We start from the raw sequence: 72089 nt of genomic DNA, 5'->3' as shown, positions 1-72089 counted from the left end.
GCATACAGGGATGAGCTGGAGACATAAGCAGGACTCGAACTCAAAGCAAGGCTAGACTTGGATGGGGGTTCTGGATTAGACTGGATACTTGGAACTGAAGACTTTAAGAAAAGGCCTGGAACTGGAGCAAGGCTGGACTCTGCTGGAAGCCCCGGACTAGGCTGGATACTCTGGACTGGAGACTTGGAGCAAGGCTTGGAACTTGGAACTAGGCTGGACTCAGCTGGTTGGACCGCAGTAGCCACGAACCCAGATCCTGAACAAGATAGGTGTGAAACTTTGAAACACGCTGGAGTCTGCGAAGCACGATTACATAGAACTGCAGACAAGCGGCAGCGCGAAAATCTCTCAGCTTGACTGCGCTGTTGAGGAGAACACGGGTTTTCAAGGCTTGATGCAAAACGCAGGCTATGGGGCTCGGCTGACAATGATTCCTCAATTGCAGCAGACACAAAATCCAATTCTTCAGAATGGAACTCAGGCCTGGTTCCTCTTCGACAGCAGATGTTGATGCCAATGCCGGTAAGGACTCTTCTCCCGAAGCTGCAGAGTTAGAGGATCGGTTGTCTCCAGCAGCTCGCTCTCTGTGCGGCTGCCTTTTATCCTGATTTTTGGCGCGCTTGGAGTCTCCTGCAGCCAATCAGGCTGCCTTCTCCTTCGCCTGCTTTTCTGCCCATCTCTGGTGCGTGCTGATTGGCATATTCAAATCCTCCTCCGGATCTCGCCCAATCAGCATTGTGGATTCTTCCCCCTCTGCTGAGTCATGCTGGAGTTTCATTTCTCCGATTCCAGCCCAGTAAATTTCCAATTCCTCCTCTGACTCAGAAATAGTTTCACTTTCCGAGTCAGAGGCAGGCTTGGTTCTGACAGCATCTAAAAGCAAAGCTGATAGGAATTGTGAATATAGGAATTTGCTCTGTACTGAGATTTAGTATAGCAAGCATTCTGAAACTCCTTCTAGTTCTTTCCTAGTTAAACCACCCCAAATACTTTCTGTTTGTAAAACATGAACCTTGCCTCTATCTCCTTCCTACTGTTTTGTCTTTACACTCACACACACACACACACTCCCTATTTTTAGAGTATTCATGGTCAAATCTAGTTTCCTCTTCATAGAATTTTTAGGCTACTTGGGAAAAGGGGCTCATACGTCATACTCCATTTCTGCTGAAGCTGTTAGTGGACAGCTTGGACCACTGAATGGAGCAAAGCTTAACACAGCGGAGAAGCTGTGCACAGAAAAAGAATATTATCTTAAATAGCTTTAATGAGCACGTCAGAGAAATACATGTTATTGATCTTACACAGCCCTCCCAAGCATAAAGAATCACATGCTTAGACAAAGCAGGTTTAAAAGTAAAAAGAGTCGTACTGATTTTATTCTTGGTTCAGTTACATCCATCTTCAGTGGATGTAAATGAAGATTCTTGGTTTTTTCTGTTCTTTCTCTAATTTAATGAACTCTCAGTCCTCATTGCTGCCAAGAGCTGTGTGGAAGAAAAGGGAAAAACTCCTTTTTAAATTCTTAGGCCCACCACATGGCCCAAGATGGAGGAAGAGGAGCTACATGCCTCATGTGTCTTTCCCAGTGGTGGTGAAGGAGGAGGAAGAGAGAGAGAGAGAGGAGGTGGGAGTGGCAACAAACAGCTTCCTCAGAAGCACAGAGAGTTGCATCATGGGATCAACTCATACATATGCTATATGAGGCATGCTGATTTGTTAACATCTCCAACATCTGCCAGGTGGGAAAAGGATCCTTGGGGTGGGAGGACACTTTACTTAGTTCATTGGAACTGAAAAAGAAAAAAGGAAAAGAAACAACAAAAATTATTAAGTACACAAGGGCTTATAAATATGTATAGAAAGTTTTGCCCAGCAGTTTCAGTAAAGGATGACCACATTTCAGTATAATTGTCCATATGTAATCTAGGTCTGTACTCAGCTCATTCATAAGCCACAGGTCAGGTCTTAAATCCACTGATAACTGGAGTTCTACATTTATCTTTCCACCATTGAAGGACAAGTTTCTTAGCAAGAAGAAGGGTGCAGAGAATCCATTTCTGTTGTTCAGCTGTTAATTCCCATGTAGTAGGTACAGTATGTACTTCAAAAGAACATGGACGTCCAAAAATATTAAACCCTATTTCAAAGCCAAATTAATATGTTTAATAACTCCTTCCAGAAAATAACAATTCTAGGAAATCACGAGAGCCTATATTTTAACGAATTGTTATTCTCATTGGATCTCCAACAACACATTGATTTCTTCATTTTTTTTCCCTCTCCAAATGCAATGGGATCTAATAGGTCTGAAGTATTATTTTTCCTTGAAAGACCCATAGTCTATTGAAATGTTTCATACAGAATTAAGGGAGTTTCCCATTGTTTAGACAAACTAGGAATCTCCAATTCTCTGTTCCATTCAGCCTTTAAAATCCACATATCAAATTGACAAGTATTTATAAAGACTAATTGTAGGCTTTTTATAAATTTATAGCTATTGACTAGAAAAAGGATTTCTGACACATCTGGTTGTCCTAATGCCAGGATGGCATTTTATTGGCTTTAATTACATGTATTAGCCTTGATCCAGCTAAGTGTAGCCAGGATTATCAGAAATCCTATGTGCACGGTTACTTAGAAGTATGCCCCACTATATTACTAAAGCTTACAAACCATACAAAACAGCTAAATCAAAACCAACGCTCTCAAAGACATGTCTGCATAACTAAATTTAGCTGGATCATCACCACCAATTCTAGGCATGCTCTTAAGGCCATGGAGTCAGGCCAAAAAGAAAAGCAAGCTTTCAAGAACTCCAAGGTCTTCTCCAGATTAATATCTGGAGCCAGGGAACACAACCCTTGTGAAGACTAAAAGTCCTGAAGACAATTGCTCTTTCAGTCCTTAAATGCAGTAGTGCAGATCAAGGTGATGGAGAAAGAGGAGGAAGGAAGTTTGGAAAGCACCGAACGTTTCCTATTACCATCATGATGTACACACTGTATATCGCCATACTTGAAGCTAAGTAGAGTGGAAGCTGGCAACTAGGGTTGTGTACAGTGGAAGGAGGTATCTTTTACTTTCTCTTCCACTCCTGAAGAGTTATTTAGGAAATAAATAGGCTCCATGTTCATTTGTTTCTTCATCTAGAGATGTATTTTTCAGCTAACCCAACACAACCTAAAGATCATGCCCATTTGTAATTCTCTCTTCTAATGGCTTTTCGGCAAGATTGTTCCGAGGAGGCTTTAATAGAATCGGTATCAGATATATTGTCCTAAGAAGGACTAAGGACTTTGAAAGGGAGAGCACTGGGGGTGGGAGACTGTAGTTTCTTTCATGGAAGCAATACGCATTGGGAGGGGAAATTTGAAAAGTGCCTAAGATGGCCTGGTATTGCTGAATCCACAGGCCTCCTCTTACATTGTGTTCTCAGAAAACACTTTTCTAAAGATTCAATAAGTTTCAGTGCTCAATTCATTTGATACTGGAGGTCAATAATAGGAGCTATTACTCACTCCTGATGTCAAGCGCCTCCCCTCACTGCAAACAAGAAGCTTGACAAGATCGGAAATATCATTTAGAAAATTCAGTTGCAAATGAAATATGTATTTTCCCCCTTCTGCTGTATTGATTTCTTTATTGAATGCAATGAATATCCAATGCAAATCCTCAGCCATGCCATAGTAATGCAGATTGGTAGTGCTGGGACTACTCTGGAACTTAATTTCTCTTTTCTTTTCTTTTCTTTTCTTTTCCTTTCTTTTCTTTCAACACAAACTATCTATATTGGCTCATTTTGTTATGATCTAGATAAACCATATCTGAAGATAAATCTTTCTACTGGGCTTCATGTACATTAGCATATGTTTTTTATTTAGAACAATCTTAGCTTTGGAGGGGAAATGAGCTTTTCAGGTCTTCCTCTGAAATATTCAGCCTTCCTTCTTGATATTGTTGCAGCTCTGGTGACAGATAGAAAAGAATGGGGGACATTATAGGAAATTGCTGCCATGTTTTGTTCATCTATTATATCTCTACTCAGAGAGCAGATAGCTGCATACACTGTGATATAGTGGTTGAATTGTTGGTCTAGAACAGTTTGTGGAGTCTCATGAAGACCATGAGTTGGTTCTCTTTTAAAAGAGAAGCAGAAACCTCCAGCTGCTTTTATGCCCTAAATCTGCTGAAAGGGCCAGAATTTGCAATCCAACCCAGGGATGTTATTTAGCTGATGCGGTTCAGTTTGTGAGAACTGGTGGTTAACTTATTTCTAGGTATGGGGTACCTTCCCACTCAGCCTTCGGTGGGAACTGGTGAGCAGCATGCTTTGGAAAGTGAAGGGGCAGTGGCACAGCCCTGCCAAAAGTGCCTGTGATGGCAGCCCAGAAGCACCAGGGACTAAGCCCAGGCCATGTAGTCCCCACCCCACCCCACCCCAGGCAGAAAACTGAGTGGGAGGAGAGGCAATGTCTCTGGCTGCATTGGTTCCCCAGCTCTGCCCTTTGGTTGTTGTCTAATTTAGATAATGCCATTGGTCCTACCCAAGGAAAAATCAAACTTTCTGAAGCAGCAGGTGCATTTCTATTTCTATATTACAGAATATAGAATATAAAAATACTGTATTCTATAATATACTTGCACCTATTACTTATATTAAAGCTCCCCAAAGCGAACATCACAAAGTGGCTGCATGCCACAGAACACACCTGAAAATGTCTGATTTACATGCAGAGTCCCAGGTTTGATCATATTTGTGGGTTGCTGCTAGGCCTGTATTGATCACATTGAGCTGGATAATTGCTGAACTGATTCAGTACAAGGCACTGTACTAACTTTTGCATTGCATATGAAACTTTAGGTTTCTGATTATAACACTTCTGCCCAGTTTTGTCCCCCAACATTTCCTGCTCTCTGAATGGGAGAAGAGACACTAGGAATAAGCAAAATGATCCATTCCTCCCAATACCTCTCCATGATTTCCCATGAAACTTTCTATCATTTGTGGAATGTGGGGGGAGGGGGAGAGGGTAGAGATTTATGTAGTTGGGCTAGAACTGGACCTAGCTAGGAAGTAGCATCTAGTTGACCTTCGCTGATCTAAAAAAAATGAAACATGGTCAGTACCTGGATAAGGAACCATCAGGAAATTCTAGAGCTATAAGCTAGACTCAGATGTTGAAAATCTTCTGAAAAGAAGGCAGTGGTAAAACACTTCCATATTTTTGCCCAGAAAATGGCATGGGTATGTCCATAAAAATCACTAAGAATCAAACCAAACTTTGTTGCCAAGAATGTGGTGTGGATGTGTCCGTGAAATTACCGTGAGTACAGCTTGACTTGAAGAGCACCTTATGTTTCCCTTTTGTAGGGCTAAGCTATACAACCTTCTTGTGTAATGTTGATCTGATCAATATTTCTCAATCCAACTAGTTTAGCAAGTTGTTTTGTGGGGAGGAAAATGGAGAAGGGAATATTAGGCCTCTGATTTAAGCTTCTAGAGCAGTGTTTCTCAACCTGAGCAGCTTTAAGATGTGTGGACTTCAGCTCCCAGAATTCCCCAGCCAGCATGTTGAAGTCCACACATCTTAAAGTTGTTCAGTTTGAGAAACACTGTTGTAGAGGAAAGGCAAGGTATGACCATCTCCTCAACAAATTAATAAGTGGGAAGCCTGTATGAGAAAAAGGACCTACCTAAATATTTTCACAACAGCCCCAGTATTGACATGATTTCATGATTAACTTAGGGAAAATTCAAACATAAAAGTTAGAATTGTCGAATGCTACAATTTACATTTCAGTGAAATGAGTTAGGAGAGAAATCAGATATTGCAAGCTCTGAAAGTCTGTTCATAGATAGGATCACAATTAAATGACCAAAAAAGCAGCACAATTCAAAAGTATGTACTATGATTATTTAGATGGTCACAGTAACCCATGATGCGAATGTTATCTGAAACCCAGAGAAGGTAATGACAATCCCTCCCCCCTGGCTAAATGACACTTTTGAAGCTATCACAGACCAAACAGAAAGACCGAAACTCAAAAATTTATAAATGGGTTACAGGCAAGTTTTCGCATTATCCTGAGAGGTAACAAGACAGCTCTGAAAGATGTATTTTAAAAAAGCCTGCAGTGCATAGCATGGGGGAAGAGGGGTGGAAGAGTTCTGAGTAAATGAAATTGAAATGAGAAGATGGATGAGATATTAGTAACAGGATTGGGTTGAAGAGATATTTTAAACTTTCATTCATTTCTTTTACTAACATACAAGAAATGTATCCAAATAAGACTATGACCAGATCCTTCAATTGCAGAAAATTTAATTTGCTGTGACTGCAGCTTCAACAAAATACAGGAAGTGGGAAAAATTAGTTTTCAAAATCTGTAGTATACATGTACATGTATGTGTATGTGCACATGTATGTGTATATGTCCGTGTACGTGTAAAATCGAACCCTACTTTAATAATGATTTTGGATGATATACAAAATAATTTATGGTTTTACGGCTAGAAAGTGCTCCAGACTTAAAACAAGACGAAGGTTGAAGACCATCCCCAGGTGTGCATTGCACTGAACCTTAGAAATGAATGATAGCCAGTTATTTATAAGAGAAATGTAAAGCATTCCAGATGTTTCTGGATTTCAACTCCTAGCCATCAAGGTTATAGCAAAGGAAAGTAAGAGTTGTGCAAAACAGTTGGAGGATACCAAGGCCTCTTTTGAAACCCGTCGTATTCCTATCTGCCCACCTCTTCAAAAGAGGGTTTCTTCTTTTTCCTCCCCTCCCCTCTCCCCTCTCCTTTCCTGTTTAATTAAGACTCAGTTTGCCCATCCTCCCAAAATCTCACAAACCTTCCAACATTTGAATCATCTATGCATTTGATAAATGCGCTGTCATTGTAACTGGACAGCTGTTCAGTTGTTTACACAATTTGTCAACAGTGACATCCCTGTTCTTCTGTCATACAGTAGAAGCTGCCATTATGGCTAACGTGGCATGGTGTCCTTGTGCAGTCCCCCAGACCTCTCATTATATGAGACAGTGCAATGGATTATGAAATACACACCACACCAACCATTACAAAAACTAAAGTAAGCAAGATTAACAGAGAAACTTTTCTGCACACACTCCTGCATGTGAAGAGTTGAAAGATACAGCTGTCTTGGCAATTGTAGCCTCAAATCTGCATTCAAAAGACATCTGTCAGAACCCAAAATTCAATATGCAATTTTAAAAAAAAATGACAAAAAGCTATTTGTGTTTGCTATTTCCTAACTTTTAAAAAAATGCTTTTCTCTGAATTTTAATACACTGGGCATTTTTAATCAGCACAGTGAGAGTGCAAGAGAGACCAGGATTGATGGATATGAAGTAAACAAACGGGTCTGGTTAGCAGGCATGCACAGACCAGATAAGGAATTAATGATCCCAGGAAATATGGCATTGCTTCCATTAAGATTTTGAAACATGTTGTTCATTGCTCTCAACACTGCAACATCTGAATGTAACGCATTGCTTCCTTGTCAAGGGGAAAGTGTGATTTTATTTGTTAATGAAGCAACATAAAGCCCAGCTATCCACAGAGCAGGGCAGAGAAAGAATTTCAGCTTCATAGTCAACATCTCCCCTAGCTGGCACATTAACAAGGTGAGAGGAAAACAAGAGTCTAGCATTCAAGTGGGGAGGGGGGGGAGAATAGCACTTTGCTTTCAGAAAACTGCATGGGGTTGATCAGGGTGTTAGATGCCTCATTGGTCCCACAAAAAGAGAAACACACAGCAATGGAGGCAAGTCCTCGGACAGGAGAAGAGAGAGTTTCAAGAGGCACAGAATGCATCTTTAGGCTATCTGCTTGGACAAAAAGAAAAGACCATATTTAGAATGTTAGCTGGTCTGATTCTGGTGACATCATGATCAATGTGAATGAAAGCGCAGAACTGCAAAAACCACATTCATTATTATTTCTTCAATCATTAGTTGGATGAGTGCCCGTTTGGTGTAGTGGTTAAAGGCACCAGGCTAGAAACTGGGAGAACAAGAGTTCTAGTCCCACCTTAAGCACAAAGCAACTGGGTGACCTTGGGCCAGTCACTTTCTCTCAGCCCTAGGAAGCAGGCAATGGCAAACCACTTTTTAAATCTTGCCACAAAAACTGCAGGGATTTGTTCAGGCAGTTGCCAGGAGTCAAGACTGACTCATACCTACACCCACATTAGTTGGCTATTCGGCTTTTCCTCCAGAGCTGAAGGAGACCCAAGCAGTGCTTCTCTATCATCTTTACCCAAAATTAAGCACCACTGGCTGGCCAAAGTCACACAGTGAACTTCCATGATCAAAGGTGGTTGAACATGTGTCTCCTGATTTTAATCCAACAAAATGATTACTGAGCGAGAAACTTTAGGAAATAGAACAAGGTTGCAAAGGACTGACTTAAATCTCTGCTGTCAATGGGGCCATTCCAATCCAGGTATGATTTTACATATTTCAAAAGGTAATAAGCCCACTAGATTGTATTTAGAAATCCTCCTTCTCAAGCTGCTGAATGAGGCCCTAGACCACTAAGGTTGTGAGCATCGAGCCCAATTCTTTGGATGGGGGGATCAGAACGTTTTGCTGCAGAAGGAAAGAAGCCATACTTCTTCATTTCCATCTTCTTCCCCCGCAGTCTTGGGAAAGTATTATATGGTCTTTTTTACCATGCACATAAAAACTTTAATCTCCCTATCTGATTTGTTTACTCCAGTTGTTAGACCTTCACAGCCTGAAAAAATCAGCTAATTTAAAACCCTAATGATGAAAATACATTACAATTTCCCAAGCTTTCTACCTCATTAAATGAATTATACAATGGCCTGGGTCACTTTCTTATCAGGGGAGGTAAAAAGAATAGGAGAAAGTAAATAGGAAATTCTTGGTGTACTTTTTTTTATTAAATATGAAAGATCATTAGAGAGTTCATTAAGAACCAGTTGAACACTCTGGATTGACAACACTGAAAGTTTTCCTGGCAGATAAGAAAAAGCAATCTGCTGAGATTGTAGCTGCATAAGATAATAATCAAATGAGCCATTTTATGACTCCTACTTTGCTTTAAAACACAACCCTGTAATCACTATCATGATGGGTTACTTTGACATTCCTGAGATGGGTTGCACACAGGTCATTCCAATTTGTGGCTAGTTACAAGAGAATGGTAACCTCTGTGCATAGGGCACTGGCAAACATAATTCTCGGAAGTTTTACCCTGTGCAGTAGGGCGCACATTAATGCTTTGGGTGTTCCTGAGTCAAAGAAATATCCTCTAATTTAAATATGCATTTACATATTGGCATAAAATGGTGAAACTGAACTCAGAGCCACCACCACCCCCAAAATTAACACATATCTAATATTTTGAGAGCCAATTTGGTGTAGTGGTTAAGGCACCAAGCTAGAAACTGGGAGATTGTGAGTTCTAGTTCTGCCTTAGGCACAAAGCCAGCTGGGTAACCTTGGGCCAGTCACTTTCTCTCAGCCCTAGGAAGGGGACAGTGGCAAACCACTTCCGAAATCTTGCTAAGAAAAGTGCAGGGAGTCAACACTGACTTGAAAGCACCAAATAATAATAATAACAACAACTACTACTACTACTACCACCACCAAATCCAGTTTAAACATCTGGCTGACTGTGCAACCAACCATAATAATATTTACCAAGGAGCATAGGTGGGCATGAACGTTGCAAGTACACCAGACAGTTGAAGAAGAAAAAAGGGCATTGGAAGAATATCTGAAGGACAGTGAAGAAGATGCACTGAAGCTGGTACACCATGAAGGCTCACTGAATGCCAAAGAGACCAAACTGGCCTATAAAAAAGACCAGATGAAGAATAGAGAAGAGTCATGGCAAGGCAAAGTATTACATGGCCAGTTCATTTAAAAACAAAAAACAAAAACTAGCAGGCAAAGCAGATAACAAGACCTGGCAACGGGTAAAAGCAGGAAAGTTGAAGAAAGAGACAGAGGGACTAATTCTGGCTGCACAAGACCAGGCCTTAAGAACAAAGGCATATAAAGCCAGAATTGAGGAGACAGCAGCAGACAGCAAATGCCGCCTCTGCAAAGAAGCTGAAGACACAGTGGACCAGCTAGTTGGCTGCTGCAAAAAGATAGCACAGACTGATTACAAACAACGGCATGACAAAATAGCAACAATGGTGCATTGGAATATCTGCAAGAAATACCACTTGCCTGTAAGCAAGAACTGGTGGGACCACCAAATAGACAAAGTAATAGAAAATGAAGAAGCCAAAGTGCTCTGGGACTTTAGAATTCAAACAGACAAGCCTCTGCCACACAACAACAAATCTCCCACTTGGATTTTATATTTATATTTTTAGTATTTTAGTATTGGTGATTTTATGATGTCAGGTTTTTAAGGTGAATTTTATTGTAAACCGCCCAGAGTCCCCCTTTGGGCGGTGATAGAAATGTGAATAATAAATAAAAAATAAATAAACAATGCAGACTTAACAACTGTTGATAAGAAAGACAAAAAAAGTCTGGATGGTGGATATTGCGACACCTGGAGACAGCAGAATAGAAGAGAAAGAACTGGAGAAAATCACAACGTATAAAGACCTGCAAATAGAAGTAGAACAACTGTGGCAAAAGAAAGCAAAGATAGTACCAATAGTAATAGGCGCCTTGGGTGCAATTTCTAAATATCTGGAGCACCACTTGAACACCATCGGCATTGACAAAATCACCATCAGTCAATTGCAAAAAGCAGCTTTACATGGAACAGCTTCCATCCTGCAATGATACCTTTAGTATTGTCAAACAACATCTGCCTACCTCAGGTCCTTGGGACTCGATAGGTGGACAAAAATACCAAATCCACTCTAAATATCTGGCTGTGCAAAAAAGATAATAATACTAATAATAATAATAACAACAACAATAACTTAGTTTTTCTTTTCATAATGCAAAAGCTAGCAACTTTTTATGGCTGTGAGATATGACAGCCACCGGGGTGATTAGACAAGGACCAAAGCATGCAGGACGATGAGGCTATAATGTCACTGGGATGTGTGTGTATGTGTGTGTGTGATTTGGGCCATTTTCTCCAGGGGGATTTAAGGATGGAAAAGTCCTCATACCTCTCCATCCTTTTCTATCTATTGGGTTTCCTTCCATTGCTCAAAGTGGGTAGAAAGATATTGGCTGCTCTTAATACTGCATGAGTTTGATTTAATGAAGAAGGGTTGGTAGACTCAAGACCCTTCTGACTCTGCTTCTTGTATAACCTCCAACTTTGGGGGGCTTACTAATACTGGGAAACATGCATGTTGAAAGTAGCAAGCCTATACATTCTGTGAGTTTGGAGTCTTATCCCAGGGGCCATAGGATTGCATAAACACACACAGGACGAATAGCAACTTAACCAAAAAAGTAGTAATGTAAGATAATAATAGGTACTGTTCATAGAAGTGTTTTTCAACTTTGGCAACTTTAAGAAGGGTAGATTTCAACTCCCAGAATTCCCCAGCCAGCATGGCTGGCTGGGGAATTCTGGGAGTTGAAGTCCACCCCTCTTAAAGCTGCCAAGGTTGAGAAGCACTGGTTTATAGTCCAACATTCACTGCTGATCTTCTCACCAATTTCCTGTTGTTAAATGGTCCCTTGTTCCACCCTGTTTCCATTCCAACCTTTGGAATCAATCATTAATTCATTCATTAATTTATTACACTCTTGTTTCAATCTCAGTTGTTTTTACCAGCTTTTAATCTGATCGATTGCCTGTGATTTTGCTCATGATGCCACAATATCAAATTGGTGACATTGCATCACTCATCTGATCATACATTATCAATACAGTTCTGTCCAGTAAACAGAAGAAATTCAGCCCACATCGTTATAAGAAAATAAAATTGGAAAATGATGCCTAGCACCTACAGCTAACAAAGCCACACATGGTCCTACAGTGTGTGTGTCCAAAATGTATTTTAAAATTTACGGGGAAATGGAGGCAGTTTTTGAGATTATTGAGGACAACGCCTAAATTAAATGAGGTTTAGCTGGCAGACAGCTTGTTTGCTGGTCACAATGCATAGAATTAGCAAGCCACATTCCATTTCTTTTCACAGAAGGAAGGAGGCAATTCTGGGAAGAGAAAGCCAGATGTTGGAAATGTAGGAATATCCTCTCAGTTGCTTGGGGGAAAGCAAGATTTACAGTCATGTTCAAAGAGTTGATGTGTGCTTTTATTTTAAGAGATTTGTTGAGTATGTTTTAGCCCCCTACCAGTAGAAGAAATATCTTCTTTAGGGGGATCAAACACTTCTGTATGAGCAAAAGCTGAACTCTTCAGAATGCTTTAATGTGGAAAAATGTGACTGGGGGGTACATGGGTGAAGTGCATAAAATGCACTTGTTTGGGCATTGATTTATGAGATTAATAAACCACTTCAGTCTGATCTAGCAGGACTGTCCTTACATTTTTCCACATATGGAATGAAACATGAGGGAAGAACAATGGCCCTATACCTCGCTTTCTTGAACGATAGCCTAGCCCAACAGATATGATACTCAGTAGATAAGATACTGAAGCACAGATGAAATGTCTCCCTGCAACTCTATTGGTATGTCAAAATGTGAAAACATGGTTTTATCTTACAAAGAAAGGATGAGGAGGACATGTACACCAAGTGAATACTGTACTTTTCTGTGCTTTTGTCTATTTTACTGCAGAGATTGGGAATTCAAATTGGCAGGGTGACCCCAAAAGGTGTTCACATGAGAATGTAGATACATGGACACATTTCATATTCAAGAACATAATTCTAATCACTTTTACAGCACTTTCCAATATTCAGGCTACTTGCTAGACCAAGGTTTCTCAACCCTGGAAGCTTTAAGATGTGTGGACTTCAACTCCCAGAATTTAACTCCCATTCTGGCACACACATCTGAAACCTGCCAAGGTTGAGAGACACTGTGCTAGACCATTCCTCTAAACAAAAGACATGCTGAGCCATGTAGACCAACATCTACATAGATGCTGGTGCTGTGTAAATCTGCCTTGCTTCAGTTTGAAGGGGAGATTCAAAGAAGGTATTATGTGATTCAAATTAGCCATTTGAGGTTTGAGGTGAAATCAGTTTGACTTCAGCTGATTTGAAATGTGATTTGAAAAGGTATTTGTCCATAAGTTATAATGGGGAAGCATCAAAACACCTACAACTCCTTCACTTGGGACCCACAAAACAGAAGGAAAATAGCAAAGATCGGCTTTGCAGAGGACGCTGGATAGCTTCCAGGGTTTCATTGCAATGAATTCTTGAAATATTCCCCCAGCACTCCTTTATAGGCAGGCGTAAGAATGAGGAAAGGACAGCACAGCAATTCCAACTTGTCCAGAAAGAACTCTAAGCTGTGGTGAACCAATGCAGAAAGTAGGGTACCCCAATTTAAATAAAACAACTCAAAACCTGTAAATTTCTTCTTGCTTTTTCTGGGATGCAAGTCCTGGCATGAAATAGAGAATGGCCATCACTGCCATTGCAGAAGCGCCTGACCCAGCTGGTTGGCAAACCCCACTTCAGAAAGGATCCCCCATCACTGACTTTGATGGGGTGTCAAGATCGGCCCGGCACATTAAGCAAAGCTGGATGTCTTCTTGGAAGGAGTCAGAAGAATAACAGCTGAAGGACTATCTTATGCTTTCAGTGGTTGACAACTGTTGTTAGCAAATACAATGTTTCGTTTTATTCTAAAAAGCAACTGCCCATTTCGGCTCTGCTTGTTGCTGTAATGAATGGACTGAATTTGAAAGCTGGGTTCGATTGAGTTTTTTAGCCTACCTGGAGAAGTGCATCACTATGCTCATACCATCAGATTTGGCATTTTCTGCGTCATATAAAAAGCAAAAGCAGCTGTATTAACCCAGCAGTGTCCCAGCTTACACTCTTCCTGGTTGGGGAGCTCTGAGAAATCCAAAAACACATTGCCTGGTAAATGTTCAGCTTGCCTAACAAATGTATTGCTTTAATTAGATTTTGAATCAGTTTGGCTATAGTATAATGCCAGTGCAAGTATACAGTGATCATGAAAATGAATTCTTAGAAGCAGTATTTCTCTCCCAGGAGAAAGTATTTTTGATTATTCTGAAACAGAAAGTCAAAAGGAAACAGAACACCAAGTCCTTTTCTTAAACCACTGCTTCTATTTGCTCATGGTTTCATAACAACGTTTTAAAATGACTGCATGGTAGAAAAGCTATTAAATTGATATAAAATAGAGCCAGGGGACCAACCTGTGTCAACAACCTTAGGCTGCTTTAAGGTCAAGGAAAATGGGAGGGAAAATAATACAGAGAAATGAGAAAGGAAATGTTAAATTTATTGATTTTTTTTGTTCTTAATCCCTGATAAGAATCAAGGGAAAAAGTCCGTGCATAAGACATGATTGCAGAAATGATTAAAAGTTATTTGATGCATCTTTTTTTTTAACCTTGCCATCTTTTTTGCTGCAGGCAGCCGTCGTGAACTGAATCCTGACATTTCTTTGCAGAGGATGATTGTACTTCCTCGTACAGGACTAATAAATGAGCCTCCACTTTCATTTCTCTTTAGCCAACAAATGTCAACATTCCTTACTTGCATATCACTCTTTCCATTTCATTCTCACCAAGCATTTGTTTATTAAGCTATGTACATGCTGAGGAGTAACTGGAAAGATGCCACCGTGTTGCTTTAGCCATCCAGATGTGTTGATCTTCAACTCCTACCACTTCCAACCCAGCTGGGGATGATGGAAGCTCCAGCTGAACAGATTTGGAAGGGATAAGGTTGGGATAAAGCTAGCAAGGGCACCACTTTCCCATTTCCTGAATGAAGATTTAGCAATGTGATCTTACACTTGCCCTTGAACCAGGTCCTGAAATGTAAGGTGGAAGTGTCGATGGTCAATACATGCTGAGCAAATCTATAAGTATTAGGGAGAATTCAGCAGCAAGACAAGGGAGAGAAAAACCCCTGCACTCCAAATCTTGGACATAAAGATTTTAACCTTAAAGATTTTAACCCAGAAGCAGGAAACCATACAGTAATCCAACTGACAGATAGACATACTATCTATCTCCAAATTCTATTTGTGAATAGTACAAATGGAATCCTAGGGAGAGTTAGCCAAATATTCACTGCGACTGAGGAAGACAGACTTTTCAATAGGCACTGGAGCAACAAAATCAGACTTCTAAGAATTTTCCCAGAGGGAAACCAGGTACAGAGAAAGATAATGGTTCCCTGGCCTTTGATAGCTGTATTGAAGACAGAATGTTAGAAAATACACAGACAGCTAGCTGCATGGTGAGCTGCACCTGCCGAAAGTCTTTCTACTGTGAAAGATGCAGGAGGCATTATTCCTTCTGGTCAGATCGCTTCCATATGTAAATATTTCTTAAAGATCTCTTTGTATATCCTGTGTTAAATGATCATATTATTAACGCTCTTGGTATGCAAGGTTGTGCTAAAAGGAAAGGACAAAAGAAAATCTAAAAAGTGACAATAAAGTATGGTCTAAAGGTACGAAAGATAAGCTAACATATAGTTCTAAAGAACTGGATGGAGACACTATGGAGAAAAAAATATGGCAATCAATAGAAACAATAAATATTTACCTTCATGAATATTCTGGAGGTGCTACAGCGCCATCTAGAGGCCAAACCTTCCCTAACTCACCCTATATGGGTGAAATTACATATACCAGCACACAAACACACAGCATCATAAATGTATTATTACGTTTCCTGTGCAATCATCAGTATCAAAAAGTTCCCATTTTGTTTATTAATATTGTGATCCTAACTGAACTCACTGTGAGGAAAACAGAGGACGTTATTTCTTAGTTTTTCTTGTTTTTTATAGCTGAGAATACCTTGCCATCGGCTTGAGAAGATATTTTCTGAAGTCAGAAAACAAAGCCAGACTTGACACAAGTTCCATTCAACATCTGCCAACTGCCACCCAATTGGATATATAAGCACTTTTCTTGATTTTGCTTCCCTAAGGATAGCTATTTTAATCTGTTCGTGCAGTTGACCTACATTCTCCCAAGGATGGCTGAAATTATCAATATAAGGATGGCTTCTCTTTATTAATTTATTTACTGACCCATGTTTTATACTGCTCCCCCACAAAACATTCTCTGGGTAATGATAGAATAAAATGAACATTGTGAACTGTAAGAGCAAAACAAGCATTTCTTATAAAATCTTTATCAGGTAGAACGATCAGCTCCAGAAAACATTCAGGGCCAGGGATGATCATTCCAACCCATTGGGAGGGGAGCAGGTTGAAGAAGGCAGAACTAAACCACAGAAAGGGAGAAAGTGTAATCTGTCCACTACAGAAGTTGCAGAAAATTGGGCAATACCAGTTTAGCACTGGGGGGAAAAAAACCCTGTATTTGCATCTCTGATTAGGCTACCAGATGTGGGCTGCAAAGATGCAGATGACCACTAGATGGTGACAAAATATAGAATCCTCTCTACTGCCTCACAGTGGTCATCTGGAGTTTTACAGCAGCATGGCCCTATTTCTGAGGAACTCTGCCAATGGTACATCACAGAGATCCACCAGCAAAGAATCATCACAGTTTTATTATAGTACTCCTCCTAACTGACATGCCACAAATACCCAAGGTTTTATACTTAGCCATATGCATCCTCAGTCTAGTTTTGTACAAAGCCATAATCTGATTTATCGGGCTTTGGTTTAGGGTATTGTGTGAACCTAGGAATTGCAGCTGATTATGAGAATTTGTTCCAAAAATTGTAGTTAAATAAATCATGGCTTATCGTGATGTGTGAACCCAATCTTTATGTATCCAAGTGCCTGACAGACAAAAATATAGCTTGTAAATATATTTCAATAATGGGAAACAACGCCTAGCCTCTTAAAGTTCTGCAGGTCTAACTGATTGGAGTCCTAAGCAGGAAGGGCAATGGTTTCGGAAGGATGGGCCGCTTGGCTATCATTATAGTATTTACTTAGAATAACAATGCCATTCTGAGCGTGGGTAGAGAAAACTACTGAATATCAAAAGAATTCTAGGATTTCTGTATTGGCTGGCTTTTACATCACTGCAAATAACAGGTTACATAGATTAACCACTGATTAATGTATCTTTATTTCAATTTTTCCCAACTTTCCGTTGTTGTATTTAACTCTGCTTGAAGAAATGCATATGCATTATAAAATATTAATCCAATGAACCATTACCACTGTTCTATTGCTACTACTTTTAGAAATGGAACTTTTAGGCCCTAGCTGTTTGTATTTTTTTTTTAAAAAAATCTCTGCACCTTGAAGCAAAATCTGGCTAGGCGGCCTTAACTGGCTGCAGCAGATCCTTTGGTTCAGGGTATGTGCTCACTGCAGAAGGGAATGGAACGACAGAGAAAAGGTTAGCATGGCTTGTGCTTTGTGCTTCACTGCCCAGAGTCCATCCGATTAGGGCAGGCTAAAAATATTGTTAAGTAAATAAATGAATATTAATGAAAACTGGCATATACCATCCACTACACCAAGTACAGATAATTGGGGGGGGGGGTGTTCCTCCAGAAGTTCTTAATTCAATTCCCATCAAGGTGACCCTGCATGGCCAATGCAGAATGATGGAAGCGTCAGGCTTCCAACTTCTGGAGAACTGCATATTGCCACTTCAGGTACAAGTAGATCTCGCTTAACTACTGCCCTGTTTAGTGACCATTCGAAGTTACTAAGGTGCTGAAAAAGTAACTTTACAACTAATCCTCTCACAACGGTTGCAGCATCTGGTGGTCATGTGATCACCATCTGCATGCTTCACAGTCAGCTTCTGACAAGCAGAGTCAATGGAGAAGCCAGCAGTAAAATCACAAGTCCCGGTCATGTGACATCTCACTTAATGACCCACGGTGACTCGCTTAACCACTGCCATGGAAGTGTGGTCATAAGCCCATCATAGTCACATGATGTCTCACAACCACATCATTTAGTGACAGAGTTGCTGGTCCCAATTGTGGTTGTTAAGCGAGGGCTACTAATTAGAGTGGTAAATTTTGAGCTTGGTCTTCAAATCCCCACTGAGCTGTGAAAGTCACTCAATGAGCAACTTCCTTCCTCTTCTCTTAACCTATTCTCACAAGGCTGCTGTGAAGTTAACAGAAGGGATCATGTATGTAAGCCTGAGCCCCCTGGAGAAAAGAATGGATAAAATACAGTAGAATTAGTAAGTACAAAATGTTCTCCTTTGCATGTCAAAAGTAAGCTCCATTGACTTCAGTGAGGCTTAATCCCACATAAGTGATAAAAATATAAGAATTTTTAATTTCAGAAGAATATTTAAAATTCAATAAATACATAAATATAATCTCCTACTTATTGTTAAAAGAAAATGGCATCTCTAAAGTTTTCTGTTTAATTTCATATTGCAATAATGCAACAAAATCACAATTGCCTCAAAAGAGACAGACAAAGATGTGCCTTTAATTTTTCCACAGTATTTTAATTGACCTATTGATTGACCAACTCAAGCTTTTGTAAATTAATCTACCAAGTAAAGCTTGCAATCCTAGCATTAAACTGCTGCTGAGGAAAAATCTTGGCCAAAGTAATATATTAACTCAGTTGCTCACAGACCTTTGGATTTTATGTAGTTTCTACATGCAAATATATTGTCTCTAGTCATATTTAATTTAGCTTTTTTAAAAAACAGAGTCAGTTAAAGGAGTTTTTTGCTACTGAGAAAGAAAACCCACAGCTGAGTAGCAATCTTCAATTACACAGAGGACAAAGAGAAAGTTAAAAATAAATTAAAACTTTCACTACTTTGCTATGACTATGATGTATGGTGAGATTGAGGAATCTGCCCCAGCTTGTCTGATTGGAGTCCCAAATAAATGTGTAAAAACCGAAGCACCATTCAGTACCCTCTGCAGCCCTATCACTGCTCCTTCCAATTTTGCTTCCTTCTCCTGTTGGTTTCTTACTGGTCATAGTCACAAAGGTCCTCCAAAAAAACAATCCAGAAAAATCACAAATGCTGGGTGGGTTATCACAGTGCTTAAAAAAAAACCCAACAACACTGGATAAATGTCAGCTTAGAACAGTGCTTCTCAACCTTCACAGCTTTATGATGGGTGGACTTCAACTCCCAGAGTTCTTAGAATGGCGTAGAATGTCAGTATGTTATCAGATGGATCACACAACCTGGAGAACCAGGGTTGTAAAACTCCCCTTCCTTCTTCAATGTGCTGCATGTAAATTAAATCAGACCCAATGCATTTTTTCTCCTCAGTTTAACCTTTGACCTGGTACTACCTATTTTTGAGGAATGACCCTGAGGACTCTACTTAAAGGCCAGCAGCCAGCAGAAGTGGCTCACCTCTACTGTCAGGAATTAGCTCTGCAACTTGTGAATATTGGACATCCCAAGCGTTCATAATATTGTACATACATTTTTGTTAACTTGGGACCCAGAGTCCTTACAGAATGTCTCTTCCTGCATAAATCAGCATATAGCTCCTGAAGGTCTTCAGATATGCCTATGAAATGGCGGAAAAGAGCCCTTTTTTGGAAAGAAAGTTTATCAGTAGAATTTCTGTCTCAAAGAAATCTCACTGATGTATATACGTTATTTTCTAGGAATTTTATACTCCCAGGCTTTTAAATCATTGCTGTCTATTTCTGTCCCACTGATTGTATTTTTTAAAAAATAGATGTTTGTCTTCTTTTTATACTCAATTAGTATGTCCCAACAGAAACAGAATTTGTAGACCAGAAACACCAAACCATAATTTTGGTGCAAATAATATGTGCTATTTTTTTAAATAATGTAAGCAACACACACACATGCACACACACATGAACAGCAGCTCCTCTTTGAAAAATATGTAACACACTGGTTGTATGGAAAATGCCAGAGAATTCCTGGAAGCCTGGCACTCAGACAAAGCAGCCATCAACAGACACATAGAGGTAAACAACATTTACATACCATTCAAAAGAGACAATAGAAAAGCCAAAAGACCAGTACACTCCCTTGCCAGCAATCAACACCCAGATAGGCAAAAATCAACACTAGGATTAACACCAGATGAACCATCAAACAGCACAATACACCCCAATCAAGGAACCATTAACTCAGTCAATCAACCAAGCAGCAAACAACAGCCCAATCAAAGGACTCCCAAGGAGAGAACAACACCCCCACCAACACAAGCAGGGCAAGCCACGGTATATAAACAGAGAGCAAGGCCCACTCCCTCTTCACACTGAGGATGTTGCCCAGTCTGGCACTGAAACGTCTGCAAGAAAACAACAAGGCTCAGAGAGCACCAAGGACTCCACAGTTCAACCCTGAGCTACAAATATGCACTTCAATTAGTACATTGGATGTATATTTTGTCCATCCTTGCAATAAGGCAGGGCAGTTATGATGCCTTAGATTGGGTATTGGGCTTAGACTAAGAAGACTCAGGCTGAAATTTGCTATACTTTGAAGAATATTTAAAGAAAGGTTCTGTGAATGGAAACCTGCTACACACTAACCAAACATTCCCCACTTTTATTTCTGAAAAACCAGTATAAACCATTTGGTTTGACCCTGCTTTTTCCAAGCAAAGGAACATTTGCTTCCTTGAAGTTGAGACAGATGAAACAGAAGTTCAGTAATAAGGAACCATCTGATTTCAGCTTTCTTATCATAAAAAATGTAACTCTGTGTGTGCATGCGTGTGTGTGTCGTACAAGGCAAGTCTCTAGAGATTCATATCTTTTGTGCCTGTGGCATCATAGGCTGGAGTCTCTCTTTGTGCTTTGAGGCATACAGTGCCCTGGGCTACTACACTGATTTATTCAGCTGGCATCTTGATGGCGTTTCACAATCTTTAGCTTAATAAGATTAGTAGTGTATTTAGAGAAGGCAACAGGTGAGCATGGTGTGTTGTAGAATCATAGCATAAATGCCCCTATTCTGGCATGGTGAACTGACAACCATTTTGAACTTTCTATATTCCAATGAACTATGACTTAATAGAAATGTTTGCCTGTGATTGACTGAGCTCCCCTAATATCATCAAACAACGAGTGGACATGAGACACTGGCTTCCATTACCTGATCAACTTGGATCCAAAAAAGGAAAAGAAATGGCAGAAGGATCCAGGTGCCGTGGCTTGGAAAAGCAAGATTGGAAGAAGCCTGAACTGAAAAGATGCCACATCAAAGAAAGCAGGATGGGTTCACTTGAATTAAGAGATCAAAGCCTCTTAATCTGAAAAGGAAAGGAACTTGGATGGTGGAACAGCCACACAGATGTCACATAGCTGGGAACAGAGAAATGAAGGAGATTTAGTTCACAGATTCATTTGGAATAATCACCCAATCCTTCATTGGCTTATGAGGAAATATTCTTCCTTTTCTCCACTGGTGCATGGTTTTGCCCCCATCATATCCCCTTCTGAGCTCATGTATCAAGCAAGTTTGGAAAGGTAATCATTTTCAGGCTTCCCTATACAATAATTCCTTTCTTATGAAGCATATGTATTGATGAAACATTTAAAATATGTCCACAATCTGTGTCATGTTGCATTTGATTTGTGCTAAGACCTGAGTCGCTACAACAGTGTGATAAATGGGATGTCATGGAAATACAGCCAATGTCCCTTCAGTGCCAGCAAACTGTACATGGGTTCCAAAGAAGACAGCTTTAAACATTCACTCATCACCACATCATTGTCACATTACGCACTTGCCATTCTAGACAACTGGATATCAGGGGGTTCTCAGCAAACAGCCTTACGTCATACAACCTCTCTCACACATAAACTGAAATAGGCAATCTGGGGTATAGCAAGGACTATAAAAATGGTCAAAGGGACATCTAAACCGTGGTTCTTGTATAATTCAGCGAACAGAAATGCATTGGGAACAGCGGCATCCGGGGGTGTCAAAAAAGTCAAGATGGACAAAGCAATTGTGCAATCAAAGCCCCACCTTGTTTTTATATATGTGACACACACATAGCACACACAAAGAGAGGTGAGGCTTTGATCCTGCAGCCATAGCCATAATTTTGACCATCCCACAGACTGTGAATAGGCAAATTAGTCCTTAAATGCACCACCTTGCAATAAATCTGTCCAGTTTTTCCAGTATCCTTTAGGATCCCCCTGAAGAGTCTTCTAGCATTTGACCAGAGGGAAGAAAACCATTTAAATCAACTACAAAATTTCCCCTAAACAAATTCTAGCAATTATTTGGAGATGCTTATTCTTTATTGTTTTGTTTACTCTTCCTTTAGGTACCCTAAAAATTGTTTAGCTGTTTCATTTAAGAAGAAATCCCCAAATTTCCTTTGAATTTTGCTTGACAACTGAAAAAAGCAATAATTATTAAACAGAAGTTGAGCCACACCAGATTAGGTCAAAAGACTACTTAGTTGCGGGGGAGTGGGCGTGTTTCTAAAATGGCAAGCTAGATCACTTTATGGGAAGTCTACAAGCACTGCAGAATATTAAGGCAATCACATTATCCTAAATGTTTTCCAGCCCCTGTATTTGATTTTACCAAAATGTAGCTGACCCCACTCATTAATATGTTTGTTTTATTCGTAAAAAAGATTTCTTGAGCTTGCAAACTAAGGTTGCATGGCACACTGATGACAATGTCAAGAGTTTTTGAGGTATTTATACTTTCCATTAGAAGAATACTCATCTCCTTTAACAGAATAGAGCCAGTTGGGTCTAGCAGTTAAGGCAACAGGCCAGAAACCAGGAGACTGAGAGTCCTAGTCCCGCTTTAGGCATGAAAGCTGGCTGGGTGACCTTGGGCCAGTCACCCTCTCTCAGCCCAAGAACCAATCAGGCATTGTATGAGAGTTCTAGTCCCGCCTTAGGCATGAAAGCTGACTGGGTGACCTTGGGCCAGTCACCCTCTCTCAGCCCAAGAGCCAATCAGGCATTGTATGAGAGTTCTAGTCCCGCCTTAGGCATGAAAGCTGACTGGGTGACCTTGGGCCAGTCACCCTCTCTCAGCCCAAGAGCCAATCAGGCATTGTATGAGAGTTCTAGTCCCGCCTTAGGCATGAAAGCTGGCTGGGTGACTTTGGGCCAGTCACCCTCTCTCAGCCCAGCCCACCTCACAGGGTGGTGGTTGTGGGGAAAATAGGAGGAGGAAGGAGTATTAGGTAAGTTCGCCGCCTTGAGTTATTTATAAAAAATAATAAAGGCGGGATAAAAATTAAATAAATAAATAATAACTGAATAAACTGTAGCAAGGCCAATCATGAATAGAGGTGAATCAAAAGTATTTCATTCAATTCAGTATTCCTATAATGGCTTACACACGTTGGGAGTCAAGACTGAAGTATACAGAGCATCTTCTGTTAAATGACCAACTAGGAAGAGCTAATACTTCAACGTGGACTCAAAAACTATTGTCTGTCCATCCCAGAAAATTACCAGGATTCCCTATTACAACTGCTGATCCAGGATATATATTGATTTTCAGACACCCTTTCTACAGACTGTAAGCTTCTTTTTTTTATTGTGATCTACAAGAAACCTACTTTAAGAGTTTGATTTTCCTATTTGAATTGCCTGTTGGCTAGCATTTTGTTCTGTAGTTGGATGGATAATGGCTGTGGGTGACCAGAGTGTAGGCGAAGGGCTGAGCTACATTTTACACAAATTATATAGCTTGCCACTGACCATTATTATTATGTGTTTGCTTCTGAAGAATGCTCAGGTAGTGCTGGTGATTTAGGATCACCAAATATCACTGTTATATGGATGGGGTTCCAATCAAAGCTGTTTTTTGTAAGCTGAACATTATGAGGTGGAAATAATTCTAATTTTTATTCGTTGATGGTGGTGGTGATGAGAAGGAGGAGGATTTGATAGAAAATGTGTGTCCATCACAATTCAGACCATCTTTTATGTTCTGGTAAACTCTAAATCTTTGCCCTCCCTTGTAATACTGGCTTTGGAATTCATGTAGTTGTAGCTCCAACAGATCCAAGTCAATGAAGCATGTGGATGATCTTTGCTGATCTGGAAAATCTAAACAGGATCAATACTGGCTAGTACTTGATGGGACCAGCAGGAAACACAAGGCTGGCTAGATTGGGAAAGAAAAAAAGCATCTCAGAAGAAAGTGCTAGCTTCTGTACTGTTGTCAAGAAAATGCATGGATGAGCGTATAAAGTCAATAGGAGTCATTAGATCTAATTTATAAAGAGGGTGTCAATTGGGGAAGGCTGGTCTGATGCCTACATCACATGTCTCTCTGTATGGCATGTATATACCATGCATATTACTGAAAACAAATATGAGACCAGCATTCTGCAATGTTGCTAGTATAGCTACTTCACACAGAAAAACCTTTCTATAATTTGAATTGCATCATATGGTGATTTTTACATTTCCTTGACATCCATATGTGAAACATTCCTCCACTTCTTCTACCATATGTTCCAATTGTCTTTAAAAGCAAGTGTGTTTTAACCATATTGTCACAAAGACCTCCCCTTATATCTTTATTGTATTTTATAAAGATATTAAAGCTAATAACACATAACAAATTTATATGTAAACAGTAATAGGAAATATTATATGCACAGAAACAGAAGCCTAAGAAAAAAAATTCTGTAAAAAGGGGGAAGAATGGAAGCAAAAGAGAAAACAAAGAATTAAAAAAAAATAGAAACCAAAGGGGGGGGAAAGAAAAGAAAATGAAGCCCAAGGTTTTGAGATTTCACTACTTTCTTCAGCTGGAGTGCAATAGTGCAAACTCCTTTGGGTGAGGAAAAAAACCATGGTTGTTTTGGGCTTCCCCATACCCACCAGTAAATAGATGTTTCTGCAGAGAGACTAATTGTGGAGTTGGAACAGATTTAAGACACTAGGCCAGGGGAAGACAAGTTTTTCCAGGCCAAGGAGAGACATCTGTGACTTTTGAATGACCTGTCGGGGGTCACATAGCAAAAGGTAATGGGTAGGGAACCACGTCAAGAACTACATCAATTTCCTTTCATTTACACCTAAACACGGTTAAGATCAAACTCGCTAAAAATGATCACATTTCTCTCACGTTAAAGATTAACAGTTAGTTAAAACTTTGGGAAATCCCTAGAGATGAAGCCCAGAGCTTCTGACGTAGGGCCGATATGAAATGCTTGAAGCCACAAACTATGCACTTTTGCTATCCTTTCTCTGATTTTATATTATTATTATTATTATTATTATTATTATTATTATTATTATTATTTTATTATTATTATTGCCATGAACTAGATCTTTGTCAGTGTTTCTCAACCTCAGCAACTTTAATCCTGGGAGTTGAAGTTAAATGTTGCTGAGGTTGAAAAACACTGCTCTATGTGTAAGTGGGCTTCTTTCATAAGAAAGAATTGGAAAATGTGGTCCTTCCCATACTAATGAGGGACACATCCCTAAAGCAGATTGAACATCCCACCTACTGTTTGCAAGAACCTGGGTCAGTTGCTTCAAGAGTTGGTTAATGGTTACATATTAAAATACAGCTGAAAATGTGCTTTCAGCCCACATTTCAGGCTTTGTGAATCTTTCTAGAATTATTAGAGTGTAGCAGAAGAAAACTCCATACCTAGAAATAAACCACGATATAAATGAACAAATGGATCCTTAAGTAGGAATTGTACTTTGAGTAATAGATTCCCGGGATCCTTAATATGTAGGGTTTTTTCATTTACATATTACTGATATAGAAATCCATTTGTGACACTGATTAACCAAGGACCAAAAATCTTATGAATCCAGAAATGATTCTTATATATCATTAGATCTAGGGGCATAGTGGGTGCTGCCTGTGAGTATAGCACTCTGTATGGGCATTTGTCTATATAGAACAAAACTGAATTAGGGGATGAAAAATGCATCGTCCCAATATCTCTCTGCTTGCAAAGATCTTGCACATTTAGCATGAACATTGGCAAAAAGGTGTATGTCCAGCTCAGTATACGTAGGGCCCTATCCAACCTCAGGAACCTTCCCTTATGATCCTGTATAGAGTGATCATAAGATAAAGAGCTGAGAGGCATCCTGTAATCTGAGGAAGAATCCAAACCTAATTATGGAAAAGGAGTCAGGCACAACAGAGAAATTGCATATCGTATCCACTGACTTGAGGATGACCAAGACTTTCATGTATAATAATCACAGCTGATCATCTGCAGAAGGAGAATATCAATACTGAATCTCTGTCCATTTCAAGAGAGTACATTATGTCTACATCCTAATATGCTAGTCCCCTTTGCAGGCACATCTCTGCAAAATCCTCATTAAAAAGTCATTTGTGCTCAGAGCTACAGCAATGACAGAAATCACTGAACGGGAGAACGGTTCTGTAGTGTCCTTTTCTGTTCTTCACCCGGAGAAATAGGAAAAAACCTGAAAGCACTGGGTGTCACCAGCTATTTAGCAAATACACACTGCCCTCTATCGGGGAAAGAAAGCATACCATCGCCAAGGCTGCCTTCAGAAAATCTTCCAGTTGTATTCCAAAAGAACATAGCACTAAAATATTAAACAAAGTGCATTCATAACAAGAGCTAAACTGGCTTTAAGTATTGTATGGGCAATGAATCTACTTACACTGTTTCAGCTGGATGTCTTATCAGAGAAGGAGAATGTAAATAGATTAATAGCAGCCATGGGTTTTGTATAACTTGTGTAAATAATACAATGCCTTGTCATATACGGTATATATCAATGGCCAAGTAAGACTTTGATCTAAAGGCTCCTCTGAAAAAACAAAGCACACCAGAAGCTGGAGTCATCTCTGAAGCATCTTCCTAAGTAGTCCCCATCACCAATCGGTTTCCTACTTTATCTAGCCCTGCTTTGAGCTTGGAACACCTTTGTACTTGATAGAAGAAAGGATATCTTGTACCTGCTTTCTGCATTTGATTTTTGCATATCCATAAAATATAAAATATGTTACACAAACTTATGATGAACAGTTCATGTTATTGTTGGACCAAAGCTTTCCAAGCAGTCCTCTTCATATCTACATGGAAATATTTCCCATCAAGGAAGTCCTGAGGAACTTTTGTCCGATCATCTGCCCTGCCTTGGGAGATTAAGCTCCATTTAGGAACATAAGATTAAAGAACGGCTTTTGTTCAAACCTCTGAAGTTTATATAGCAAAAGGTACTGAGGTACCTTAAAGGCTGGGAGATTTATTGTGGCAGTAAGTTTTGCCAGAGTAGTGTGCATTCTACTCCTGATGTGCCGTGTGCAGTCCTGAGTTGGAGCATCAGCAGTAATGTAAAAGGCAAAGATAGCCAGTGATAATTGCATTTTTAGCAATTGTCACACACAAAATGGTGGCTGGATGGTAACACTGATCTGCTTGCACTGCTGAGCCACAGGGCCCTTTTAAAGAGCCGTTTTTACTTGCCCAGGCCATAGGACGGAGAGTTGATCCCTAGATGAGTTGCAGCTATGAGCCGGGGAAGAATTACAAGTCTCATAATGCTGATCTCTTCTTCAAGGAGGCTTTACAAGCCCCCAAAGCTCCCATTTGAGCCTGCCTAGGATAAGCTTGGCCAGCAACTCTTATACAACTCATGGTTTCTACGGTTTGCTTTACATATTAGACAAAACCCAGGAATCATTTCCCAGAGGGCGATGTATGCAATAAAGCAGCACCATCGTAAACAATTTGCTCAGCTTTGCTTCTGTTCCTCAGTTCTGATGTTCCACAGAGTCTTCCTCCTTTGCGTCAGCTACAGTTCCAGTCCAGGAAAGTCACTGAGCATGAGAATCACTAACACTAGTCATCCAATGCAGATCAGGGCTATCATATCTGGGCTACAAAAATCTGGATGACCACTAGATAGCAGCAAAATGATACAGAAACATCTTCCTGTTGTGGCTGTTTGTTGATGCCTAGTGGTTGCTCAGATTTTTGCAGCCCAGGTATAATGGTCCTAGTACAATAGATAAACACAGAATAATCCAATTTGGACTTCTTTCCATACTTCCCAGTGACATATAACTTTGATTCATGGCTCTATTTATGATAATATTCTTTAATGCATTGAAGTAAACCTGAGATTCCCTTCTCTATGCATGGGCAATGAATACTGAAACAGCTATCCCTCTCTCTAGATCATAAGATGACACATTTATGTTCAATTCATTTTAGAGATTGCAGCACATGATGAGTTATGGCCTGGCCATATGTTGACAAAATTCCTGATGTTGATTTCAACATATAGGTTGAAAGGGAGGAAATTTTCTGGTGAGGGTGCAGAAGAGTGTTTCATCTAATCAGCACATTCTGAGTCAAATCCTTCTTTAGAGCCATCCATATGTACAGCCAAATTTAGCCTCCAAACTCCATTGCAAAGTAAACCCTGGCTGCTTGTCAGCCTTGTGAGGTAGTCCAGACAAGAAGCACACCCAGAAGTACTAACTCTAACTATATTGTAAGGTTATAATAACATTACCTGGCAAATCTGAAAGTACCTGCCTGACCATTGTCTGGTCAGCAGCTCTTCAGCCTGTCTCCAGAGTCATTCCCACATACCATTACACTGCTTTTCCTTGAATTTTAGTGCCTTTCAGGTTTTTTTCTACTAAACAAGCAGTTGATTTGTTAGGCAAGCTACAAAAGAATTCATATAAAAATAGTTAGCATTAGTGAAGGGACGCGGTGGCGCTGCGGGTTAAACCGCTGAGCTGTCGATCGGAAGGTCGGCAGTTCAAAACCGCGTGGCGGGGTGAGCTCCCGTTGCTCGTCCCAGCTCCTGCTCACCTAGCAGTTCGAAAACATGCAAATGTGAGTAGATCAATAGGTACCGCTTCGGCGGGAAGGTAACGGCGTTCCGAGTCGTCATGCTGGCCACATGACCCGGAAGTGTCTATGACAACGCCGGCTCCAAGGCTTAGAAACGGAGATGAGCACCGCCCCCTAGAGTCGGATTCGACTGGACTTTACATCAAGCATTAGTGAAGATTACAATTTATGTACACTGAGAACTACAGTCCATATAACATGATATGAGAAAATTTACACTCATGTAATAGTACTCTCCTCTCATGCATGAACTAATCCTGTCCCTTTTTTGGGCAGAGGGGAATTCTGGAGTAAATATGGAGGTATATAAGAGGGAAATGTGGAGGAATATGTTGATGGATACCATTTTGTTAGTGGATAGACACTCTTGGATCTGAAAGTAAATGTGCATTATGTGAGAGCCAGTTTGGTCTAGTGGTTAAGGTGCTGGGATAGAAACCAGGAGTCTGTGAGTTCTAGTCCTGCCTTGGGCATGAAAGCCAGCTGGGTGACCTTGGGCCGGTCACTCCCTCTCAGCCCAACCCACCTCACAGGGTGGTTATTGTGGGGAAAATAAGAGGAGGAAGGAGTATGTTGGCAGATGCTGGGAAAGCCTTTAGCCCAGGAGAGGTCAAAAAAGTCACACACCAAGCATTTCTATAAAAATAATTTATTTACAGAAAGCAAAAACAAAAGCAAAACACATTTAAAGGACTTAGCTCCCTTTGGAGCAAGCCTTGCTCGGCTACATTGCCGGCAGAGAAAAAAGAGGAAGTAAGAACAAGTCTGGGCAGGTTTTCTCCCCCCCCCCCAGGTGATTTGCATGAAGCACGTGAGAGGAGACAATCACTTGCAACCTTTTCACCCGGCCAAAATGACTAGGCACAATAGCAGCTTAATCTATTAGTAGGGAAACCTCAACAGAGTATTAGGTATGTTCGCAGCCTTGAGTTCTTTATAAAAATAATAATAAAAGCAGGATAAAACAAATTAAAATAAAATAAATAAATAAAAATGTGCATGATGAGCAAATTATATCATTATCAAGTGTATAATTTTCCCCATTGCATCCCCACCACCCAAAAAACCTCCCAAAACCTGATTATCTGAGAGTTCAGAATATTTAGAAGATAATTCATCTCAGAAGCAATGACTTAATTTTTGCCATATGGAAGTGGATTAAGCTATGAGCTTATAACCCAAAGAACTACAAACTCAATCCAAATTTGGGAGGTGGAAGGAAAAAACCCCAATTAAATCATTTATTTCCCATAGACATGCAAAGTAGAAGTGAGAATCATTGGCTAACCTTTCACTGAGTTGTCCAATGATGTTAAGTCCTTGCAAGCACAGAATACGAACTGAAAAGAAAATGTTCAGTCTCAGATTTTCTATAATTTGCCCAGCAAGTCTCTAGCATTCCACTGCTCTAATCGCCTCCAGTGATCTTATGGCATGACCACGAATTGACAAACTAAGAAAGGACTGACTAGTGTCCCAAATAAGCAGAAATCTTTAAATGATATAAACTTAGCGCTTGAGATGGGAAGAAGAGAAAAATCCTGTCTGGTTTGTGAAGCAGCAGCTCAATAAAGACATGAAAGCACTTGGTGGTTCTTGTTGGATTTTGTTTTTCTGTTTCTCCAGATAGAAAGGCAGTGGGAATTCAAGGGTACTTGTTATTGGCAAATCCATTTCCCTAATTTTCTTCACAGAACATGCTATTAAGGTAGAAAACACAAAGAACCAGTAAGCATTCTTGCTTCTGGCTAAGACAGTTGTATTCACAGTTACTCTCTTTGGTATGAATTCTCTGTATTAGTCTCCAATTAACTTATACATGGGGATGCATCTTAAACAGTACTCATGGAGGTCGAAAGGATACTGAGGGAATGACCCAGACACTCAGGAATACATATGCTTGTGGTTAAGGACAAAATCTCAGTCTATGTATCTGATTATCTCTAGAGTCCTTCAATAGTTCTGTATTATTTCAAAGTAAGGTGGCTTAGAAAGAGATCTGGGGAAATGTTGGCAATCCATCAAGTTGTCCAACATGCCTACATTAAAAAGACTTCTCTCCTCTCCCAGTAGTGACAGTGTTAAAAACCTGCTCATCTTAAAAGCTCAAGCATTTTTTTGCTGTTATCATTATTTTGAGGATTCTGCTTCTCCTATCAGTTTTGCAATTGATTTTATTGGCTATTTTATGCAAAGAAAAAGGATTTGATCTTTGGTTGTCATAGCAACCTGTTCAAATTAGCAAGCTTTATTGCATGTTTGAGGCATTGCTCAATCTCCGCTTTTGTTCAAGAGCAAGATCTTGATCTTTAGATGTTTCCATTTATGTTTTTATCCATAAGAGCTCTTTGACTTGTGATACAGGAATAGGTAATTGCCTCAAACCTACCATTTGCAAACCCAGAACCGTAGAAAGCATACATTGAAAATGGTCTTATGGATCATCTAGTCTTACCCAATGCTCAGTGCAGAAATCCAGTCAATCATGCACAGCAGATGGCTATTCATTCTCCTTGAAAACCTCCAGGAAGTCCACCAGTTTTTCAGGCAGAATATTCTACTGCTTAAAATCTCTCTAAATTTCTCCTCATAACCAGCTTGAAATTCCTGTCTTTTAATTTAAACTAGCTGGTTCCTATCCAGCTTTTGGTTTCAGTAGAAAACATCAGCTGCTTTCTCCAGCATGTGAACATGCTTAATTAGTGGTACTCCTATCATATTTCCTCCTAGTTTTCTCTTTGCAAATGAAATACACCCAGCTTCTTTTGCCATTCCTCACAGGAGTTGGCTTCCAGATCCTTGGTCCTCTTGGTAACTCTCCTTTAAACCCATCTCCTGCTTCTCCATGTCCCTCCCATGCTATCTTGTAGGTTACTTATAAATAAGTTGAAAAGCACTGGGCTGAAGACGGAGCCCTAGAGGATCAATACTTCCCAAGTGGATGATGGAGAACCACTTACCAGCACCCTTTAGGTGTGGTTGTTCATCCAGCTGCAAATCCAGATGAGTCTCCCTTCTAACCTATCCTTATCCATGTTTCTCTAAGGATATCAACAGAGATTGCATCAAATGCTTCACTGGAACCTAAGTAATATTTACCCAACCAGTCACTCTGTCGTTAGAAAAAATAAAGTTAGTCTGTCAAGACATATTTGGCTCCCAGTAATGGTAGATTCTTTGCTTGCATATATGATGCTTGATAAAAATCTTCCAGCATACTGTCCAGTATGTATGTTAAATTTACTGTTGTCTAGTTTTTCAAGTCTTCCCTCTTCTTCGTTTTGAATATAAAGACCATGCTTGCCCCTTTCCCAGTCTTCTGGCATCTTACCTTTTTTTTTTCCAGGAGTTTTCAAACATGACATTCAGCAGTTCTGAGATCATTTCTGTCAGCTCCTTCAACACCTGGTAATGTTACTATCTGACCTTGGAGACTTGGTGGGTAGTGGGTTGTGGGTAGTGTAGTGTGATAGGATCTTACTAATCTTATATCAGTCCTGAACAGTGTTTCCTCTCCCTTTTCTCGATGATGTTAGGAGGGACACTCTCCTTCTTCTGAAAGAAGATAGCCAGAAAAGCATTAAGCAGTTCTGCCATCCCCCTCTCTCGCTTATTACATCCCCACCCTCCATGTGCAACAGACCAACACCCTCCCTACCTCTTTTATGTCTTAGATTTAGCATGCTTTGCCACCCTTGATCATTCACAGTAACACAGGACATATTGAAGAGTGGAGATGTTTTTCTTCATTTCCTGTTTCATAGATATCTTGATAGAGAAAGCAACCAACGCTCTTTTGCTTTTCAGGGTGACTTGCACAGAGTAATTTCTTAGAGATGTACTGTAGTGTGCTTGGGTGGTAGAGTGGCTCAAATCTTCATTCATTCCTGAAATTCACTGGATGACTTTAGACCAGTCATTATCCCTGAGCTGAACTGTCTCACAGGACGGTTGCAAGAATAGAATTGGAAAGAAATGGCTGTTTATGCTGTCCTGAGTGTTTGAGGCCAAGGCAGGATATAAATGCATTAAATAACAAAATACTTTGGTTGCACAAGGCTTCTTAGCCAGAGCAACATGTTTCTTATTATTTATATATTGCTAGTTACATTAAAATTCGCTGCACTGTAAAATCCATAAATGCAAATCTATTTTTTAGATCTGATTTTTACTTCTTCTTGTGTGTGTGTATTGCAGAGCAATTTCAATATATATATATATTTGGGTTCCTTGAGGAATAGAATGAACACAAATGTGATGGTTGCCAAAACAAAACATAAACAAAGTATTTTCAAATTTCCAGCGTGGACTTAGCAATAAAGGAGAGGAAATAAAAATGTAAATTATTTTAGAGGACTTACCACTATGCCTTCCAAGAGAGTTAAATTAGGTTGTTGTTAAATAGAAAAGGGGTTCTTCCCTACAGAACTAGAATGCAGTTCACAGGCAAAGTTTTGCTAAGTTAAACAGTTCAAGATTATAGCAATAAAAAGCTGGAGTTGGGAAGCGTACACTGAAGAGCTGGATAAAGAATGAAGCTAAATGTGAAACAAAACACAAAGAATAAAAACAGAAGCATGTCAGGAAGTCCAAATATGCCTGAGAATAAATATTTTACATTAAAGGCTTCTTTTTACATGTGGAGCTGAATAAAAGTTTATAGGCATTTATTTGTTCATATTTCTCCCCTCAAAGATGCAGTCAGGCAGCAAACCTGTATAAACTGATAAAATAGGTCCTGGGGTTTTCTGCACAGTCAGAAAAGGAGACAAGGGCGTTCTTCAATTAATTGGCGAAGTCTGTTTCAGCACTGATTAGTTCTGCTACGCAGTAGGGAGTGAGGAAAACTGAAGGAGGACCAGTTACAAAGTACTAGAAAATGAAAATGAAGTGAGGCAGAAAATTTAAAGTGCTGTTGTTTTACTTGCAAAAGTAAAATTCAAGAACATTTTAAAAGCAGACCAATTTGCTTGCCAAGGATCTGGCTTCCGTCATCTCTTCTCAGTAAACACACAGCATGGTCTCAAGATGTCTGCAGACTCATTTGTTCACACTCCCTTTGTTGTTGCCCAAACACGATTTGGGCTGCCTCTGAAAATGAACATGTGCCCCTCTCTGGCTTCTCAGGGTGAGCAACTTCCCCCCCAGAACATTGTTCTCCCCCAGACGTCAGGGTAACGTCAATATAAATAGCTGTCGCCGGCAGAAGTCTCATATGGGAAAGAGATCAATACTCCAAGGCTCCTGCTTGAAGATTTTTTTTTCCATTTGACTTTGGCAAAGACCTGGTGCAGCATCAATTTTTACAGTGCTTCTTGGAAGGCAGGAGGTGAGGGGCTTGTGGGATGTTTTGTCATGGATGCTAAAGATATGTGCACATCTTGAATACTGTGGACCATAACAAAGACTAGGATGGCCTGCCTCAACTGGTCACCTTCTAAATGTGTTACACTTGCAGCTCTGAGAATTCCCAACCTGACAATGATCAAAAACACATTTTTGAGTTCGTAAATGCTGGCAAAATCCAAGATTATCATGTCCAAATTGTCCCACGGTAGCTGAAAGATCATACGGTATGTAAGTCAAGAAAAGTACCCCAGCGTTGTTATGCCATATTGTTTTGGGACCCAATCTGTGAGACAGAAGTGTCAGTGTTACAGTATAGCCCAGTGTTGGGAATTTCTACATAACAGCTTTTCCATCTCCCAATTCCCAATAAAGCAGTTGGAAATCAAACCATGATCACCTTGACTGCAGCTTTCTGTTGACACTAGGACATCCTAGTCTGCCCTGGCAAGTCTCATGCATCCACAGAATTACCATGAGCCAATCAGTGCTCATCTCTGGTCTTCCAGCTGATCAGTAGAAAGACCTTAAGCCAATCAAGGTACCAGCCCATGAGTTACCACCTCATAGAGTAACAAAGATAAAATAAAAGGTAATAAATTGTTAACCACCCCACTCCCAAACAATCCATATTTTCTAAACTCATGGTTTGGAAACAAAAATCTAAGAAGTTGCCATGAGGGAAAATGATACAGGAAAAAGATTGACTGTAAAAACAGCAGAACCGCTGCAGGATTTTCTTGGGAAATTCAAGGTTCAGTGGAAAAATGAGCTTAAAATCAGTTGAGCTAATAAACCAGAGCCAGAAATGAATCTACTTCAAAATAATATGAATCTACATATTATTTTTATGATATTATCTAACATAGATAATACCATAAAAATTGACCAGAGCCAATCCCAAAGTGGTACAAAACATCTATCTGGAAGTGCCATAAACGTCCTGGTGTGTTCATTGTTTTTAGTGAAATATAGTTGGGTGGGGGTTATGAAACTGCTAATCCCTCAAAAAGAAAAAGAAAAAATAGTTGCTGTTCTCACAGAGACAGTGGAACTTTGCAGATAAGCATGTAACTTAATTATGTATTTACAGTGGTACTTTCACAAAAGAATATGTCACTTGAAAAACTGACAAAAACAAAGAAAGCATTCAAACTGCCCTGAGGAAGAAATTAAAAAAGGATTTCCCTGAATAAGAAAAGGAATGACTAGTTCCCAAAACTAGTTACTACAGCCTTTGCAAGTGAGCTTGGAGTCGCTAAATTAGACTGGCAGGGCAGGCCTATACATTGTTACTCAGCAAAGGCTTGCTCCCAAGGCAGTACAGGACTGCCGCTTTAGATTTGTTTAGATCAAGTATATTTGGGCACCAAGGGACATCTTACATGCAGTAGGATCAATAGTGAGCAAATATTCAGAAATAAGGCAACTATAAGAAGAGGCAGTTGTGCTTCATGGCTAACAATTTTGCTAGGGGTGGAAAACACAGCGTTGAAACCCACTGCTTTTAAAGAATTAATCTTCTGTCAAACAAACGAGCAAAAACTTCAGACCTTTTTTGTTATCCACTGGGGTGGGGGGTAATCATTAAAAAAGGCAATATGGAGGTCACAGCAGCATGGCTGCCATCTTGCCTTTTTTGGGCACGCTCCCCATCCCTGGGGGGCTATTCAGATTATAAAAAGGATGCAAAGTATACCTATCAGATTTTTTTTAACAAACTCCTACCCAAAAGCTCATTGATTATGTTCTAATTTATTATGATATTATGCAAAAAGTGCAACCAGATTACTAAGCACCTCTTTAAAAAAAATACTGAGTATTCAGATTTTAGCTGTTCTATTGAAATGCTTATTTATTTATTTATTTATTTATTTATTTGACTGACATTATATACCCAATTACCAAAAAGGCATATTAATTAAGAGCAAGGGGAAAAAATCAACTGTCATAAAACATTAGAAACCTTTTAAAAAATTCAACTGTTTCATGCTACACATTGAGATTTACAACTAAGCACAACTTTTCATTATAACAGATTCCATCTTAACGTGTACTATTAAAGCAAAAGAAAGAGAATTGTGATTCAATTGAATTGGAATCTAAGTTAAAAAATAACCTTACCTCAGGAAGATTGCTCATCAAGGAAATCTGGGGATATACATACAGTTGGTGTTCAAAAAATCACTTTCTCAGGTAAGTGGATAATTTCTGATTTCATTCCGATTACAGTAGTTGGATTTTTTAAAAGACAAAACAGAGGGGGCTGGTTTTGAACTGATCCTCCTATGTGTCCAACATATGCATGAACAATTGCCCCATTCAGGGGTTCAGTTGAAAGCACAGAGGGTACCAAATGTGATGTATTATGTTGGCTCAAACACAAGTTCAATTCTCTATGTGATTCAGGGTCCCAGATGAAGAGCTGCGCTAACATTTGGGGCACCACAAGTAGAGCTTCTCTTCAGGACTCCAGCATAATGTTGGACATTGGAGAAAGAAGTGGATGAGGGTAGTGGCATGTCCAGTTCTCTACTTGGTTTGAGCCCTCCATGTATTCAGCTATATGCTTAAATAGGGCTAATATTGCAAATAAAATCCAGGAATCAATTGTGCATTCTGGGCTTGACTGCTTTTATCCTATTTCTCTATACAAGACATTCCAAGCAGCTACAAAGACCAACAGCCTGCATTCAAATGTATAAAGATAACCATATCACCAGGCCAACATGGATTTGCTGAGCAATGATTTCTTCTTCCCACAGAATCTTGGTATTCTGATTGATTATGTGCCATCAAGCTGGTGTCGACTCTGATAGATGTTCTCCATGACAATCTGTCACTAACCTGGTCTAACTATAACAGAAGATGTAGCAATATTTTTAATATTTAGGTTTAAAAAAAAAAAACCAAAACCAAAACCAAAACAGTATGTAGTGTCTGTAGTCTGTGTAGGTACCTTTATTTGCAATAACTGGAGCCAACCTCAGAAATGTTTCTGTATTCATTTGAGATGAGACAGAATTTTATTACCCTGGCACTCATCACCACTATAACTGAGTCCATCCACCTTGCTGCCAGTCATCCTCTTCTCTTTCCTTCTACCTTTCCAAGCAGTAGAGCCTTCTCTAGGGAGCTAAGTCTTTGCATTACGTGTCTGAAGTGGGATAATTTGAGCCTGGTCATTTGTGCCTCAAGTGAGATTTCTGGGTTGATTTCTTCAATGATCCATTGGTTTGTTTGTTTTTTGGACTTTCTTGGATACAAAATCTTTAGAAGCAACATCTCAATACCTCATAAACTACAATGCCCAAGATTCTCTGGGGAAAACTATAACAGAAGATGTAGCAATATTTTTAATATTTAGTTTTTTTTTTTTTAAAAAACTAAAACCAAAACAGTATGTAGTGTCTGTAGTCTGTATAGGTACCTTTATTTGCAATAACTGGAGCCAACCTCAGAACTGTTTCTGTATTCATTTGAGATGAGACAGAATTTTATTACCCTGGCAAAGAAAGTGCCAGATAAACATCTTTGAGGTCACTTCCCTCTTGCAATTTTTTTTCCTTGTCAAAATAGAGACATAAAATATTTAAGACTTGCTAGTTCTCCACCTGGGAACTCTTTTGTTCCCAGCAAAAGGGGAGTGGGTCCAAGGGCTGCCTCTTGACTTTGTGTATTGGAATTCTTTTCTTGTTCTGCTCCAGTTTCCATGCTTTCTGACAAATACATACACATGCCTAGCAATGTCTCTTCTACCTCTCTGCTAGTAGATTTAATAGCAAAATATAATTATAGTCTCCTTTCCTCTGGGCTGAAAAAAGTTCTCCTTTGGGTTGGCATGGACATTCCTCTGCAAGCAGCATAGGACTGGTACAAGTGGCATATGGTAGGGAGGAAAGAAAAAAAAATTGGCACCTAACATGCACATTCTCTTATGTTGCCTCTTACGTCGTCAGCTCAGCTTGATTCTCTGCTTAGGAAAGATAGGCTGGGATAGATATGGAGCTGATACATCAAAGGCTCTCAAAGGCCAACATTTTTCGAGCTCTCCTATGTCCTTTGCTCTGCTTTCAATTTGCTGCATCCATTGAGAAGAAGGGGTGGGGAGAATTTAAAAAGAGCAAATAGTGAAAATGGGGACCAAACTGTAATTTAAGTGTCATACTTTGCCATTTACAAATGACTGTATTTTTTTTTCTGCTTAAAAACAGCCACACACACAGCATGAGAACTTTCCTCACCATCTTCTTCCATGTGAGAATGATCATCTGAACACATGATGGGGAAATACCCACGCAAGAAACCAACGATAGATTAAAATCTGAGTTGTAATGTAAGCAAATGGAGCTAACTTAGTTCTTACTGGCTTGCATTGGGCCAGTGGAAATACCTTTCCATTATGAGACAATGTGAATTTATTCTCAATATCTGAGTAGTCTGTCTCACAGGGCTATAGTAATGATATATGGTATTTAAAGTATTTACATCTCATCTGTCGCTAAGGAGTACTAATGTCAAAAAGTGATGACCCAATTTATACAACAACGGAAGAGGACTGGGACTGACATACTGTACATAAGGCTACCAGATCTGGGCTGCAAAATTCAGATGACTGCTAGATGACAGCAGTGAAGCACAGAAATCTCTAACTCCTCCTGACATCTAGTGATCATCCAGAGTTTTACAGGCCACCTCTGTCAGCTCTATACACATGATAAACTGGATGCATAATTTGATTTACAGGTAGTCCTCAGTTAACAACCACTCATTCAGCGACCGTTCAAGGTTACAACAGCGCCAAACGAGTGGCAGTTATGACTGGTCCTTCAAGTTCCAGTTAAGGTCCTCACTTAACAACCTGCAAACTTTGCTTAATGGCAGCAACAGGGACTACTGGGATTGCCGTCACTAAGCGATAAGGTCATGTGACTTCACACTTTACAAATGCATTGCTTAGCAATGGAAATTTTGGTAGTCCCTGTTGCTGTCGTTAACCAAGGACTGCCTGTATAAACTATTTCTAAACCATACATTGCCAATGTTACTCTTTACAGTTACATCCTTGGAGTTAGAAGCATATTTTGCTGTGTCGATGCAGAGTTGACCCATACAGCAAAAAGGACTTCTCAGCTAGGAAGTTTGCATGCTCCAGCATAGAAAGCATTTTACATGAACTGATGGTGATTTTTAAAAAAATGACACGGAAGTAAACATTTTGGGGTTCTTTGCAAAGGAAAGCAAAATAGTCATCCCCATCATGGAATCATTCTGCTTATTTTTATGGGACAGCAGAAGTAACACTTGAGTTGCTTCAGGGTCTGTTCCCATCCAGACCCCTCAAACATAGGGATATGAGTGGAATCACAGCCACTGACCCCCAAAACACAGCTGCCGAAGGATCTGAATGGCAACCTTTATAGCTGCAGCAAATCGTATGGAAAAAAATGAGTTCAGCCTAAGATGAATACATGTCTATTTGTATCTATCTGTCCAGAAGATAGACAGACAGGACAGACAGAAATGCACATGCACAGTAAGAGCTCAATTTAACAGACTAATGGAGAATAGGTCCTGTTACATTGAAATGTCCATTAAGTGGCAAATGGGATTTTATGCATATGTAAATACTATTATACACATGCCTAAAATAGCTTTAAATGCATAAAATGGTGAACGGAAAACAGATTGTGTCTGTTATATCTTAAATCCATCAAACTGAGGTTGGATAAATCAAGGGATGTGTAGTCTCTCTCTCGCTTTATCTCTGTGGGTGCAGTTGTAAAGCTCTGGTATCCATGAAGAGCTATACAATTATATCCACTACTTTCTAATAATGTAGAAAGAAAAATTGGAAAGAGAAGGAAGGAAGGAAGGAAGGAAGGAAGGAAGGAAGGAAGGAAGGAAGGAAGGAAGGAAGGAAGGAAGGAAGGAAGGAGCTCCTTGACAGTCATTGATTACATTTGGACAGATGGTTTCAGCTCTTTCCCCAATGAATTTTGTTCACAGAAGTATTTTGTCAGAGCTGTCAAGTTTTCCCAATTGAGCCAAGTAACCAGCCAGAATGATTTGTAGGGACTAGCTTTAAAAATCCTTAGCAATGTGATAGCCAAGGAAGGGCCAGGAAGGCAAGGTGTTTAACCTGATGGATTACTGAATCTGAGAATTCCTTGTCAAAGTACTAGCCACTTAAAGTAGACTGGCTTGGTTTATTACCACAAAAAAACTCAAATCCAGAGTCAGACCCTTTTATTAGGATCAACAAAAATGATGAAAAAGTCCATGCAGGCTTCTGAGATTTCTAGAACCTTTCATCAAGCATGATGTTAAAGAAACTCGCAGATTGGCAGGAAGCAAAAACTGCAATATTACGCTGATGCTAGTAGCCATTTGCTCTATTATTCACTTAATGTCATAAGACAAAATCTTCATCTACAACCCACTGTCATCGTTCCCCAAAACAGCAATGGGATTTTTGTTTTTAAGCAGAAAAGCACGAGCACACACACACACACACACACACTATACTGTACGATCTCAGCTAGCCTCAACCATACTCCTTGACACATAAAGAAATGCCAACTCTACTTCAAAACCTGGAAAAAATGGAAAATCCCAACCCAGCCTATATGTGCCTCACTTTGCCTATGAAATTGATCCTCTGTTGAGGAGGTCCTTACTCATCCCACTCCGGACAACAAAAAAGGGAAGTCTCCAGCTACCACCAAAAGGTTGCCTACTTCTGACCTGAAGTATGAATTGGTATTAAGTTTCCATGTTTTGATTCTTCACCTTCTGAACAAGCGCACACACCAATTAGTACCTATAACTTTTACAACGTATTGTGCATAACTAATAGGGCTGTGAAGATCTTTGAAGGGACACTGTGCTTTGGCGAAGGCTCAAAAGAACCTCTGGAAAACTGTGATGTGAAATGGAAGCCACTTCTAGACAGTGAGACAGACACACTGGTTTGGATGGACAGAGAAGAAGCAGGTTGTGATTGGCCCATCTCAAGCTTTCGCAAGGTGGAGGAGTGCACCTCTCTGAGGCATCAGGCTGCAATCTCCTCACCCCATTGAGTCTCCCCAAGACAAAGCACCTGATCTGCACAGGTCGAACCAATAACCCTTTTTTTACTATTTCAGAACACAACCCTGGACTGTCCTTGTTCTGGAGGCTTCATTCAATCAACCACATAAACAATGGCTTGGTTAAGCTGGGAACCTACAAGATGTCTCAGGTTTTTATGTTCTGCTTTTGACTCTCTGTCCTTGAGAGGAGGATGAAATGTTCCATGTTCACTTTTGAACAGCCATCATTCTATGTTCTGTATGGACCCAGGGAACTGGAGTTTGTTTTAACTATGCTAATTCACATTGTATTCAACCACTATATTAACTCTGCAAAGGATGAAAATATAATTCTCCTGCAGCTCTCTCTGTACATTCACATAACCAAAAAGTTTATCAAGTCTGTATAGTGAATTCCACACACATTACAAATGCTTATGTAGTGCAGCGATCATCAGATTGCTTTGTTGCACAGCCAGATCAATTTTCAGCTCACTTGGGGTAGAAACGGAAAATCAATCTGGCTATATGATGGAGTAGCCAAGAGAATGTTCAGCACCTAGCCAAGGTCAATATTCAGTCATGTGGCTCAGCCAAGACACTACTAGGGAATGGGGCATCAGACTCAGCAGTCCTGTTCAGAAATTATTGAAAGTAACTCTGTTAGCTGTTCCTGCCTGGGATGTCCAGAAAAATCAATGGATGCTTCATCATAAGTCCAGATTTGGCTTCCTGGGTTTTGCTATAGATACAAATAAAGTATATGACAGAGAAGATTGATTTGGATCACTTTCATAGTAGATTCAGGCTCCAGACATGTGGTGGTCAAATGCCTGGAGCAAACAACTGAATGTACACAATTTATTTTTGTATCAATAGCAATTTTAGAGGAAGGGGAGGGGAGGGCAGGGGAGGGGAGAGAATGCCAGTTTTGGTGTAGTGGTTAAGGTGCTGGCCTAGAAACCAGGAAACTGTGAGTTGTAGTCCTGCCTTAGGCACAAAAGCCGACTGGGTGTTTTTGGGCCTGTGATTTTCTCTCAGGCCAACCCACCTCACAGGGTTGTTGTGGGTAAAATAAGATGCAAAAGTATTAGGTGTGTTTGCCACCTTGAGTTGACCAAATCTCTCTCTCTTTCATCTATCAGATAAAATTATTATTATTATTATTATTATTATTATTATTATTATTATTATTATTATTATTATTATTTCTCTGCAGAATTGTCCACCACTTCTCGTCTATCTCCAAAATGGCCAGTTTAGAATAGCACCACAATTCTGGTCAGTCTTCTAATATATTCAACAATATGGCACTTGAAACCAGAATCTACTCCCCCTCCCAACTACCCTATTCCATTTGAATAAAAGAGTAGGAGGCACACCTGTTTCCATTTAAATAGAAGCACAGATTTCAAAATTGAATGCCGTCATGCAGGAAATGGTTGAAATCTTGCAAGATACTGCCATTCTGTTCAGGATAGCATTTGCACAAATGCTCTTCTTCCTCTTCCACTTGGTCCTTTGCTGTTATCCTATTCTAATAACTTACATATACCATTTGCAAAGTCAGAGGAATGCTTAGTGTAATTGATGTGATATCCTTGGAACGCAATGGCAATGTTATTGCCACTCATGGGCATATAGAACTATGTATCTCTTCACACAAATTAATTGTGGAATTACTGTAGAGCTGCTGACCCTTCTAGATGAGATGCATTTTCATCCTCATCCCATTCCTAGGTTGGGGAAAACTTCTGGAGAATCAGCTACTGCTATTTGTATGCATTTGAGGCTGTCATTCCAAATATGTTCCATACAACCTAAATACCCCTTTCCAATACTATAATTCTGTGCCCAACTGTGCCCAGCTAGAAGTTTGGGCAACTAATTTATAAGAACACCCCAGAAATTATGATTATTGTGATAATTTATGAAAGTATTTCTGATCCTATAGAAGATGGATATAATATAATTTTTCTACTCTTCTAATGGGGGAAAATGCATACTTTAAGAATGAAAACATCTACTATAACAATACATTCTTTTCATTCATCTTATTTTAAGTACAATAAGCAAAGAAGGAACCAGCATATTGGGCGTTATATGAAAAATATCAGCAAGGAACACATTTTGCAATAACTTCCAAACTTCAATCTATATTGATAGCCTATATTTTTATACATTCATATGAGGCATTTATCCTAGCTACTAAAACTTTGTATTTAATGAATACTATTATACAGACAAATTAATTTTAATACATCAAGGCTGCAGTAATGAGGGAAAAGCTTTCAAACATGACTTCAAATTTACCAAAAATAAGTCCATTAGTTTATTCTCCAATTATTACTTAATTGACTCTTAGCCACAGTTTAATTGATAACCATATAAAAACAATTTCCATTAAGCCATTTTGGAAAGAAAATTGAAAGGTAATTCCTGATTTCTTCCTGTAATGTGGTGCTTTCTACAGAAAAAAAAAATGCATTAGTGAAGCAGTTTCTATAAAAGCAGATTAATACAAAAGTTACAGTGATGCTAGTAAATATTAAACAGTGGATTTTTGAAAGTTTAAGTTATTTTTTTATTCCTCAGATGTAGACATTCCTTCCAGCTCAGGACATTTTCTCCTTCTCAAACTGTTTTGACACTAGAAATGCTTTTTCGGTGCCATTGAATGGAGCAAAGGAAGGAAGGAACTGTGAAGGAAGAAGAGGAAGAGGAGGATGAGGAGGGGGGAAGGAAAAAGAGAGAGAAAGGCTCACTTATTACATGAAGCCATGGTTTGCTTAATGGTGGTTTGTGGAATAATCACAGTTGAATGGGTTTGTGCAACATGTTAAGCCAAAACCAAAATATAGCCCAGCTTAGCATAATATAGAACCCTAAGGAGAAAAGAAACAGAAAGTATCTTTTATTAGGCACTAAATGGGGTGGATGAGTGAAGGCAGGAATAGAGACATATAAACAATGTTGGGTGACGACCGCAGCAGATTTTCTGAAGGGAAGGCAGGCCTTGAGAAGATTATTCTCCAGCTGGAATTCAGAGGAAGGTCTGCAGCTCAGCAGGAAAGCACACTGTTTGCATGCAGAAAGGCTCAGGGGCATCACCAGCAACTCCAAACAGCACCTGAAGGGAAAAACAACTCCTGGGGAACTACTGTTAGTTAGGATACTTTGGTGTCCCCAACCTGACTCTTGCTGAAACTTCTACATGTTGGTCCACACATCTGGCCAACACCCACTTTGGGAAAGATTGTTTGAAACTGAGGATAGGATGTAGGACTAGCATATCTGGACTATTAAAATAAATAAACAGCAGCAGAGAAGTAGAGTTTTCTGTCTGTGCTCCCATTCACTTGTCATTTGGATTTTTAAACCCAATTCCGGTACCCCTAAAATAATCCCCCATGTCTCCTTGTAATTTTACTCCCCAGAAGCTCCCAATAAATAAATTTGCCTGTTACAGCTCCTGAACTGTAATTAACTGTACTCATGCCTCAAAACTTGATTCTGTGTCCCCTTGCCATCAGAATGGGAAGATCTTCTAAGTTATTCCACTCAGTTGCGGAACTGAAGTACATTGGACCCCATCATTACCAGCTTGTCAGCAGGGAAGGCAATGTGTATTTTGAATTAAGTATGAACTCTTGTATGATGTTTTAAAGGTGATGCTCTTTCCACAATGTATTCTTAGTTTTAGCTGTGATAAAAAAGTACAAATCCATATAGCACAAGTTCAAAATGCATATCTGTATCAATAAAATAAATGGGGGAGAGGCCTGGAAGTTATGTTATAAACAGAAACATTGACCGTATTGTTCAAAGGGTCATCTACATAACCCTTTGTTTAAAAAAAGAGCCATATCAAATGAAGTATAGATTTCTCATTTCAGTGGTATATAAATAATGCTTTGAACCAATCCCATGCCTGAAAAATGTACAGTTCTTGATAACTCAATAGACTCCAAATACGGAAGATAAAGCCAGGAAGAACATAGGCTTCCTTAGCCTACAGCAACTGATCCAGAGACATATTAACAATCTTGTTGATGTCAGTCCAAACTGCAACATTAATATGATAAGACCAAACTTTATCTCCCAACCCTTGAGTTACACTTCCATCAGCAGGGTGATTATAACAAATCTTATTAAATATTATCTGAAGTGCCCAGGATATACAAACCTTATTATTGTTAAGGTCCTCTTCCTAAGATCATAGGAAGCTAACTTCACATTGTTTAATGCAGTGTTCTATTAATGCAATGTTTATTTGAATTTATTTATTTATTTATCTATCAATCATATTTATATAGTTGCCCATCTCATGAAAATGTGACTCTGGGCAGCGTAGAAACATAGCAACAGTTAAAACTACGTAATCTAAAAACAATCAAACACAAATAAAATAAAATAAAAAGCATAAAACCCAAGACTGCGGGAGAACAATAGTCACTTGACCTCATGCAGCCGCCTTGCAGGCTCCCCATGGGATCCCAAAGGTTGATGGAAAAACCATGTTTTAAGGATCTTCTGGAAGGCTAACAACAATGGGGCTAACCTCACCTTGTGGAAAATGATATTCCAGAGGGCAGGAGCCACAGCAAAAAAGTCATGCCACTTGGGTCCCACCAGATGGAGCTCCTTTGGAGACAGGGCCTGCACCATACCACTCCTGCTGGACCTGGTGGGACAGGTAGATGTGCTTGGGAAGAGGCGGTCCCTCAAATAACCTGGTCCCATGCCACGTAGGGCTTTAAAGGTCAAAACCACCACCTTGAATTGGACCCAGAAGCAAACTGGCAGCCAATGCAGCTCATGGAACAGAGGTATAACATGCACCCTCCTAGGGGCACACATACTGTAACTGTCCACGCAGCCACACTCTGCACCAGCTGAAGCTTCCAGATGCTCTTCAAGGGCAGCCCCATATAGACTGCATTACAGTAATCCATTCTGGAGGTGACCAGGGCATGAGTGGCTGTGAGTAGAGCCTCATGGTCCAGGAAGGGGTGCAACCAGCACACAACACAAAGCTGTGCAAAAGCCATCCTAGCCACAACTGCCACCTGCTCGAGTCTAGAAGGACCCCAGATTGCATACCAGGTCTGTCTTGGGTAGTGCCACCCCATCCAGTACCAAATATAGTAAATTCCCAGAATCAGAAGGCTCAAAGACCCAGAGCCATTCAGTCTTGCCAGGGTTCAGCTGAAGCCTGTTTCTTAAAGTGTGGTCCTTTTTTTTATTTGCCAGCCTATGCTGAAAACTAATACTATACAATTTTAAAATCCCATCAAACAGTGAATGCGTCGATTTTAATTTTTGATATGGTAAATATTGATAAACATAACCCATGCAAACAAAAACTCTTTTGGGTCCTCCATATTTTTTCAAAGTGGGAAGGGGTCCTCAGAGAAAAAAGTTTAAGAAACACTGGTTTAATGCAACTCCCCATTGGTTTACAGAATAGGAATTCAAGTCACATAATAAAAATTTCAATTGTTTACTTCAGCTACTTTATTTGTGATTCTGTTGTTGGCTTTTAAATGATAAGCCATCTTGAGTACCAACTACCGATTCTTGTAGTAGGTCATGAGCTGCAAAAAAGAACACCCCATTTAGTTATTGATTTCTCCTGGACAGGAATTACAAAAGTGGCCTTTCTGCCTCAGGTGAACTTTTCTTCATATCTCTGCCACTTCTGTGACTTCTGGTCCTGCTGTTGGTTTCTCCTCTCTCCTGGATTGCTCTTTAGTTTCAACTCCCATTTTCAACTTCTAATTTGTTGCTCATGGTCCAATTCTGGCAACCACATAGATAAACTGTTGCTGGTGGTAGTGCACATTAGAACCTAACATTCTTCCTGAAGGAGCCTAGAGCAATATTAAAAAAAACTTTGATAAAAATAATTGGATAAAACAACCAGCAACAATCAAACTTCTATTATGAAATGACACAATAAAACAGTAGAGCAATGTTAAGTGCTTTTTTTAAAAAAAATGGAAGGGAATCAGGTCATGGGACAGTCATTCAGCAAAATCTCTGATGTTATCAAAAATAGCAGGACTATTCAGATTCTGCACAGAATCAGAAAATGAGCTGTAGCCAGTCAGATGATGATTAACTAATAATGTGACATCAACCCAATTAAAAAAGAAAAGAAAATTCCATTCTGGATGCAGAAGTCCAAAAATAAGAACCCTGTGCCCAGCATACCAGACCAGAGTGAGCAACCTTTTTGATGTGGAGGACTGTATTTCCCTGAATGCAATTTGTTGAGTGTCAGGTGCCAGCACTGGGCAGGGCTGAAGCAAGTTGCAGGTGAGATTATCTATCTCCTTCTTCTCTTTGACCTCTTCTTCTCCTTCTCCCAAGAAATAGATTTATTCTGGCCAAAACTCTGAATGGTACACTTAGAGAGGGCTTTCGAAAGCTCCTGATTGCTCATCCCTGCTCTAGAATATAGAAGATCCCATCAGGATCTGCACACAACTTATTTATAATCAGGTATGATAGATATATTCTGAAAACAAATGGAAAGAAAACCATTATGGGTGTAATGTATTATGAATTAATGATGTTGAACATAGCTGAGTGTTTAGCTTAATAGAAAAGATTCTTATTAGCTAAGAAGGCCATAGAAGCAATAAATAATACCATATAATTGAATGTGCTCTAGGACTGATATTTTATACCATTCCTAAAGCATGTACATGCACCCAGAAACACAACTCCCAAATTAAGCTTTATTTTAAGAGGGCTCTCCCTGAGTTTGTTTAATAAATGTGAAGGCATTGATACTGTTTAAATGTCAGAACTGAATTCTGCAGAGTTTCTAGGGACCAATGTATCAGCCAACCTATGTGTTCATGAAAGCCAACTGTTCACAGTGTAATCATTGGTGAATTCCACACTACTGCAATTGCAATTAGATAATAATAGGTTTAACATGAATGGCTTCAACCCCAACACTATTTAATCCACTCTGATCTATCCCCTATTACACACACACACACACACACTGTCCTTCTCCATTCTCTGTTAGCCTTTTAATTCATTGTCAATATATCTTAATGTGATCTATGATAACTATTTTGTCCTATTTTTTTTTCTTTTATGCAGTTGTTTTTATCTGTGACTATTGACCAAAATAAATCAATAAATAAAATCCATCCCACTGAATAAAATCAAACTTCCTGTTAAAACTCATCCACTAAATCATTCAGTAATATACATGTACTGTATCTAGGACTCTGATCCTGATCCTCTTGTATTTTCCAAAACATTACCAACTTATTTATTTGCATTATTTCAGACTTCTTGATATATTTAGCTTTCATTTCTTCAAGACTTACTAAGTCTTCTTTTAGTCACTTATTTCCTACCATCCAAATATAATACTAAATAATCAGCTGCAAAACAATATTTTAACTTAATCTGAAAGGATTAAAATGTGTTCTTCAGAAAAGGAAACTTTTATTATATACTGATGATAGTTTATAATTTATAGCTATACCAGTAATCTCTAGTCCAATTATATTTCATTAGATTTGAGTTTGGGACCCTGTCTAGTTACTTTTTAAACTGGAGTAAATCTCATCTGATGCCCCTTAGCAGCAATCTAGGAATTAAAATGCTTGGACTTCTAGATTATTATCTATCTCTTCTGTTTACTTTGGTATACAAATTTCCAGGAGCCTTCTCAATTGGTGAATTTGAATTTGCCTCATGTTTTTATGCAGACAAAATACTATAAGATCTAGGCAGACAGCCTAGAATTATTTTGAGCATTTGGAATAAGATTAATGTGGTTAATGGCTCTTTGTGTAGAGAGTAGAACACTTTGAGAAGGCTTCTCATATTTATCCCATCATATTATTTTATACAGATTTACAGGATATTGGATACATTACTTTGTCAAGGCCATTCTGCAAGATTTTCATTGTATCAATTACAATTATCTATTGTGAAAGGTGGTTTTAATTTTCCATGGTTTCAGGTTTATCACTGGACATTTATTCTAGCTTTGTTCACTGTCTGGAATAAGGAACTTCAAGATTCAGTTATTTTTTTGGATCTAACTTGAGAGTTATTATTCTCCAATGAATGAAATCCTAGCACATATTGGCATAACTGCTTGTATGGAGGTCAGTTTCGATACTTGCACTTAGTGCTGCAAGACATATATGGAAAATATTGGATATCAAGTATAATTTTAACCCACTTATCCATGAACAGTTCACATAATGAGATAATTACAATTTAAAAATAGTACCTAAATCTGCTTTTTTGGATAAACTAAACCTCTCACAATATTATTGCTGTGAATCAATTTTGTCCTGAGGAAAGCATTTTAAAAACTTTTGTAGAATTTAAAAATGCATTTGATCTATCAGAGTGTTTTTGGAAGAATATATACCATTTATTCTTTGGTTTATTTGATTCAAATATGATTGCTGCTTCTGACATTTCACAGTGGTTAGAGGCTTTGGAATAATTATTGGTGGCTTCTGTGCTGAACTCTTCTTTGCAGATAGTTGAAGAAAGTGGATGAAATTGATATTATTTGCATGACCTTTGGAATACTGAGATTGAATGTCCTGCTCTGGTAAACCAGTGGAGATATAACTGAGTTGGACCATTAATCCATATTTTATTTATTTGTTTAAATTTATTGGCCACCCAACTCCAGTGGACTCTTTTTGTTTTGTTTTATCCTATTACAGATGCAAGTTTGGGCTGATATCAACAGGACTGTTAATATGAGTCCAGAACAATCACTGCATGTCAAAGATGCATATTTTCTTCTTAGTCCTATCCCCAATATATAGAATCTATCAAAGTATAAAAAATTCTGGATATTGAAGGCATGAGAGTTAGCTAAACAGTTATCATATAACACTGCAAAGAAAAATCCACATATGATTTGCAGCAATGACTTGTTGGCATGTGTTGTTTGTCAACATTTGATCATTATTTTTTTAAATAAAGGGACAAAGTAAAGAACTTTCAAGTATCATCAAGGGTTTTGGTGTTCTTCTCGTTGCAACATAATTTCTTTTTTTCTTTATTGCTATGCTTACCAATTTTGAAGTTATGATAATGCTTTAACGTTAAACTATGGCTTTGGCTTGATTAGTTAAAAAATGAAACGAAATAAATAATAAAGGCAAAATTGTCAGCCAAGCTTATTTCCCATGGAAGATTTTCTTGCAAAGGCTGTATTGAATATCTCGGTCTCACTTTCTTGCATACACACACATACATTTTACAATGTAAACACTTCTTTCCTGATAGGAAAACTTGATAAGGTTCTTCTATCTTTGTTTTTAATACCAGCAACTCTCGATTTTATGACATTTTTACATTTCACTTACATTTTCTCTTTGCTTATTTTCAAATCAACTGAAGATTTAGTCTCCTATGAATATAATTATAATTGTATGTGTGTTGCTTACACTGGCAGATATAATTATAATGAGCCACCAAAATCCTTAAAAATAGATTATTTTTCACATTCAAAATAATCTATTATCATTTTGTCATGCTGGCTACATTTCTCGTAAAAGACTAAAATTCTGTGTGGCTTGCTTTTCCAATGTTAATACTTTATTTTCCTTTATGGAATTATAAGTATGGGTATTTTAAATAGATTTAAATTTGTGTGTCCAGTTAAAGCACCAAAGGTTTTGCCATCAGTATTGACATATTATTTAGCCTGATGCTATCACTATTTCTTTCAACTGTTGTGGCGGTTCAAAAAGTATTTCTCATGCTTGATAATGGTAACATTTTCCATTAGCTAATGGACTCTCTTTAAATCGTTTAGAAAAAATACAAAGTAAGAAAAAAATGTGGTTTGAAGTGCATCGTATATAGATCTTCATATTTGTATTATGCAGTTTAACTCTGCAATGAAATACTCCCAAATCATTTAATAATATTTGCTCCTCATTGGAGCACAGATGCTCTGTAAGAATAAGACGTACCTTATCTTCGTATGCTCTTGATCACTTCAGGTTTTCTTGGACCAACAGCATCAACAGATCCAGATGCAATCTGGAAAATACACAGGAAAATACACAGGAAAAACACACAGGTAATTTTTTTATTTAATGTAACAGAACAACTTAGAAATTGCTAGGGTTTAAATTGTGGAACAAACATCCTTGGGAAGAGTGAAATTAATCAATTAAGTGTTCGAATTAAGCAATTTCCTGGCAAGAAAAAAATTTCCCCCTTCATCCTGAATGAGGACTTGAATTCCTGTCTGCCATATTCAATTATTTATTTCATTTGATTTATATGGCCACCCACTTGCCAAACAACTCTGGATGGCTAACACCTTCAACCAAAGAAATACAAATAACAAAAATCCAGAAAAAGGGAAAAAAGGGCAAGAAAACCATATAAACATCAATAGCACCAAAGTAAAAAATTAACCTCATGCATATTAGCACATGCTAACATTTCCTGAGTCCCACCATATGGCAATGTTTAATAGACAGCACCTGGAGTGTGCCAACCTTGTCTGATCTTGTTGGGTGACCAGAGACAATCAGAAACAGACAGCCCCTCGAATATCCTGGCCCTGTGCCATGGAGGGCTTTATAGGTGACAGCCAATAGCCAATGTTCTCCTTTCCGACCGCCAAAGTTTACCGGAGGGTGGGGTGGGACAAGATGGGCATAGCCCTGCATGGTCAGCCTCATGGGAGCTGCAGGACTTGGACCAATTCTTAAATTTCCTGATGGCTCAATCCTATGTGCAGAAGCATTCTTTCCTGGCACCTGCTAAGCAGAGCTCAGGCACACCCAGCCTCAGCAAAAGCTGCCAGTGTTAGTATAAACCCACCAGCTTTGTCACTGTTGCTGCCAGTCAGGTACCTGCAACCTCTACAGACAAGCTACTTTCTGCTTCCACCTTGACACTGCTGGCTCTTTCACCAATCTCCGTTCAAGAAGCACCACACAGTCTGAAGTCAGGAGCTCAGTTTTCTGACATCCACTGAGGCCGATGATCTCTGGCCAGCCTGAAGGGTCCTGATCTTTCTCCTATTTGTGCCCGCACCACGGACCACAGAACTACAAGGAGCCTAGCTGACATTAGGTGCTCCCTGGCCCTTCTTCCAGAGCTACAAGAGCTAGGCAAATCCAGACACACACATGATACCATTTAACTTCTGTGCATTGCCACAAAACAAGCCACCCATCCTGGTGCCACACTGAAAAAAAAAATGCTTTCTGGAAGATTGTCCTTAATAAAAAACGTATTGGTTTCCACTGAATGATCCCTCAGGAAATTAAAAATACTAACTTGTTATCTATTATAACACCAGACTGTGCACACAGAATATTTCCCAAGGGTCAGGAGCATTGCATGTACACCCTGTCCTTTCAGCAACAATAATGGTTATTCTGCAGAGTTACATCAGAGCATAAGCTAATGCTAAACAAGATGCCTTCAAAAATTGGTTTGCCAGCTGTTTTACCTGCTCCCATAGATAACATCAATGTAGACCATGGTATGAAACTAGGGACCAGTACAGCTTTCTAATAGGCTGTGGGAGTCGGATGGCACTCAAATAGAAATAAATAAATAAATAAATAAATAAATCTATGTTTGCCATTGTCATAAAAACCATAGTATGGAATACAGTCTAGTATCTTTGTAAATTCTTTCTTAAAGCTGCATATGCAGACCCTATAAACCATACTCATACACACATGGTTTCATTGATTCAGAAGGCAGGTCCATGTGAGACTCTGTCAGGCTCCCTTCTCTTGGTTCGCCTGCCGTTAGAAGTTTCTACATGTGTTAGCCGGTTCACGCATTCACTGCATTCCCAGAGAACCAACCCATGTTAGCTTCACGTTCCTTTGCCTCAGACATTTCAGCCAAGGACCCTTTGCTGCTGATAAGGCACCTGCTGGGTTGTTAATCACTTTAATGAATTGCCGAGATGGGAGGGGGGAAACTCAGGAGTGAGAAACAGCCTGTCTGCAAGACAGGGAGGAGGGATGAGATCAGAAGAGGGAAAGAATCACTTTGAATGTCTTGGCGCCAAAATCTCACTTGGAGCTTTGATTACTATCCTGTGTTAATCGGATCCTCAATAAAGAATTCTTTAAGCTTTCTGATGGATTGTCTGGAGAATTTCTAAGTCAGGATCTTGGTACTGGGATCATCACAGACTCTTGAGCCACTCCCAAATTAACTCTATAGCACCCCCAGCACATCCCCTACAAAAAAAAAATGGGCCTTTCTAATTGGCCTTGCTCAGTTGCTAGGTATTTTGGTTCTTTCTGATCATACTGAGGTTCCTTTCCCTTTATATTGTTTTCCATAAAAATTCTCACCTTCCCCATATGCTGGGGGCAGGGGGGCAGGGAGAGATGTGATTGCAGCAACAGTCTACTTTGGCCTTTAATCTTTCTGTGTGCAGACAGATTCTTTTCTATCTCTCTCTGTAATACTGGGACTTGGCCCCTCTTCCATCTCTTCTTTTCTGCCTATTAAATTGTTCACTCTATCCAAGTCACATTTTTGCCCTGTGATTCTTGACCTCAGTTTGCACCAGAGAAATGAATTGCTCTCTTCTGGTCACCTGGGATCTCACAACCTGAGACTGATTTCATCATAGAATCCATCTCCTGCAAGGCATAAAGCTTGCCATTAATTGTCTGCCTCCTTGAGACCGATTAGATCCATGAGCTTTCCTCTTGTTTTCTATTCATATTTGCTGCTGATTTATAGATTTATCTATATAGATAAATCAAGGAAAAGATACAGTTGATTCCAGAGGGGAAAACAAATCTCCAGAACCTCAGGTGAATGTAAAAATGACTTCATCAAAACTGGAGTTACTTCCAAACAACTCAAACTAATAGCATCTCATTTTAGAAGAGAAAAGTATTTGGGGTCAGTGGTGGCTGAGATATCCAGGGCTATATTGAGCACTTCCAGATGGTGATATTTTCTTGCCCTATGGGTGGCAGGAGCCCCTGCTGACTGCGTAATATTGTATGTGAACAAGCACTGATGCAATGCAAATTTCTAGAAGTTATGGTTCCTTGCTATTCTTGGAAAAACTGTGACTAATCCCTGTGACATCACAGTGCTCTGATAAATTGACCCTATGGTAATAGGCCAGAATAGGTGGATTTCAGTTTTTGTTTCTCAAAACACTGTGCATGATATTTCCATCAAGGGTTGTTAGGAAGGTGGGTTTAAACCTTAGATCATTTCTGATTTGCTGGCTAGAGCAGGACACCATGCAGGGAGCATGATCTTTGGCAAAGCAACAGCCAAATTCCCCCAAGAGACTAGCTTTTACTTAGCTTACCTTCTATCAGACTGAAGAGATGTGATTAGAACAAAAAGAAGAAATGAGGAGGACCTGCCCAGGAACATCCAAGGAGGCATGGATGATCCTTTTCCAGCAACCCTCTCTACAACAAATATGTGTTGAAATCCAAGAGGATATTCAAGGAGATTACAAGCAACTCGTTCAGCAAGGATGACTGTATTCCTTTTATTTGGTGTGTGAGAGAGTGTTATCTTCCTTTGTTTTTCCTATATACCACTCTCCACACAGTCTACCAGGAAGAATATTTTGCAAACCACCAGACAAATGGACACAAATACATAGGGATGAATTCATGGTCAGTATGTCTGGAGTCAGTTTGTGAAGTGGTTAAGGCATCAGGCTAGAAACCAGGAGACTGTGAGTTCTTGTCCTGCCTTAGGCACAAAGCCAGTTGGGTGACTTTGGGCCAGCACTACTGGCCCAAAACTAGGTTTTTCAGACCTAGAAAGAGGCAATGGCAAACTACTTCTGAAATCTTGCCAAGAAAACTGGAGGGACCTGTCCAGGCAGTTGCCAGAAGTCAACACTGACTGGAAAGCATTAAAAAAAAAAAAAGTATGGAGAGGCAGGATTTGGGGGGATTTACAGACTTAAAGAACCCAACTGACTCTTTTGAATCAGCCCCCAAGCAAGCTGATTACTCCTGATTTAGGTGGGTTTATGGAACAAAATGGGTGCCCATTGCCTCTGCAAGTCATAAGATTTCCACTTTGCCCCTTAAAGCCCCTCACAAGCCCTTGCTTCCTCTGGTGCCATCAACATCAGCAACCCCTAGGGCAGTGTTTCTCAGCCTTGGCAACTTTAAGATGTGAGGACTTCAACTCCCATAGCTGGCCGGGGAATTCCGGGAGTTGAAGTCCACACATCTTAAAGTTGCCAAGGTTGGGAAATACTGCCATAGGGCCTTCAAAGTACAAAGAAATTAAAACTGTGGTCTCCAGCCACAAGACAGTTCCCTATCCTGCCTTAGACGAAGACTAGAAGTAATACAGTTTATAGCTAATTAAAGTCACATTTTTATTTTATTCTGCTGACACAGAATCTGACTGAAAAAATCTTGGCAGCCTGCTTGGTATGAAGCACTGGCTGTATTACTCAAGTACTGATATTCCATGATGCTCCTCTTATTATTCTTTCCATCCGCATCTAGGTAATTTTCTAAAGTGCAGTCAAGGCTGGAAATCTGGGCCATTTTTCAGAAGACACAGACCATTTTGCTCTTTTCATCTCAGAGCGATATGAGAAAAGCTGGAAATCGCTTGGACCACTTCCAGAAAGAGCTTCTCCTCCTTCTCTATCCAGGAAAGAAACAACCTTACTTTCAAAATATTGCAAGGCAAATCCATACAACCAATAAATAAATAAAGCTTCCAGTGTTACAAAGAACCATTGGCTTTCATAGCCCCAGAGAATTAATGCTATTCAATTGGGGAGAGACCTTTTCTTTCCACATTTGAGATGGCACTGCCAAGTTACCAGACATGGTCTACAGAAGAAGGTCCTATTTATATTCCAAACATGCCTCAGTTTTCATACCAAATGAAACATGTGGAAGATTCATGACTGGCTCACCCAACAGCTTTTTCTTCAGTGGTAAACAGCTGCTGAACAGGAAGTCCTGGTCTAAGGGAGATTCCATTATTTGTTCTTAGGAGCAGCAGAGATGAAGCTAGTAGAAAAGGAAGGAACCAGTCTTGCTTCCCAAAGTACTTTAATCCCCTGTTTTAAAAAAACAAAAAACAGAAGAACTCTTATTTTGTAGTTGCTGGCTATTTGGGGATGGGCAGGGCTGGAGACATGCAATATTGATTGCTAAGTGCATTATACTACTAGTTGGATGAGGCTAATACAGGGTTTCTCAACCTTAGCAACTTTAAGCCCAGGGTTTCTCCATGCTGGCTGGGGAATTCTGGAAGTCGAAGTCCACATACCTTAAAGTTGCTAAGGTTGAGAAACCCTGGGCTAATACATTACTACTTGATCAAGGCATGATGGAAGTGCCCCTAGTCAGGAAGAAGGCAGACTCAGAATAAGATTTAAATCTGCTTAGGATGACTAGTATCCCACCACCACCAAGCATTCAGGCTTGTAGTCTGGAAGTGCTTTTGCATTTAAGTTTACACCTAGAGTCTCTTATGGCAGTTGTGGCTAAGAGTCCTTGGCTGAGTTTAAGCTAATCTGCCACTTGCACATGTTCTGATACAATCAGAACTGGGGCAGAGTGGTATAACTTCTGGACCTCATCCAAACCACCCACTTATCACAGTGCAAAGATGTCCCATTCACCATTTGTGAAAGGTTAGACTAGGGGATTGAAAAACATGCCAGAAGAAAGCAGTAACAAACCACTTCTGTGCTGTTGCTAAAATCAGTGTGTAGAGAACAGATGAGGGACCTCCAGGGAATACTGCATGTTGGCTGTGGGCATGTCCATGAAGTCACTAGTTAAGCTCCTTTCCAAGAAGACCAACAAAGCAGATTTAGGGTTGTATGTGTGCTTTTGCACACTTGAAGACTGCAAGGGAAGCCCAAGGTTATACTGTGAAGTGAAAAAAAAAAAATATTGGAAGAAGTCAATGGCAAATCACCCGTCCTGTAGCAAGAAAATTATTTAGAAGTCTCCATGAAATCACCAGGAGGCAGCACGATTCCAAGGAGAGTTTACTTTCATATAATTACTTCCCACATAACTAATAATAGTCTTCTTCTGCCCCATTAAAAATTAAATTCCAGAAACAATTTTAAAAGGGCTTTGAGCCTGGAACTAAGCTTTTCAAGAAGCATACACTGGGCCCAGATCTCATGGCTCTGCCGCAAAGCCTATTTGTCTGAATGAAGGCAGAGCAGGCTTCTTCACCTTTTGTTTCTTATTTCCACTGTAATTTCAGTTACATCTCCACACGTTCCAAAAACAATCTGGTAAGGTGCTTCAGACCTTGGCTTCTTTTGTCAGACTTGCGTAACAGTCTGAAAAAGGACACAGTTGCTTTAATGGCCAGCAGAGAAGTCCAATGCTACTCATCGACAAGAATGTCCAATGCTTTCATGAAGTCCAAAGTATTTCTTATAAATCATTTCAGCAGGATCCATCGCTGTATTTTAAATCCCCTTATCATTTAAGCTAACCCTAAGCCAGAACCTCCTTTAAGCCACTGGGTTGTTGTTTTTGTTGTTGTTTTTTGGGTGGCGGGGGGAGAGGGTTTATTTCTGTGAGTTTGTACAGTTAATAAAATATGATCCCAACTGAAGGGCACACATAATTCAGTTAATTGCTTCACACTACAGTACATTGCTATTTGGAATCGGTCTGTTTCTTTTCACTGCAACAGCATGGAGATAAATAAGCAATTTTCATACATATTACCAAACATAAGCATGCCTTAGCCTAATTCATATTCTTGTGATTAATAATCCAAAGCATTGGGATGAAATATGTCCAACCATATAAAATGCCATTTCATTAGTCCATTCATTTAGGTGTGAAATATCACTGCAATGTGCCTTGATTGGAACAACAGAACCAACAGCAGACTAGGAAATGTGAGGTAAGGTGGACAAGCTGAGAACAAACCAAAAGGCAATATAGACCATGGCCTCTCTGTTCAGGCCATAGCAGCCTTGGGTTAATCAGGAACTCTTCCCATCCTCTTCAAGCTGATGCATCCATTCTATCTTGTTTATTAAAGGACAGAAAAACCACCCCGAAAAATGAAATTCACCTAGGTTTTCATACTCCACTGCACAATCACCACCCAGCAAATTCTTCATTAAGAGAGGTAATTACTTTAATGAAGATTAAATATAATTTAAAATCCACATTCATCTTTATCTACCTATTGCAGGTCAAAATTAAAAAAAGAACTGGAGGGCTCCTGGGGTGGGGGAGGAAATCTCTCCTATCCAATAAGAATTCAGCCCATAAGTTCTTAATTCCCCCCAATCTTCATCTACCTCAAAATCTCATCCATCAGTGTCTCTTGCCAGCAAGCTCAAAAGTAGGAACTTCCGCTGATTTGATAGCATTCCGTTTTTACAATGATCAACCAAGCATGTAGGACATGTAGTAATTAAAATCAGAAAAGTACAGTGATCACACATTTCACATTATTGCTTGTACCAAGGCTGGGCTTAAAAGAACATATTTAAAAGATGAAGCAGCAGCAAGAAGAGAGACTGTCCTTTTTGTAGTTACTCATTTGTCACTCAGGGCTAATCTGAGCAATACTTTAAATGCTAAACAAGAAGTTACCTGCCTGGTTCTTACTTCCTAGAATGTAAGTAAGCATGCAGTGGTCCAATACTAACAAAGTCGCTACATTTGGGATGGGGGCAAGAGCTTAAGCCAGTTTGTATGATCTACAACATACAAACAACAACAACAATAATGTTTAAAAAATAGACTCACTCAAGCTGAGGTTTTTTTACTCTTTTTTTTTAAAAAGTGAGAAAAGTATAATAGAATAAGTAAAATAAAAATTTGAAATATATCATTACAACAATAAACAGTTACAATTCTATGTATATTAATCTAATGCAAGCATGATGCAAATATATATCTGTATTTATTTCTAATACAATTAAATAACCATCATGCTTTCCCTAAACTACTGTATTTTGTAAACGAGTCCCATATTTCATTATACTTATCCATACAAAGTCTATGTCTATAGGCAATTCTCTCATAGGTGGCACTATAACCGGGTCTTCAATCCATTGAGTGAACAGGGCCATAGAGTTATCTTTCCATTGCTGCAGTATCAGTCTTTTGGCCATAGTAAGGTGTCATGATCACCGTTGCGATGCTTGTGACATCGCAACGACTCGCATGACAATGCAGGGAAATGGGTACCGGGCGGATTAAGGGAAAAGGCAACTAGCTAACAAAAGAGAGCAACAGGTGCTGGCAACAAAGTATCAACTCTAGCTGGAGGCGTGGAAGAGAGAGATACAATGTTGCAAAGAAGGTAATTGACAAGACCAGACCATGAGGCACGCCTGAGCTGTCAAAGAGATTACGAACCTGATCGCCCGGCAATGAACCATCACCAGCCAGGGAAGCAATTAAGGAAACGCCCGGAGCACAGGAGGGGCTCCACGACCCCTCACCTACCGGCAACGGAACCGACGGGGCTCGGGGCACACCCAAAGTAAGAAGGGGTGGAGCGCTGACCGGCGCGGGCTATTAAAATCCCGTTCCGGCGCACTCCACTCACTCTCAGCTTTTCTTAAAGGGCACGCATACTGTTACTCAAATAAAACCAGAACCTAAGCCTACACTAGCGTCTGCGTTTTTACTGGGTAGCAGGCAGAGCCTGACATAAGGGCACAGAGAATCCATTCACCTTGTCCAGTTGTCAAATTCCATGTACTAGGTATGTACTTCAAAAGAATATTGTCCTCTGAAAAGTTTAGCTTTTGTCACACTGTCACGTTTATATGATCCACTACTTTCTCCCAAAATGTAGTAAGTTTAGCACACCATAAGAATGTATGTTTCTTAAAGAGGCATTGTCCTTATTACAAAGTTGAGCTCATCTCCTTATCATGACATGGTCACATCCCTTTTGGCTTTTTGGCACAATATGTAAGTGATTTTGAGAGCCAGTTTGGTGTAGTGGTTAAGGCATCAGGCTAGAAACTGGGAGATCGTGAGTTCTAGTCCCGCCTTAGGCACGAAGCCAGCTGGGTGACCTTGGGCCAGTCACTCTCTCTCAGCCCTAGGAAGGAGGCAATGGCAAACCACTTCCAAAAAACCTTGCCAAGAAAACTGCAGGGACTTCTCCAAGCAGTCTCCAAGAATCGGATACAATTGAATGGATTAAAAAAAAAGAGTGATTTACAGGACTGTTTTTATCCTACTGCCCAATCTAGTTCATAGCCATGATATTTTTGGTGGTCTCCCATTCAGATATTAACCATGTTACCGAACCATATTTAGCCTTTTCCAGATGAGCCAAAATCAGCTAGATGCTACTATGGGCATCAATGGGATGTGGGGGGAGAGCAAAGGAAGCAAGTGACAGCACATGCATTGTGATGTCATTGATTGTGCAAATTATGTAATTTACATCAGTTCTGAACACTATTGATGGCTTCTACCTTCTACCTATGGCTGTTATTTCCTGTGACAAGGATAGAAAACAAAACAATAAAATGTACCCATAGAGCCATTCCAGATCAATGTTTCACTTTACACAAAATTTACTCATCAGCTGGATGACCTCAGTGCTCCCCAGAGAGTGGACCAATATTGTCTTTTTACCCCTTGTCTGTCCAATCCCATATGGTTTCCCGTCTCAGTCCATTGTGGAAGAACTGAAAACATTTTAATATATTTTCAAAACCAAGAAAAACAGGCAGGCTAACCTCTTCTCTGAGCATCAGGATAAATAAAAGCAGAATTATGAAAAAATGAATTTCCTAAATGTATAAGTTTCATAGGCTTCATAATATATTCTACTTGAGCTAAGCATCTACCCTTTAAATTGTAATTGTTGATCCTACCTAATTATATATACTTTTTTCTTTTTGAAAAAATGAGATTCCTTCAGTAAATCTAGAACTTGCAAGCTGTACAAGAATGTTCACCTTTGCTAAGTGACGTGTTCATCATATTGTGGCCCTCTATAACCCTCCCTTAATCTCTCCTGAATCATTGGCCAGGCTGCTGGCTGGTACCAGTGAAGGCTGCAGTCCAAAATATCTACAGCAACTGATATCCTCCAGAAAGTATGACTAGTAGTTAGAGATTGTGAGAGACTGCCTGCTCCCCCATTGACTCTGCTTGTTGGAAGTCAGCTGTGAAGCGTGCAAATGACGATCACATGACTGCAGGGACACTGCAATGGTTGTAAGTGCAAAGACCGGTCGTAAAGTTGCTTTTTCAGTGCCGTTGTAACTTCAAACAGTCACTAAACAGGGCAGTCATTAAGCAAGATCTACCTGTAAAGAACAAATGAGTGATCAGTAGTGAATCTATCTTTTTAAAAGCCCATTTGTTCTTCTGTTATAATTTGCCCTGATGCAGGTTGGCCTTCCTCTTTGCCTGAAGTAAATAGCTACATTTCCTGGATGCTGCATTTCCATCAGACTTCACACCATGTAGAACGGTCCATATGCAGTCTCCAGAAATTCATCCCAACATTCAGTAACAGCAGAAGCGTCTGAGATGGCCTGATAAGCTTGATAAGCTGCATTACTGTAGACAAAGAAGCTACAGGTAGTTCTCGTTTAGAGACTGCCTCATTTAGCAACTGTTCTAAGTTACAGTGGTGATGAAAAAGTAACTTTGCGACCAGTCCTCGCATTTACAACTTTTGCAGGTCTATAAAGCAAAGGAAAGCTGAGTAAGATCGTAAGCACAGTCACAGTTTCACTTAGCAACCGCTTCACATAATGACCAAGTTGCTGATCCCAACTGTGGTCACTAAACAAGGACTACAGTAACTTACTACCACAGCAGAATGTAGGAATCTAGCCCTGTAAGAGCTCCAGTATTTAAATTCTGTGCCTTTTCCTTCTGCCCTTTTAAAGTCAATGGACTTCAGGCCATTCTGTTCCTCCCTTTGAGATTTGGGGACGCCTGTTTCATGTTTACATACTGATTCTATCTGCCTGAGGATGATTTCTGCCTTGCCAGCTTCAAACCTTCACTTTGGGAGACAAATTGGTATACAATTAACTGACTAATTTTTATCAGTCTTCTAAAACCATTGGAGTCAAAATACTTTGTTCCAATTCTCCAGCCAGTTGGCCAGAATTAATGCACATAAATTGGTCAGAATAGGGCCTGACCAATAAGCATGATTACTTTTCTTCTTGATCTGGTAAGAATAGATTTTGGGGTCATGCCATGAAACTAAAAAGACTCAGGAAAAAACAAAACAAAAAAAGCAACTCACAGAGCAAATAGTTCAACAATGAAATTCATTTACAAGATGTAGGCATGAGTGTCCATTTGATTGCTTTAAAAGGGGATTAGACCATTTAATGAGAGTTATCAATAAAAACAATTCATTTTTGCTGTGTATGTCTGCAGGTTTAGAAGCAAAATGGTAGAAACATCAGTTTCTGGGTAACACAAATGGACATTGCTATTTGTTCGTTTGTTTTACACAATTTCTATACTGCCCTAGTCATAAAACTCTGGACCACTCATAGGTCAGATGTCATAAAACTATTAAAAGAATAAAATAAAATAATAAAATAAAATAAAATAAACCCAGTTGGTGACAAATGGCAATAGAATCCCCCCAAAGCTGATTGTTTTGACTTCTTTTCCTAAATATTAGCAGGAAGGAGGCCATAACATTGGGGAGCAAGGTATTCTCAAAGGCTTAGGTTCTCAAAGACTTGGGCAGTTTCCTGGTCTCCACACCCTTGGTTTCTTGGGATTAGGGATATACAGCAAATCTTCATATAGGATTGGCAGATTCTGCCTGGAGCAGACTGTTCCCAAGGTTACCAGAACCTAAGCCAAAGGACTTGATAATCAGCATTTTGAACTGTACCTAGAAGCTAATAGATAACCACTGCTGTGATCAAAGTAGTGCTATTCTGCTAAATCAGCTTTCATCTGTCAGCCCACAGAACACAGCATTCTGTTTTAATTAATGTCTCCAAACAGTCTTCAAAGGTAACCTGAAATAGAGTACATTGCAGTAGTCCAGGCACAAAATGAAGTGAGCCCAAACCAGAGTGCACAGCTCCAAGAAAGGTCACATCTGGTTCATGAGCGAAAATTGGGTGATTGTTCTTCTGACCATGGCTTCCACCTTCTATTCTCAAGAGCCATGAGTCCAAGAGAACCCCAGATCATAGATCTGCCCTTTCAGGTCTCCATCCAGAGTCAAAGTTGCAGCTTCTAAGGAACTAGATGGTTTCTGAACAAATGTCCATTTTGGGATTCAAGTCATATCTTTCCTGTGGAGTTCCATTAGATATTTGGTTAGCCACTACAGATACAGAATACTTAGTTGGATAACCTTGATCTAATTTAGGATGCCTTTCTTGCATTTTGATGATCTGATTAAATTTAAATAATTTGATAGCCTTGCCATTTGCCAGAAAAACGAATACAGTTTGATATATTTCATTATAGACAGTTATAGGTGGAGATTTTCTTAGAGGATTGTACAACTAAATGATCAAAACTGTGAGTAGCATTAAAAGTTGTGATAAATTTAGTTTCCACAGAAAAATATAATCTTCTGCAACCTTTATATTTCTCTCCCAAGTTTCTTGATATTTTTTTTCATTGAGAGCACCTTTAAACCAAGTCCTAAGAACCAGCATTTCTGAGTTAATTACATGACTGATGTTAATGTGAGGAAAGGAAGGAAGGAAGGAAGGAAGGAAGGAAGGAAGGAAGGAAGGAAGGAAGGAAGGAAGGAAGGACATATCGTAAGACAGTAAAGCAAAATTGCCACTATTGGACTTCTATACAACAATTATTTATTGTAAAACAAATGTGATAAATTATGCTCCCTCCTTTATTAGCTATGAAGGTGAATTGCATACTCTGAGCAAAATTACACATTTTCACCTGATACTTGTTGAGCCGTTTCCCACCCCAGTTTATTAATCACTATATCCCTTGATTATAATTTACAGGTTATTATTCAACTCTAAGTCATTTGCTCTAATTAGGTTAATATCATCAGCCAAATATTTATATTCCAGAAGATTGCAGCCCAAACAGCTTACGAGTTATCAAATGAATAGTAATTAAATTCAGAAGCAATTCAAGAAATCATAATAGGGACAATTAAAAAATACATAATAACCATTACATACTATTAATTATGTTAACTAATAATAAAATATATTTCACAAACTGAAAATAGATACTTGATGAAAATACCAATCAATCCATAAAACTTTGAAAAGAAAATGTAAATAAAATAATGGGGCGGGGGGGGCTTGGCAGCTAAATTCTATGAAGAATGATTAAAGGAACTGTATATGTTTAGTGCAAAGAAGAGAAGGCTAACTGGAGACATTCCAACAGACTTCAAATACTTCAAGTGTTGTTGTAGGGAAGCAAGTATAAATTTATTTTCCATAACTTCCATAGAAGCAATGGATAGAAGCTTTACAAAGGGAGGTCCAAAGTCAAAATAAGGAGTGTTAGAAGAAATTAAGATATTGCCCTTCCCGCCATGTTGTCTCCCCCCAGAACACTGTCTTCCTGCAATATTGCCTTCCCCCTGAGCAAGGTAAAAGGTTAAAAAGTTACAAAATAGAATGGGTTCAATACGAAAGAGGATGCCGGAAAATTAAAATATGACAGGAAACCACAACTGTTTAGGCAAAGGATTCCCTTCAGATTTGATCAGAGACCTTGTAAGACAAAAGGTTGCTTATTCACAGAAATTAGCAAAGCCCATTCAGGTGAACAGCCAAAGAGCCCTCCATAAACAAATAACAAAAGATCCCTTCCCAGGTGAACAGGCCAGGCCAGGAGACAAGGCCACAGCCCCGCAGGGACCTGGACTGCCCGAACAGGAGACACAAAGCGCAGGGGGCCTGGCCACAGAGCGCCTCCTCTTCGAACTCCAGTAAACTGCACTTTCCTCAGAAGTTCCTAGAGGGTGGAAGACCCTTACGTAACAACAGCCAAGCTCTCCTATATAAAGGGCTTGTGGGGGAAATACAGGGGTGGCCACCTCCAACCAGCAGACTCTGTACATGCTCTTGGAAAATAAAATCACCTCTCTTCAAGCAACTGCCTGCATATCTTCACTCCCAGCTTGGAACGGACCTGGTAAGATTTTCTTCCAGCAGGAGGAATTTCCTCACTGTGAGAGCTATTAAGCAGTGGAACAGCCTGTTTCCTGGAATTGTGGGTGTTTCAAGCAAAGGATGGGCAGCCATTTGTCTGGGATGGTCTCAGGATTCCTGCTGTGGGCAGGGCATTGCCTAGAAGATCTCCAAGACCCCTTCCAAGCCTATGATTTGATGATAATCTAGGCCAGGACTTTTGTGGTGGATCTCGGTGGTGCTACTGGTTCTCAGGAAGGAGGGGGCACATTCCAAGGAGGTGGAGGAGATAAGCGGACGCACAGTCCAGGGAGTGATGGTGGGAAAGCGAAGAGGTTCAGGATAGCCCCACCCTAGAGTCTCCCAGGTTATTTCCCCTTAGGTTAGTTAGAGTAGCTTTAGTCTGGCAAGATTCTGTCTGTACATGAAGAACTGGAGTTTGAATGCACTGACTCTTCATTGTTCTTGGGCTGGGCCTGACAACTTTAAAACTAAATGGGAGAAAGAATAAAAGGCCATATTGTAATGGCAACATGCAGTTGTTGAAAATTAACCTGTAGACTTTACTTGGCAGCATCAGGCTAGAACCAGGAGACTGCAAGTTCTAATCCCACCTTGGGCATGAAGCCAGTCACTTTCTCTCAGCCCTAGGAAGGAGGCAATAGCAAACCACTTCTGAATCTTTCCACAAAAACTGCAGGGACTTGTCCAGGCAGTTGCCTGGAGCCAACACTGATTCAAAGGCAGACACTCATACACATTCACCTGAACCTTACCTACCCTGACAGTTTCAGCATTACTGAATGGCTTGTATTAAAATTAGTAGATTTTCTTCCTGAGAATGAATTATTTCTAACATATTTCCATTTAGATTTCTAAATGAAGAACACATTGCCCCCTATAGCATTATAAGTATGTTGATGCAAAATAAAAGTTCTTTCCAATCCATTAGGAAAGCCTCAAGATTTATTAAAACTGCTTCAGCTGATAGCAAACTAGGCAAGATTTTTCCCTCTATAAAAATAGGAATCATCCCTTGTAAACAGAAGAAATTCTTTAGCTACCTAAATTCAGATTATATTTGACCTTCCCAAACAACACAGGAGGCATGAACCACATTTACAGTAAAATGAGTCCTGAATTTCAGGAACATGTAACTGGTTGTTTTATTTTGAGAAAAGAAATACACATCTGCATAGTGAAGTGCAAAAAGGTGAAAACAATTGCGCATATAAAGAAAGTGGTATCACTTCGTTAAGACTGGAGTAAGAAGAGGAATTATTCTGCCACTCTGTAAAATGTACAGATTGTGTTTTCTAATGCTTTTGTTCTATGAAAATGTGTTGAGCTTCACATAAGTGGCAGAATCCAACTTTAGAAGGCTTCCATCAGAGATCTATCCAGTGCTACCTTAAAGACACGCCCCTTGAAATTTGGCTAAGAAGCCAGAAGCAGCAGAAAGGGTTTGCAGCAGAGTCATAAGTAGAGCATCCTGGGCCCCAAGGCAAACCCATGAAATGTCGTACCCCTCCCCACCCCCAGTGTGAGAAAGCTCAGATGCCCAAATCCCCCAAGGCTGTAGGAACTGAGGGTGGGTAGGAGGAAGGGAAGAAGAGAGTCACATGGCCACATCTTCCCCATGTCAACAGTGGGCCTGAGACTCATGAGGGACTTGGGAATGTTAATGTATCATCACTGTCCAGCAAATTGTTTCTTTAATGGTACAGAATAGAGGAAGGATCACCAGGTGGTCTATTTTCTACCTCTTTTCTGCTGCTGTTATGTACAAAAGAGAGTTAAGGCTGAAAGAACCCAAAATCACTCCCTTTGGGACTATCTATGCTAATTACCGAAAGTACTGCTCAATATGTCCTTTTGATACAGAGATATGGATACTGTAATATAGATTGTTGCCTATATGTCATCCTCTCCTTTTTTGCCTGCCTTTTATTCCATTGACCAGTTAACTTTTTTTAAAACTTTGCTGATATTTAACAAAGCTTCAAGCTGTTTCACCACAGAGAAAGCAGACAACAACAGCTATGGAAGTTCCTTGGTGTGTAGAGGAAGGGAATCTAGTCTGAGAAAAAGTTATTAAAGAGATTTTTTTTCCATGCACTTTAAGGACTGCCATTCAGCCTATATAACCAACAAATTCTATTCCAAAGTAATCTCATCCCTCCAAACCCAGAAAAGAAAAAAATATTCTTTTATAGATTATGCTAACAATTCATTTAATAAACATTTTGGTTTTTTTAATTCATACTATAAATCTCTAGTGTCAATCCCACACTTATGCCCCATGAATTAATTTACTTAGTACTTATAAGGTAACAGCAAGTCTAATTTCTGTAACTTTACAAAACAATGTGGCAAGGAGTTGCATAGACCAATTATATATTTTTCAAGGAACAATAACAATAACCCCCCTATCCTAGATCCATTTTGCCAGACACATCCCAGCAGCCTCGCAGGGAGCTGCCCATATGGGAGAGAGGTGTGGTAATGTGGCAGAGCATAATACAAACCTCATAGAGCCACTATATTAGGCTTAATTTAATGTTTGCCTGATGTGTTAAAGTATGTACCTGTTTATTGCAGGAAGTATTTATATATTGGATGCAGATAAGTTTTTTTTTAAAAAGGGCCTGGTAGCCTATCAGTAACAAGGTTGCCATGTATTTTTTTATAAGTTCTTTATCTTTCACATAAAGATCTGCTCATATTTTGCTTTCCAGTTTTACAGTTTATACTGTAGTATAAACCCCCCTCTTATCCCTGACATTATGTGATCTTTATTTCTACCACTAAACTGTTCCACTTCCAGACAAACAGCAATATGGCCTTGATCAAATCCAGCACTGGCACATTGCTGTCCTCTATAACCTTATGCTGCTGTTTCAGCCCTTAAGTCCCAATGTACAAATTGCAGATCCAACCATTCATGAGATCAGTCTCTTTGCTGAAAGTGGCTATTAAAAAGAGCCATTGTTATGTCCCTTAATGCTATATCAAGGCAGACAATAAACCCACATCCCTTTGGTTATATTCATTTCCCTAAGAATTGAGGCTTTACATCTAAAGGTAAAATAACTTATTTTCTCTGTAACAATAGTCGGAGTATATCTTTTTGCACTATTTTCCCAGGAACTTTCTGAAAGATGTACAGGCATCTTGAACAACCTATTTCCACACGTGGTGTGCTGACTGAATGCTAATAGCTTTCCTCTGCAGAATAGATCCTTTTTAATAGGCAGCGCAAGTTGGGTGTAAACTCTTTAATTGCCTTAAGAAAACACCGATTATCTTCCTGTGCCACCTATCGCAGAATACAAAGATGGTAACACAAGCATTAACGGAGCACATTATCGGCCATTAAAAAACAAAGAACTCCTAAGATGTGACTAAATTGACTTTTCATGTTCTTGTGTGAAACCGATTTGCATGCTGACGGAGGTGCTGCGGAAATGTACACCCGTCCTTTGTTGGATGCAAATATCTTCATTAGGATTTTTGATCCATCTGCTCCCCCCCCCCATAAATCTATAAAAGAGCTATCAAAAGCAAGCAAGTCATTATCTGTTATTTCAGGGGAAGGGAAGAAAAAAGGAAAACTTCAAAATGCCTCTCCCTGAACCTGCACTGATGTCTTCTGACAACTTGCTAGTTTCTGGGAGCTGTTCCTAACAAGTGAATTAAAACATACTGTCAATCCTGCCTCTCCAGCTGTATCTCAGAAGGACCGCCACCTGCAATCACTAACCAGAAAGTACAGCTTTGAAGAAAACTTCCACTGACACATTCCACGGATAGTTTGAGGTCTGTTTTCTCACAAGGCCGACCGTTTCAACTGAGGACGGACAAAGCACTGCATCCCCAAATGTATTTCTGATAATAAGTTTTGTTGAAATCCCCAAGAATGGTTAACTCTTTCAAAGATAGCCTCAATCCTTTATTTATCAGGGCTACGCAGTGCTTTAGAGTTGTTCTTCAAATGATGCTTTGAGCATTGGGGGGTATGAACAGGTGCTCACCCACACACTCCAAATTGCTGCTCAGCCCTATATATTTAAACTATTTTGATTTCACCTTCCAGCAAAGGGAGAGATGTGTGCTTTCACTGAAATCCTGTCTGTGTCATTCCTGTGTGTAAGTATTCTGTTCCATCTATTGTAATGCTTCAATGAGTGATTAAAAAACAAAAAACCTTGAAAATCTGCCATTGCATTTTTTAATTGTAATCCTACAACAACATCTGAATGAATTAAAGATCAAGATTGTTAGAAGTAAAAGGAAGGAATATAAAGTCAGCTTGTTTGATGAAGGTTAAAATAAGACATGTTTCTATAAAGCTCTGGTAACCCTTTACAGACTTTTTGCTGATGCCAGGACTGAAAAGTTGATGATTTATGGATTTGCATGTGGATAAGGGATGGGTTATGGGAAGAAGAGATACTTGTTTGTAACCTTATAGGAACTCAAGAGTTACTAAGTTTGTTATACTTGTGATGAAGATTGGAAGTCACTTCTTTATATATATTTTTTTCTTTTTACCTTACTTCCTTCTTTTTCTTTCTTTGCACTTTTTCTTTTTCTTTCTATTTCTTCTTCTCTGAGTTTAGTTTGTATTTGCTTTTACTATTGTAATCAAAAGCTTCAGTAAAATTATTTTTTAAAAAGAATTATTTTTTTTAAAAAAAGAAACCCTGCCATTGCTATCACTCAGATTTTGTACACTTGTTTCAGTACAAATTATGGGGCTGTTCCACAGAATGCATTTTTCTATGCAGTTGGACCTGTTATATAATTTTTCTACCAACTTCCACAAATATATGTTCTTTTCTACACAGCTCCCTTATATATGTTGTATTTAAATGCGACTTAAACCTAATATACTTCTTTTATATAACTTTCCAAAAGGGATGGCAATTTATACACAACTTTCTGCAACGTACATCAGTTTTCACAAGCTATTCTAGCTAAGATGACAGAGAGACCTCAGGTACTTCCAATCCTGGCTGCTATCAGTACATAGCAGAGTCCACATGGCGGATTACAGAGTTTCATCTGAAAAGAAATTGATGACAAATTTATTTTATATTCCTTAGATGAGGATAGCTAATAGTTCCAAAGCTTTTCTCTTCTCCCTTTCATCTGAGAAATACCTTACAAGTAGGTTAAAATGAGAATGATTTATTCAAGGTCAGACAGTGAAATTAATGGCAAGAGGGAGGGGTTGAACTTGCGACTCTCTATGGCTAACCATGGAGGAAAATGAGGTGAGAACAAAGAATCTTTTCAGAGGACAGATAAGTAAATACCACTTCGGAATATTCCCCCTATAAAATATTCCATTCAAAGAGAAACCTAGCACATTGGAAATGTGAGGTTCAGCTCAGTTCTCAGCTGGTTTTCTATTAACCGGAAGGCCACATTAAAAAAGATGGCAGCAAATCCCACCACTCCACTCCACATACTTCCTTTTCATATTGTCTTTCCTCTGAACTAATAACAGAAAACCCCAATGGCTTGTGTGCCTGTTCACAGATAACCCTTCTCTAATTGAAGGACTCTCTGCTTTAAAGATAGCCATAAGGAGCTGCAGTCATCCACTAACAGCTAGCATCTGGACAACAAACTAAGAAGGCACACAGATCATCTGTTCTCAGACTTTTCTGCAATTATGAAAGGTACAGAATTGCTACTTAAAGTATAGTATTTATTTCTAAATGTGCTTCTCTCTCTCTCTGTCTCTCTCTCTCTCTATATATATATAGAGAGAGAGAGCACACATATTGCAATTTTCTTATAAACCTGTGGATAGTTCTTTTTCTTTTTTGGCTATGCATGATTATCCTGGTAGTAATCTTCAGGATTTAATTCAGGTATCATGATTTGCACAAAGTTACTCCAAATATTTGGCCTATTGCTCAGGCCTTAAAAAGCAGGTACTCACTTCTTCACATGTAACCCTTCCTCCCTTCCTCCCTCCCTTCCTTTCTTCCTATTTGTGCCCTGCCTTACCATCTCTCAAGGCATCTGAAAATCAAAACAGAACATAAACAGCTAGTTCATCTTTACTGCAGTTTAAAAGTCGTGGCTGAAGAGGAGGGTGTTTGACTCTTATATTGAAGATATAATCAAGCAAAATTTTGCTACATTCCTGGATTTCGTTGGAGAAGACAACAAGTAACACACAAAGAACTTTAATTCTGGACCTATATAATGAGTAAGAAGTGGGGTTATGAGCTCTGCACGCCAAGCAAAATCAAGGAAGCAATGAAGTAACTGATCCAACTGGTCAATTGATTCAGTGGTGGAGACTGAATAGATGGAGAGATGTTAAGGGTGCTGAATTTTCATATGTATATGTACACACATACACACATATTTTATCTTTACCTTATCTTTATCTAACTTTATATTTACTCTATTCTATTCTGTTTTTATTGTATTTTGTAAGCTGCCCTGAGTAGTAACAGATTGGGGCAGACTCCACATCTCATAAGTAAGTAAGCAAGTAAATAAAGAAAGAAATAAACATTTTGTTCTTGAGGTTTAGAATATTACCACTAATCTCCTTCTGTAACCTGCTTCCTCTGTACAAATTCTTTTTTTGTTTTTTAGAGTGGAGGTCTCTGGCAGTAAATTAATAAAGTTG

Source organism: Candoia aspera, chromosome 2 (assembly GCF_035149785.1).
Source record: "Candoia aspera isolate rCanAsp1 chromosome 2, rCanAsp1.hap2, whole genome shotgun sequence".
NCBI lineage: Eukaryota > Metazoa > Chordata > Lepidosauria > Squamata > Boidae > Candoia > Candoia aspera.
The sequence above is the reverse complement of the archived record's forward strand: the minus strand, read 5'-3'. Positions refer to the sequence as shown.